A 72,089-nucleotide genomic window follows, 5' to 3' on the forward strand; every position below is an offset into this window, starting at 1 on the left:
CGGGGGGGGGGGGGCAGGGGTGGAGGTGAGGGCAGTGAGGAGCTGTGTGTTCCAAAGCTGCCCGTAGCCTGGGGTTGTGGACAGAGAGCCAATGTTCCCCTTATCATCCAAGGATTTAGTGTGTGTGGAGGGGGGAATGGTGGGGGCGATTAAGGATTTCCCTGAAGTGTTTTGTTTGAAAAGTATAGGATATAGGATGTAGCCTGGGCTCCTGGACCTCGCTTATGGTTCCTAGGCACTCTGAGGCAAAATTAGAACCAAATTACACAGTTCATGGTGGAAGAAGAGAGGTTGTAGGTAACCAAAGGAGCCCTCAGTGAGGATTCAAAGAGCCACAAATCTCTGCTCAAACCATGCTCAGGAGTTCTGTAGTTAAATAAATTGGATAGATTAATTGCTTTCAGAGCCTAAAACATGCTGTTGCAAATTTGGGGTTTTGTTATTAATAAATCCCACGTGATTCAAAAGAAATTAAAGCAAGAAGCTAGAGTCTTTTCAAGGGGAAGAGAATTTTAATCATTGGTTGTTTTTTTTTTTTGTTTTTTTTTTTTTGCCCCTTTCCTCAAAGTTATTGTTCTGTAAGTGCTGAAGACTTCTGACTCAGGTTTTCCTTTGGATCTGATGGCTTGAACTCGCCTTCTCCAAGTGGGTCACAATCCACTTTTGAAATGGAAATGAAGTCTGCATGGCAGGCTCACCCTTGGAGCCCTGGGACCCGGGCCCAGCCAGGGCACAGCAGAGCCTGGTGTTATAAATTTCTCCGTAGATCTGAGAGCAGTTTTAGGCCATTGATCTCATGTCATCCAGAATCGAGATGGAGTGACGGCTGATAAACTGCACGGTGACAGGCTGCGGCCTTGGAAGAAAAAAGTCTAGATGCAGGATAAAAAAAAAAAAAAAAAAAAAAAAGGAGCTGATGGATTAGTTATCAGCCTCCCGATTCTCCTCACCCTGGATTATTTCCGAACACTTTGGAGGCATTTATTTTCAGGTAATTTTACAGTTGTCTTTTTGTCCTTCAGAGGTGCTTTGGTCTATGAAACCACTCAGGGAATTTAGATGAAATCATTTTTATATGGATTGCTCGACAGCCCCCTGGAAGTCCCCGAAGCCCTGCTCTTAGGCCCAAACCCTTTAGGAGGCTTTTACCTGCAGTGCAGGGAACTGTGGATGCAAATAACAATCAGTATTAATGCTAATTCACGATTCTTCAGCAGCACAATCCAGCCTACTGTTCTCAAGGTGCTACTTGCTGTAATAAGAGCCAAATGAGGAAGGAAGCACATGGGTGGGGGTGGGAATAGCAGGGGGAAATGCTCCGTGGTCAATATTTAAATGGATATTTTCCCTCCGAACTTTTCTGATCCTCTCCTGGCTCCAGCGCCTCTGTCCAAAGGGCAGCGTGAATCACATGTTATTCCAGGAAGGCCTGGGCACTTCGGAAAGATTTTGAGTAGGTAAGGTGAGAGGGCCAAGGAGATTAGGGGAGTGTGGTGGATCATTTGTGTTCAGGGATGAATAAAGGTTGAATTCTTGCTGCCCTGGCTCCAAGCTCCCGCTTTGGTGTCCAGTGTGGGAACCCGAGATGGCGAAGAATGGGCTGCTCCATGCATTGAACGGAGAGCCCTCTCGGGCATGGCAGGCCATTTGTAGGGCATCAATCTTGCTTTGCTTTGCCTGGGGAGCCTTGTATAGAGGCCCATGGTCTCAGGGGACTGAGAAGAAGGTTAGATGGAGGGATCAGAGCCCCCACAGGGAAAAATAATGTGACAAGCTGTCAGAACATGGCGACTGGGTGACTCCTGTTCCCTCAGTGGCCAGGGGGCCCTGCCAGCCTTGCATCCTTCAGGGCCAGGAGCTGGGAGGAGGGAACAATACAGGATGTATGGTGGATTACACACCTTTCCATCAAACCTCAGTGGAGGCTTTCACTGGACTTCTGGAAAAGGAGGAGTGGAGTGGCTTTTAGCAGGAGTGGACTGTTGTGAGTAGACTATTTTGGAGGGAGACTCTCCAGATGGCTTCCATATGGGAGCCATGGACTCTCTGGGAATTAGGAAGGCTGCTCTTGGAGGTCATCTGTGGAGGTAGGCCTCCAGGAAGAAATTCAGGGGTGATAGCAAAGTATACCTTATCAAAATCTGGGATAGGAGTTCCTTTACTTAGGATAATTGTGTCAGTCAGGATGGGCCGGGTTATGCCTCAGTAACACACAACCCTCAAATCTTAGTAACTTAAAACAGCAAATGTGTTTCTTGCTTGCTCTGCCTGTGTCCATCATATGTAGGCAGGGGGGATGTGCTGTATGCTGTCCTCACTTGGGGACCTAGATAAAGGAGCCACCATCTAGAACTTTCTCCTTGTCTCCGAAGGAAGAGGGAATGTAGCAAATTACTCATTGGCTCTTAAAAGTTTCCACCCACATAGGACAGACTTCATTTCTGCTTACATTTCTTTGTCCATTTCAAAGTCCTAGTAATGTAGTGCAAAGCTCCTTCTACTTCATCATTAGAAGGCAGGCTTGAGGGAACAAAGCTGGACAAAATCCTTAGGCTGAGTGCCAGGGCATGTGCTCTGGGCTTGCCTCCCCTTCTCAGGTCTCGGATAAATTATTACTTTTTTTTTCTTTGCAGCAGGAAAATAGCAGTTGGGAGAAATGCTGGTCAAAGGCATATGTGCCTCTAAATTCAAGGAAGGTCAGAAATAAATTAGAAGTGTCCTCATGTGACACATTCCTTAAAGTATAGGCTAAATTACAGCTTCAGACTAATTAGTGAGGAAATCCCCCAAGAGTGAAAGATTGAGTATTGGTAATGGGATTACATGTCCTCTCACTTGTGCTTGGGGGAAAACTTGCATAAAGTATCTTCATTAATCACAGTCCTAATGGCTTTTACTTTTACCATCATCAACCAACTACCAGGATCAAAAACATTTTACTAAGCAACTTTCAGAGTGTGGAACTATGCACTGCTTTACAATGGAGTTAAACTCTCTCTCTGTCTTTTAGGAGTTTTTTAAAAAAACTTTTTAAAAAATTTATATTTATTTATTTGAGAGAGAGTGAGAGAGCACAAGTGAGGAGGGGAAGGGGGAAGCAGGCTCTTCAGGAGCAGGGAGCCCCACATGGGGCTCCATCCCAGGACCCCGGGATCATGACTCAAGCCGAAGGCAGATCCAACTGCACCATCCAGGGGCCCTTTAGGACTTTATAATCACGTGGATGGAAGTACTAAGGGCAGCTAAACAAATACTGAGAACAACATGAATATGAATATTGACATCTGGGGAGCCTGGAGAAGAAATTTTTTTTTGCAGGGTAATCAAGGGAGAAGGGATCATGAACAGTATTTAGGAAGAACTGAACCAGGACAATTGAGTTCATCAGTGTGTGTGTTGTCTACAGTGCTAGGCATCGGGGTAAACACTAGGACTCCCTAGGACATTTTGGTCACCGGGGAAGGCACGACACCATCACACAACTTCAGTGTACTGTGGATAATGATAAACAGTGATACACTTAGTGATAAATTCCCGGGAGAGAAGATCAGCTTTGGAGAGCTCACTTAAGAAGGGGGCAGATGGCTCGGCAAACTCCTTGTGAGAAGGAGGGGGGGGCTATTTTAGGCCAAGCCTTGGACTTGGGAGTAAACGTAGGGCAGGGATAATTGCCACTGTGTACTTCCAAGGCTCTATTTATAACCATCAATATCCAAAAGACTTGGAGACTAGAATATCTCCCATTAGAGATGAAATATAATATAATATTTACTTTTTTTTGAAGTTGGCAAGGTATAAATAACACATACAATAATGTAATATTTTAATAAATAATTTAGAAAGCTTGAGGAGACACAAGATACCATGCAGGTATCCTCAACAGCCAAATCTGTTGAATGAAGTGGATGATTCTTAACCTTCACCTGTCTCAGAGTTGAGGGAAGGGTTCCTTGATACAAAGGGTGCAGAGGAGCTCTTTGGGAGCTATAAAGCAGTGAGCACAGTAAGTCTTAGGGCTGATGGGCATGCTTGCACTAAAGGGACACCAAGCCATTTTGTGACAAGCGTAGAGGGCGGGAGATAAGGAAGGAGGGAGAGCAGCTTGCAGCAACTGCTGAAGCGCAAGAACAGGACTAGATCTGAAGTCCATGGAAAGTTTTCAGTACCTGTAATCCCAGAGGTGGGGGCCATGGTAAAGGGAAGAAGGGTATACGTCTGCTCAGCTGGGGTGGGAGAGGTGGCTGGAGGCTGGACATGAGTCAGAGAGGAGGTTGTTTAGTGCTTTATCCTCAGTGCCTGGCGTAAAGCACTCCCCAATAAATATGTGTTGGAATGAATGAATGAATGAAATAGTATCTCTTTCAATTGTATCAGGGACATGATATTGATCTCTATGTCTGCACATATACAGGAGGCTCCTGGTTAATTTTAGTAAGTATGAGTCTGAACAGGTGGTTGGGGCAGACTCAGTGTCCAAGATTTGGCTCAGCACAGACATTCTAAGGCCCATGGAGCCAAGGTAGGAGGGGTCCGCGCCTTGGTCAGCACTACTAGAAAGTCATGATGCCAGAGATGCGATGCCCCCCTTCCAGACCGTCCTGTCTGCTCCTGGTTCCATTCCTGGAAACCTTTGGCCCCTCTTCCCCAAGAGCCCTGAGACTGATCCCAGTTTCCTGAAGCAGGGTTGGCTTTCACCTCTGCTTGACTCTGGGCTTCTCAAGGCAGCATCAGCGCCTGGCCTTCGTGGACTCTTTCTTCTTCATCAGGGTCTTTAAGGCATCACCCTTTCCCTGTCTTCAGCTCTCCTGATGCCAGACCCAGCTCAGAGGTGATTCCAGTTCATTCACAGATAAGCTCATATTACATGTCATTGATCACAATTGCATTCACATGTTAAATTCTGCATCTAGGAGAAAGGGCCATGGTCCTAGGACACCTCTTGGGAAGTTTGTTACTTATCACGCATCCTTTTAATATGTCCCAGATGGCTCTCCTTATGTCCTGTCCTGCCCTTTAGGTATTTCCAAGGCTTGGAAGATAGCCCTTTGCTCAGAATAATAGCAGCAGTATTTCTAGTAATGATTAGCGGTGTTGAACGCTTGATTCTTGCCACACATTGTGTCAGGCAGTTCACTTAATTTAATTTTTTCAACAGCTCTGTAAAGTAGGTGTTATGACCATTTTTAAAGAAACTGAGGCTCAGAGAAATTAAATAGTGTCTGGCAGGGCTCCTGGCTGGTTACTGGCAAGGAAAAATTGACTTCTGACTTTTCAGGCTATGACTCCTACCCTACATCAGGTCTCTTCCACTGGGGCCTGGATGATTAAAATAGCTTCTGAAGTAAGCCTGCTGCTGGAACACATAGCACCTTTGTGTGCATTAGAAAAAGGCTCCCTTTTTCCTGGATGGATGCAGTCCTGTACCAGGGCACGTTGACTTGGCAAGCAGAGCACAGGATGGAATTCAGTTCCATGTGGCTACCTCAATCAGGAGAACTTATGCAGTGAACAGCCTGCACAACTGGGCGTGGTGACCCCAGAGGGGAGCCCTCTCCTTGCTGCTCATGTTCCTCCCCTTTCAAAACATTCTCATCCAGGATGATTAGGCATTGACTCTATTATTGCTGGATTGTAGGAAGTTGGGGAGGTTGCTGGCCAGGGGCTAAGGTGGCACCTGGGAGCTCAGAGCAGTGCATTTTTACCAAGCAGGGTGGCAGTATTTTAGTATTTTTACAAGTGGCACTGCTTTCCTGCTGTGTGTGAGCTGGGTATTAACTCAGTTTGTCCCACCCTCCACAGATCGAGATCCAGTTCCGTTGATCAATGGTGTCTGGATATTTCCCACTTAGCAATCATCAATTTCTATTGACAACAAGGATCTTAACAGAAATGATTGTTTCAGAATAGGCTTAAATTTAGGTGTGGTTACTATCAGAGCCCATTTTAGGCTATTTGCAGACTTGCCTCTGGGGCGCTCAAGATGTCCAGCTCTTTCCCAAATATTTCACTCCCTCATACTCCCCTCCACGGGCCCCCAACAGGAGGAAACCCAGCCTGAGGTTAAGGCCTAAAGGATCCACAGAGACTTGTAAATGGGCTACAGGGTAGAGGAGATGCACGGATGTTAAACCTGGTAATATTAAGACAGATGTTAAACTTGGTCACATTTATCTGTCTATGAAGTATTAAGTGTTAACTCTTTTTTTTCTTTTAGTTTTACTCTTTTTCGTACACTTCCCATTCCAACAGGTAGTCAGATTCTTGCTATTTCCTTGATAATGAGTTTATTTATTTTTATTTTTTATTCTTAACCTGGCAGAAAATAAAAGCTGCTCCATGAGCCAGAGGGGAAGCAGAGAAGGGGCATGCTTCTGGGGGGTGCAAATGAGGGTGTGGTTGGAATCTTCCCTTTGTTAGGAGAGTAGCAGGGGGCTATGCCCTGGGGAGGGGGCCAGGCCTCAGAGGGAGTAGCATGTCTAGGGAGTCTGGCTCTCTGGGTCTCTCAGCTCACCTGAAGGGACCCTGTGGTGTCCCAGTATACTTGCTGTGACTCACTATTGGGAGGTATTGCTGCAGAAGCCCCTGGGACCTTTGCTCAAATCTGGGGAGAGGAGCCCCAGTGCTGACTACAATGAGTTTCTGACCAGTTCAGCAGGATACTGTTTTAGAGTTGAATTTAATGCAGAATTTAAAGAAGTTGAATTTAACAAAAATAGTTTTTTTTCACACCTGCTTTTGTAAGCAAAGTTTTATACCTGCCTTCAAGCTTTTTCTAGGCCTCTCACTTGGATCCCTGACTCTCTCCCACTCTGTCTCTGTCCCTCAACTATCTCTGTTTTTAATCATTCCTCCCATGTGCCTGATGTGGTAGCGTGGGCCTGGGTGGTCAGCCTCACAGGGGAGCCTGTCTGTAAAGTTGAGCAGAAACCAGCAGTGGCTCGAAGCAGAGGAGGCAAGAAGCCCTTGCAGGGGCCAGCTCTGCCCTGGTCAGGAGAGGCCCCCAACCTTCCTAGTAGCTGGATGGAGCTTTAAGACTAAATTCCTCAATAGCTTATAACAGAAATGTCCTATGTGATTTTGGGGAAATGGCTTGGATTGCCATGACTTTATTTGTCCTTCTTTCTTTTTTCGGTCTAGAAGAAGAGTTGGCAAACTGCTTCTATAAAGCCCCAGATAGTATTTTGAGCTCCGTGAGCCATATGATCTCTGTCCAACCACCCAGTCCTGCTGTTGAACTTTGAAAGCAGCAGTAGACTATACATAAACAAATGAGGATGGCTGTATTCCCATAAGGCCTACTTGGCAAAACAGGTGGAGGAGCGGATTTGGCTTATGGGTGGTAGTTTGCCCCTCCTGGGTCTCAGATGTGCATACGGTGGCTCGGGTGAACCGTGAAGTGGGAGTCATGTACTAAGTATATAGCAGGAAGATAAGCTAGGAGGAGCCTGAGTCCCCAGTTTTCACAGAGCCACCCCCTGAGCCCTCTGGATTTCACTTATGGGAGAGAAATAAAGTTCTGTCTTACTTAAGCTACTGTCGGTTGCAAATGAGCCTAATCCTGACTAATACACCGTTCATGTGTGGTTAAGCCCAAGTCACCAGAGTAGGAGACTATGGAAGCATAGCTCTAGCTAGGAATGAGGTATGCATTTTTCTAGGAGTGTGTCCTGTACCCTGTGCACCTCTGGGATTTTTCCACCTATTTTGATTATCCGAGGCCACGAATAAAACTCCATGATGGATCTTTGGTGTGCTCCGCAAGGCGGTGAGGGGCATGGGGAGAGAGCTGATGGAACTGACTTGTGGTCCATAAAACCAGCAGGCCCTGGGGTTGGCGAGATGCACCCTTCCAGGGGGCAGGCCATCTCTGCCAGCGCCACACTGCAACCCAGCTGTGACACATGCTAATGAGATGTACGAGGTGCAAATGCAAGTGCACTGAGTTTTAGCACTGCTTTTTTTTTTTAACACTATTTTTTATTTCTTATTTTGGCTGTCATTTGGCAGCTGCCCTGGATGACTACTCTTGGAAAAGCCTGTGGCGCCCTTTAGTAATCCTTTCTGGTGTCTGAGGGATTGACTTTGCCCAGTCTTTTGGGGATATCCAAAAGGCCCGTTTGTAGGATCTGGGAATCTCATACAAACGGAAAGAACAACAGGGTGCTAGAAACCTAAAGAGCAATGGCAAACCCCTGGGACTTGGCTCTGACTCCAAGAATGTTCCCTTCCCCACAGCTTCTGGAATGTTGAGCCCTTGCTAGGAGCCTGGTCCACTCTTCTCCTGCTCCAAGCAATGCTGCAGTTGCTTCTGGGTGCAGACCACTGCTTTATGGAAAGCATGGGGTTGTTTTTCTAGAGGAGAGAGCAGAGTGGGGATGTGTCTGTGCTTTGTCTTCAAGCACTTAAAGGTTTTGTGTGTGTGTGTGTGTGTGTGGTGTTTAATGAGCCAGTCTTGGGCAAGTCGTTGCCTGTGTTTTACGAAAGAAGGGAGGAATGAGCTACTTTCAAACAAGAGCGGTTTTGAGTAGGCCTAAAGAAGAAAACCTCAGCCTTCAGAGCATCTAGTCACCGCACTGGGAAGCAGACATACCAATCCCTGGTCTGAGACGGTGCGGTGTGCGACGAGGCGTGCAGACTTCAGAATCACACGGAGCCTGGTTCGACCCTGGCACAGCCTGTCACTTTCTGCTTGGCTTTGGGAATGTTGCTCAGCCTCTCTGCACCTCAGTTCTCTAGTTCACAGGGTGACTCTGTGATAAGGGGGACTCAGGCTCCTTCTAGCTTATTCCTCTGCCATCCTCAGTAGATACTTTCACCTCATGGCCCAAGATGGCTGCTCTCACTCCTGCCACCACACACACACATGCATTTGAGGCCAGGGATTTGCCAACTCCCAACCATAACCCAAGCCAATCCTCCACTTAGGTTGGCAACTCCAACTTAGGTTGGCAGATTGTAATACCCCTGACGTGCCAGGGATGCTGTCAGAAATGGATGTGATAACATTCATAAAGAGCTAGCACATATTTTCCTCAGAAAATATGAAATGACAGACGAGACCCGGCTGGCCCTGTGCAGTTCAGACATTCCATCCAAGTGGAACAGCTAAATCAATGCCTAGAGTCTATGTGGTTGGATTGCACTGAGGTCCAGGCCCCTTCCACGTGAAGGCCTTTCTGGTTTCCTTCCTCATGTCTTCATTTCCTAGATCTCAGGCCAAAAATCCCCCTGGAAGCCTTCGCTGGTCGGAGCCCTCCCCACACACTCACAGGCCCCCATGGACCTCGCTTTGTCACGCTGGCCTCAGCAGCTGCTGTTTGTGGTTTGTGGGATCCTTTGGTTGGTGTCCCCAGCAGACTGTGAGTTCCTAGGGGGTAGGGGCTATCTCTGTTTTTCTCACCATCATATCCTCAGCAGCCAGCTGAGTACCTGGCATGTAGCAGGTGCTCAATAAATCTTTGGAGGATGAATAAATGAATGGAGGCCGTGTCCCTCTGGTTCTGTATATGTGGGTGCATTCTGTTTTCTCAATTTACATACCTATTTCCCTAACAGGGTTGGTTCTGCCCTTTGCCTCCCCCATGCCCCCCCTGGTTTCTGACACCCATCAGGAGGGTTTGTACCTTGGGGTGCTCCAAGGCATCTGGCGTGGAGGGAGGAGGCTGACCGGAGGCTGCCAGAGGGTGCAGGAGTCAAAGGGCTGGGGAGCTGTCAGGTAGAAAGAGAATTTTGGCTGTTGCATAACTCTCTGCTTTCAAAGGCTTGGGGCTCATCAGAATTTCAAAGGGTACTTTTACATGTAATAGAGTTCTACCTGCAAGAGCAATGAGTGAGGTGGGAACTGTTCATTCCTCTAGTTGCTATTCGAGGCTTGTATCAGAGATAGCTAGGGCCTTGCGATTTTATTTCCATTCTGGCACAAAATGGGAAAATCTAACGTGAGAGCAGACTGGTGGTGACGGCAAGATCACAAAGAAATACTCCACTGGTTCCTTTCGTCGATTATTCCTTTTTTTTTTTTAAAGATTTTATTTATTTATTCACAAGAGACACAGAGAGAGAGGCAGAGACACAGGCAGAGGGAGAAGCAGGCTCCACGCAGGGAGCCCAACGTGGGTCTCGATCTCGGGACCCCAGGATCATGCCCTGGGCCAAAGGCAGACCCTAAACCGCTGAGCCACCCAGGAATCCCCTCTCATTGATTATTCTGAGAGCAGAGGAGCCCAGAAAGGGAACAGAATGGTGCCGTTTTTTTGGCTGACTCATCCTAAGAGGTAAAAGTCTTTCCCCCTTTCCTCCTCCAGAACAGCCTCGGCGGGGCTCCATGCGTTAGACAGATGCTCAGACCGAATTTTGTTGAAAATCCACTTTAAAGTTAAAATCACTAGTATTGACACCCCTCATTGTTCTTGTAACTGTTGCTTTTGACCACAGCAGGCTTGGGGAAAATTTGTGTAGAAAAAAAAAAAACAACACAAAACCACCCAAACAACCCCTTCTTAAAATTGTGGCAGGGCAGGGCGGTGGGGGGTGGGGGAGGCAGGGAAGCTGGGAGAGCATGTGAGTGTGAGTACATATGGCATTTAAAAAGATCTGCACCTAAAAAAAAAAAAAAAAAAAAAAAGATCTGCACCTGCTTTTGTCAGACCAGCCAGCAGACTATTCAAAGAAAAGTCCTGTTCTTTCTGGAAATGCTCAGGACTGAGAGCCTCTGCAAAAGGGTTGATAGAGGCTCCCTGGGATCGATTGCATGAAGGCTGTGCCAACCATCACTTTGGAAATGCGAGCAGAGTGAGAACAGGTACTGTGCTTTAAAGAGTGGTTTGGAGATTTTGACACCCTGTACGTTTTGTGAGAAATGGCAGAAGTAACTCACATCTGCTTTGCCCGCAAAAATGGTATTTCTATACTAAATTGCTTTATAACCACATTCCAGGTGCTACTTTGAGATGTAGGAGAAGAAGAGTATTCATCAGCCCATCTGAACAGCAGAAACATCAGCTGGGAGGTAACCAGTGAGGGGCCCTAAGTGCCTCCCTACAACCCGATCCCACTCTCCCGGCCTCCCCCAACCCAGGGCTCAGCATTCAGAGAATTAATTCACTGCTTGAGGCTTCCTGGTGACCTGCCTCTCACCCCTTGGCTGCCCTAGAGCCTGCATGCTTGACTCTGGCTCTTGCAGTCTAACTTCTTAGAGACAGTTACTGAAATTTAATGGGAAGCATGTGAAAAGAATGATGTATTTAGTCCAATTCGATAGCTATCCTAAAAAGCTGTGCCTGGCCATGATTCCTGAGGAACGGCATTTAGTTTCTCCCGGAGCACACAAACCTGAAGGGAACAAATAGCCAATTCTGCTATTTAGAACCATCTTGCTGTGCCTTTTGTTGAGTGCAATTGCATTATCTAACGAATAATCAATGTTCAGCTGACACCTGAGAGCCCAAATACTAATCCCAAGCAGAAGTTACCAATTTGCTCTGTTTCTAATCTTTACCATTGAGCCTATTCTCCCCACATTGAACCCCTTTTTTGGCTCCGACCTTTACCCCAGTTTTAGTGGACATCCAGAAGTTCCATGGGCCCTGGGAATGCAGTTTAGGAGGGATGGGCCATAAGCAAATAAGTGGACCCACTTGTGACTTTAATCCCTTATTACCTTTAGCTCTTCTATTTTTCCTTCCTTCATTCACTCACTCACTGACTCACTCACTCACTCATTCAACAAATATTTCTTTGCAGTTCTTCATAGCTTCTGGGCCTGAGTAATGATTTTGGTTATGTCCCTGCCTCCAGAAGTTTGCAGTAGTTGTAGGTCCTAGTTGTAGGTCCTAGTTGTAGATTTGGGCTTTCTCTCTCTGGGTCTCAGATATCAGAATGGATCATGACTCTGATTTCTCAGAGCCTGTAGATTCAGAGTCAAGGCCTGGCTCTCCTGGGCATGGGAAGTCTCTCCATGTGTTTAATGCGCTGTCCAGGGGTGGCAAAATCTAGTGGTTGATTCTGCACTACAGAAGAGAATGCCTTTCATCTTTTCACCTCATAGAAGTCCAGTGTGGTGTGTCAGAGCACCCGGAGGGAAAGGACCATATTTTATTCATCTTTACTTTCTCAGCTTTTGGCAAAAAGCCGAGCATGTAGTAGGAGCTTTCAAAATGAATAGAGTATGAATGGATATATCTGCTCAAAGTGTCTATCTTACTGCAGGATCAATGGGGTTATATTCCCAGGTGAAGGGAAGCTTTATTGCTCTGGTGCATCATTCAGCTTCTGAAATGGAGAGAGGAAAGAGCAACGCATCAACTCCCCATGAATGTAGCCTGACTGAATGTGACTGGACATGCACCTAGCAGAGCTTATGTCCTCTGTTCACAGAAAGTCATGGATGAGGCATGAATACTTGCTGCAGATGGATGTTGGCAGGAAGTGATGACACCTGGAAGCTAATCAAAAGTTTTGGGACCAAAACGGTCGCCAGTGTGGAGTCCTTTCCACATATCTGTTTCTGGAACTGGGATTTCACTTATTCAACAAATAGCATGTGAAATTCTGGTCTGGTTATTGAGGATATCATGAGCAAAACAGACAACAATCCCTGGCTTTGTGGAGCATTTCATGGAGCATTCATGCGAGGGCGTGTGTGTGATCAGTAAACAAAAGAAATACTTAAAGAGTGTATAAGAACGCGACAAGTGGCAAGAAGTTGCATAAAGGAGGGAAGGAGATGAGATTGCAGGGATGGGGATAATATTAGGTAGGGAGGACAGGGATGTCTAATTAAAAAGGTGGCATTTGAGAAAAACATCTAAAGTTGGTGTGGGAGTGAGCCATGTGGGTTTCTGGGGGAAGAGCATTACAGACAGAGGGAGCAGGTGTTGTAGGAACCATTGGTGGGTTGTGCCTGAAGTGCTTAGGGAGCAAAGAGACCAGTGTGGCTGGATCAGGTAAGGTCTGTCAGGGAAGAGGATGAGCAAAGCATTGTGCATGTGTTTCCCCTTTCTCTACATTTGCTAAGTTACTTCAGCTTGTTTGAAGGCTTTTGCAGGGCAGTCACCAGGAAATCGGAACCAAAATATATCAGAAAAGAGGGGTGCCTGGGTGACTCGGTTGAGCATCAGAATCTTGGTTTTGGCTCAGGTCTTGACCTTGTGGTCATGGGATGGAGCCCTATGCTGCTTCTGATTCTCCTTCCCGCTCCCTCTTGCATACACACACACACAAATACACACACACATTCTCTGTCTCTCAAAAAAAATAAATAAAATTATTTTTCATTTTTTAACAAAATAAATTATTTTTAATTAAATAACAATTTAAAAATAATGATGATGATGAGGAGGAGGATGGCACACTTAAATTCAGTGCCTTGGGGAGTTTAATAAAGGTGCTAATTACAAAGATGAGGGTAGAATGTAGGGAGAACAAGAAGGGATGCTGCTATCTATGTCCAAGGGCAACACCAGGAGCCAATGTCACTCTTAGGCTTGAAACAGCAGCAGGGGGAGCAGTCGCTGGCACCAGTGAGGATAGATCCATGGAGAGGTCTACCTAGAAGAGCCATGAACTTTGTTTGAGGTCAGTCCATGGTAACCACACAAGAGACCCTCTTGTCTCTTCTTTAGGTGCTCCCCATGGGCTGACTTCTCCTGGCAACTGCAGAGCAAGGGAGCTCGTTGAAGTAGTTCACATGGGTCAGACTTCTGGGTTGCAGAGCTGTGTGGAGTAGGATGGAGGGTGGATCTGAGGCGGTGAATGGAACACATCTGACACAGATGCTGTGGGCTAGAGAGAAGAGGGGACTTGGAACTGAGTAGGAAAGGAAAACTGACACCGACAAACCACCTGAGCAGGGTGGCCTGTTGCAGGTTGCTAGTCAGAAGCCAAGCAGCCTGAGGTGGTCTCTCTGAAACCCAGAGGGGACCACTCATTGTCAGCTGTCAGCCTGCTGCCCAGGGTGTGTTCCGTTTTGAGCCACGTTCATCTGCATGGCCAGACCGTCCAGCGCTCCATGGGCCCATCTTCAATGGACAACACTAACAGCCTTGAACGCACCTGCAAATGGGAGGGGGAGGACTCAGATCTCTTTTTAAAAATGAAATTAATTTCTAAAAACAAAATTATATATTTTAAGGTGTAGAATATGATGATTTGATATGCATACACCAGAGAAATGATTACTACAGTGAAGCTAATGAACATACCATCTCCTCATAGAGTTAGCATTTATGTGTGTGTGTGTGTGGTGGGAGCATCTGAAACCACCTCCATAAGCAAATTTCCAGTATCAATACTGTATTAACATCATGTTGTACGTTAGATGTCAGGGATTATAGAGAGGCATGCTGGTATGAAGGCAGAGGCTCATCCGTGGCTGAGGTGGGACTGGACTAAACCTGTTTTGCAGGACTGTGGTGGACCATGATGTTTCACTTGATACAATATAACTGGGAACTTTCTGGGTAGGACAGCAGAGCTTCAGAGCTGCAGCTCTGGAGGATTTAGAGTTCCCTACAACCATCAATGGCATTAGGAACTGGACAAATGTCTCCATTTCTGTGGATTTGTTTTCTTCTGTGACAGAGCTGACTTTGAAATTGATGATATGGATGATTGGGAGTGTTTGAAATTTCATGACTCTAGATGAGCCCCAGATCCTTAATATGGCCCTCTAGCCTCATGGAACCCAGCTCCTGCCTGCTTCACTGCATGCATCTTGTGGTCCTCTCTCCTTGTTCCCTACTCCCTAGCCACCTAGAGCCTCATTTCAGGGCCTCAAAGGGCCATGCTCCTTTCCACCTGTTGGCCCTCCTCTCAGATTCCCTGTACCTCCTCCTACAGCCGCCACTTTGCTCCCTAATTTTGACTCAGTTCAAAGTCACTTCTTCACAGAAGCCCTCACTGACATTCTAGAAAAGGGTTGCATCATGGCTTCCATTCTCTTCTAGCATCTTGCCTAACATTTCTCACAGCTCTAAATCATTAACCGAATAATTGGTCATTTAATGTCTGCCCCCATATGACTATAAGCTCTAATTTGCTGCTGCCCAGTGACCATGCATAGAAGGCACTCTGTAAATATTGGAGGGCATTATTGACCAAAAGCTAAAAATGAGTTAGGAGTGGGTGTATACACAACATGCAGAAAAGAAATCAGATTAGAAAGGGTAGTTGCCTGCCCACTCCCCACCCCAGGCTTTCTTGGTGTGGGGAACAAGGAACAGTCAGAGGCAGGGATAGGAGGGGGTGGAAGACAGGGAGCAGACACAGGCAGAGCTGACCAGTCAATTCCCTGGACACCTGAGGAGGGTGAAGAAAAGCTGTTGTTAGATGTCTCAACACTGATCTCATTCTCTCTAGGAAAAAAAAATTAATGATTTTTAAAAAATTTAAAAATATAGCCAGGAAATATTAACAGAAGGAAGCTTTAAAATGTGAGAATAGCAACCCTTTTTTGCTCTACTGACTGGCTGATTTGCCAAGGCCTGAGCTTGAGGCCTGACATGGTAATAGGTTCAGGCCAACAGAAATGATTTTAATTGGAGTCCTGACATCTGGGGGAATTCAAGAGCTAGCAAAGTGGAGTGGGATATTTATAAAATAGTAATAAATAAGTAAATAAGTAAGTAAATAAATAAATTAATTAATTAAAAAAATGTTTGTAGCTTTCTAGTCCACCAGAATAACAAACACAGGGTGTACCATTATTAGAATCCACCAGCCCCAAATTATAAATCAGTCAGGAACAGAGAATAAAATGGCAGGATTAAAATGGGGATCTTTAATTCACGATGGCAGATTTATATGTGTGGGGTGGGATGGTCTCTATAGAGAAGGTCACGTCTTAAACATGAGCCTGATATGCTCTGAGAAATGCCTGGTCCCAAAGGAGGATGGAGTTAAGGTTTATATAGAGCTCAGAGAATAAATTTGGGGACCCAGGAGGATGGTAAGACAGAGAAACTAGTGAAATAGGGAAAGAACCGAGGGAGAAAGGGAATGCGAACAGGTGTGTGAAGTTGATGGGGGGAAGAGGAAGCAGGTGGACAGAGGAGCAAATCTGATGCATTGGCCATGGATGGCTATGGCAATTCCTCCCTCCCTCCCTCCCTCCCTTCCCTCCAATTCTCCTTGCCTTTTGTTCCTACCATTACTTCTTTTTTTTTTTAAATCTCTTTATTGGGGTATGATTGACATGTAAAAAGCTGCATATTTAATGTATACAACTTGATGTATTTATTTGGAGATAAGTTTACACCCATGAAACCATCACTACAGTCTATAATGATAATCATCTGTCACTGGCAAAGATTTCCTGGCACCCCCTTTTGTTTGCTGTTGTTTTGTTGTTTTCCTTTAGCAGTAAGAGCATGGGATATTAAGATTTTTTTCCTTTAGCAAACTTTTCAGTACAATGCAGTTTTGTTGCCCTAGGGCCTCAGTTGTACAGTAAGTCTCCAGCATCTATTCATCTTGGGTGACTGAAACTTTGTGCCCTTTGATCCGCATGTCCTCATAGCCTCCTCCCTCTGGGCCCTGGAAACCACCATTCTTCTCTTTGCTTCTATGTGTTTGATAAGCACATTCTTTTTTTTTTTTTTTTTTGCTTCAAGTTTTGAGTGAATGTTTATTAATCATGATAACGGTCGGTATTCCCTTCAGGCTACACTTCATTTCTGAGAATCAAGATTCTCTGTGTCCCCTATTACTGCTGCCTCTTGGGACTGCTGCATTCACTGCTCATTCTCTGTTACAGGCCTGCTTTCCCAGGCCTGTGGCAGGAAACGCTGTGATTTGCAACAGTCGACACAATAATATAGAATAGATGAAAAGGGAACAGACTGTGTCATATGCATAGTTTTAACACATTAGAATAAAACATAATTCAAGCTTTAAATAATATTTAGTAGGATACATGATGATAGGGGCGCCTGTGTGGCTCATGTCATGTGATGTTTCAGGACTTGGGTTCAGGTCATGATCTCAGGGTACTGGGATCGAGCCCCACATTGGGTTCCCCTCTCAGCAGGTACTCTGCTTATCCCTCTTCCTCTCTGTCTGTCCCCTCCCCGCCACTTATGCTCTCTCTCTTTCAAATAAATAAATAAAATCTTAAAAAAAGGAAAGAACACATGACAATATACAGTAGGATATTTTTTTAAAAACTAGATTCTTACTTATTTCAGATGGTATGATGAAAGGAGTGTCTGGTAAATTGAAGGTTATAGTAAGTTGAAAGTTGGAATTAGGCTTGGACACCAGCCGAGCAAGCTGTCACCTGTAGGTGTGATTGAGGAGGTGGTGGTAGAGATTTCTAGTCCGAAATTCAAATTCCAGAGCCTGTCATTTAATCATGAGATAGTCTTTTGGGTCTCAAGGCTTCTTAGGAATCATTAATAATCCAAACATCCTCAAGAGAGGTCACACCTTCAGTGTTTAGTAGGTGGCTCTGTGGTTACAGATGTTGGAATCAGCATTTTACTGCTTCCCATTTCCCACTCCTACACACTTCCCACTTTTTAGGCCTCATTTCCTGTTTCAAATCTGATGATTCATGCTTTAATAATCTTTATATTTTAATTTAACCATCTTATTAAATTAAATAATCTTATAACAGTGTTATCTCATTTGCCTCTCTCCCAACCTTTGTTCTATTTTGTCACCCCTTTTACTTGTACATAAACTATAAATCCCACCTTACAGCACTGCTATGCTTTCAATAATTTTCTGTTCAGGAAATTATGAGAAGAAAATAAAGGAGTGTTTCATGCTTACCCACGTATTTGCCAATTCTGGTGTTCTTCATCCTTTCTTGTAGACACAAGCTTCTATCTGGTTCATTTCCTAGGCCTAGGGAAGATCGTCTGGCATTTCTGTTAGTGTAAGTCTGCTGTTACACATTTTCTCAGTGTTCTTTTGTCTGAACATGTCTCTCTACACTCTGCTTTTGTTTTGTTTTAAAGATTTATTTATTTATTTTAGAAAGAGAGACAGTGAGAGTGTGAGCAGGGGACATGGAGCAGAGGAAGACAGAATGAGAGACTCTCAAGCAAACTTCCCATTGAGTGAAGAGCCTGATGCAGAGCTTGATCCCACAACCTTGAGATTATGATCTGAACCACCAAGAGTTGGAAGCTTACTGACTGAGTCACCCAGGTGCCCTTGCACTGTTTTTTGAAGGATAGTCTTGCTGGGTACAAAATTTGGAGTTGATAGGTTTTTTTGGTTGCAATATTTTAGAGATGGGATTGCATTGTCTTCTGGCCTCCATTCTACTTTTTCTCCCTCTCCTCTTCCTTATTCTTTTTCTCTAATAATAATGAAGCCATAATTTTGTATTGTTACCCTGTTTGTAAGGTCTTTGATTCTCTGGATGTTTTAAAAATTTTCTCTTCACCATTGGTTTTCAGTAGTTTGATTATGAAGTACTTAGGTGGGGTATTATTTGTATTTATCCTGCTCTCAGATTCTTGGTTCTATAAGCTGAAATTCTCCATCAAATGTAGGAAATTCTTAACTATTCGTCCTGAGGATTCTAGCTTCTGGTTAAAAACCTATGTGGGATTTTTCAGGCCTGGCCATAAGTAATTGCAAAGATTTCCTTGGCAGATATCATGGTGGGAAGCTTCCCTCTTCACACCAAGCTTGGGGCACAGTTAGTGCATTGCAGTGTCTGGAGGGAATTGCAGTCAAGGACTTGGGTGGGTCAGGCTCTTCCCATGTTTGCATTCTGAGCCTCAGTACCTTTATTCCTAGATCTCTTTATCTGAGACCTTGGCAGAGGTCTTTTTTAGGTACCTCTGCTGAGGTCTCCTTATAGTAGGAAAGAGGGAGAAAATCTGAAGACACTCCCCATCACCACCCCCCACCAACTCAGTGCCTACTACTTTTCCACTTATTATCCTCTCTTCCATCTGACCCTATGGTTCATGAAACTGCTGGAGTCTTTTGTTAGGGGCTCTCTCAACAGTGAGACAATCCCCATGCCTGCTCTGATTCATCTGACCCATGACTGGTGAGCCATTTCATGAGGAAATAAAACAAAGGAGAGCCAGTGTTGTCTCTAGGTTTAGCCTTTAGTAATTAAAGGCTTAACTCTTTCATTTTTGCCTTGTTGCTTTAATCTGCTACTTGGATACTTGATAGCTCCCAGCTCCTGATATTTCCTCAAATAATTTTGCTGTCCCATTATCACCTTCTTCTCCTTAAGAAACTCTAGTTACACATGTTAGACTACTTAATAGTGCCCTTACATCTTTGAGGCATGGTTCATTTGTATTCCATCATTTTTTACTCTCTTTTTTCAGATTGTGTGATTTCTATTGATTTATCAAGTCCATCAAGTTTTCTCTTACCACGTTCAATTCCCTCAAAGCCTGTGCAGTGAATTTTTCATTTCAGCTATTGTACTTTTCATTTTTAAATGGTTTTCATTTTTAAATGGTTTTCATTTCCTCTGATGAAATTATGTATCTTTTCATTAATTAAAATCATGTTTTCTTTTCTTTTTTAAATCTAATTTTTTCTTTTGGTTTTAGAAGTAGAATTTAGTGATTTGCTACTTACATACAACACTCAGTGCTTAATACAACAAGTGCCAAAAAAAATACAAGTGCCCTCTTTAATACCCATCACCTATTTGGTTCATCCTCCACCCACCTCCTCTCCATAAACCCTCAGTTTGTTCTCTATAGTTGAGTCTATTATGGTTTGCCTCCCTCTCTTTCTTTTTTTCCCCTTCCTCTATGTTCATCTGTTTTGTTTCTTAAATTCCACATATGAGTAAAATCATGGTATTTTCCTTTTCTTTCTTTTAAAAATATTTTATTTTATTTATTTGACAGAGAGAGAGAGAGAGAGAGAGAGAGAGAGAGAGAAGCAGGGGGAGTGGCAGGCAGAGGGAGTGGGATGTGGGGCTCGATTCCAGAACCCTGGGATCAAGACCTGAACTGAAGGCAGACGTCTAACTGATTGAGCCACCCAGGCATCCCAGTATTTGCCTTTTCTTACTGACCTATTTTGCTTGGCATAATACACTCTAGCTCCATCCACATTGTTGCAAATGGCAAGGTTTCATTCTTTTTGATGGCTGAATAGTATTCCATTGCATATATACCTTGTTTTCTTTTTGTATGTTTTTTTTTTATTGGAGTTCGATTTGCCAACATATAGTATAACACCCAGTGCTCATCCTGTCTAGTGCCCCCTTCAGTGCCAGTCACCCAGTCACCCCATTCCCCCAGCTCACCTCCCCTTTCACTGCTCCTTGTTCATTTCCCAGAGTTAGGAGTCTCTCATGTTCTGTCTCCCTCTCTGATATTTCCCATTCATTTTCTCTCCCTCCCCCTCCAATTCCTTTCACCATCTTTTATATTCCTTGAATGAATGAAACCATATAATGTTTGTCCTTCTCCGATTGACTTACTTCACCGAGCATAATACCCCCCAGTTCTATCCACGTCGAAGCAAATGGTGGGTATTTGTCATTTCTAATGGCTGAGTAATATTCCATTGCATATATATCACCATGTTTTCTTTTAAAAATCTGGCATATCATCCTTTAATTCCTTAACTATGTTTATGATAGCTTTGTTGTCTCATAAAGTGCATATCTGGACCACCCCTGGGTTTGTTTCTACCACCTGCCCCCCCTTTCTTTGGACTATGCATTACATTTTATTTGTGTGTATGTGTGTGAGCATGTCTAGTAATTTTGATTGTATACTGGATGTTGTGGAAGAATCAGTGTGGAGATTGAGTTTTGTGATATTTCTATGTCACTTGTTTTCATTGGTAGTGGGATTAATGGTAGGTCACCTTGTGTAAGCCTTGGTTTTATGTTTTCTTAGGGAGTATCTGTGAAAATTCCATTTTTTTTTCAAAGCATAACTTTAACTTGTGGGACTCAATCTCTATCATTTCCTTCTGGCAATGGTTTGGTTTTAGACTTGGGAAGGGCAGGTCTATTGTAAACTTTACTCTGGGACATGATTCTTACTCCTGAGGAGTAGTATTTCTGGTGTCTCAGCTGGGTGCCTGGGACACAGGTGTTAACAAGTTCTCTCCATTCTTGCTGACAACATCCCCCAACATTGCTTAACCTCAGGTATTTCTGTTCTGCTCTCAACCCCAGAATAGAGACAGATTCTGGTACACTTTGTCTAAACTCTCCCTATACATGTATAGTTCAGTCCTTGGCTAAGCACTTGCAGAGATCCCCACGTCGGATTCTTCCCTCTGCATAGATCTTCAACGTTTGTGTCCCACCTCACAGAATCCACCCTACTTGCCCCACACTCTGAGCTCTGCCTACTGAGCTTCCCAGGACTTCCGTGCTCAGCTTGGTCTCCAACTTACTGTCACCCAGCTGGGAAATGGCTACCTGGGTAAGAGCTGGAGGCTCAATTTGTGAATTTCCCTTCTGTTTGGTGATTTGGTATATGATTTGTGAAAACAGTTCCATCATATGTTGGCTTTTAAGTTGTTTTGGCAGGAGGACTAGTCTAGTATTAGTTATAGGAGACAGCAATACCCACTGTAGGTTCTTGAACAAGGGATAATAAGAAGGTGTTGATGGGCAGTGATAAAGGTGGTTTGTAGAGGGGAGAATTTAAGAGTCAAGGCACTGAATAGGAGGCATCTTTTAAACTGAGAACTAAGGTCAGGATGTGATTTGAGGAAATAAAACAAAGAAAAGGGAAATACCATGCTGGAGAAAGAACTACTCTTGAGTTAGTGATAAGTTGATTGTGAGGAATGGAGACGAGGGTTTAAAATGGTGCCAGAAATGCTTTAAAAAGGAGTTCTTATCTCTGGATGTAAATACTGAAATATTTATGGATGAAATGATATCACGTCTGGGATTGATTCAAAATAATCAAACACAGGGATGAAGATGGGGAAAGGGTGGGGGTAGAGGTGAGATGAGAGTGACCATAGATGACAATTGTTGAAGTTGGGTTATGAGTCCATGGGAGTGTCTTATGTGCATTTATTCTAGTTTTGTATCTATTTGACAACTTCAAATTAAAAATAAACAAAACAAAACAAAACAAAACAGAGTGGGTTATAAAGCTGGGAGGTGGAGTGTCCCAGGGTGAAGATGGGGAGACTGCCCATTTTCGAGGTAGGGGAAATGAGGATGAGGCAGTGGCAGTTTGTTGATGTCTAAAACAGGCTCTTATGCAAAAATGATTTTAAAAATGATTTGTTCCAGCTAACTCATTCTGTTCCTTTGGAAGTACCATCAAGTGCAAGGTATATTTGATTAACTGCTTGAAGATGTGGGTCATACAGCACATGCTGAACAGAGGCTGTGGCATATAGGCCACTCGCTTATCCAACTCTGGATTCAATGCTGGCAGCTCATGTTAGCTCATAAAGCTCTGTGTGGTTCGGGCCTAGACTATAATGGACAGGTATGGCCAGACTCTGGCACACATCTCCCTGAGTGGTTTCTGGAATAATTTCTGGAGGCATTTTGCTGTACTCCCCCTTTCCCTGCACCACCTCCCTGGCCAGCTGTACATGCCTGGAGCCTCCCTGAATCTTGCTTGCTCTCACCTGCTTCCTTCCAACTAACTGTGGCCTCTGTAATTGAGCTCAAGAGAGAGGACTGTTCCCATAGCCTAAGGAGTTTCAGGAGAAGTAGAGAGACTTTTCTATAAGTTAAGGTAAAGGAAAAAAGGAAAAACAAACCCACTCATTTTCTTTTCCTACTTTCCACTTCCTTTTCTCACTCATTCAACAAATCCTTTTAGGTGCTACTGTGTGCCAAGTTTTATGGTAAGGAGTGGTTAGAATTCAAAGGTGATCAAGACCCGGGTCCTTCCTTAAGGATCCGCAGCCTGGCAGTGAATGAAAGACATGCACACAGAGTGATAGAGTCACAAGTGCCATGTGAGATGTCTGTCTGGACACACAAAGGACACAAGGAAACAGGGGACAGACATCACTCTTTTCCTCTCTCCTGGGGTCTGGGTTTTAATACTGTCCTTGTGCCCTATCCATAACCTGGATTTTCTCTGAATCTCCATTTTTTCATTTTAAGACAAGGCTATGTATACCCACTTAGGGATTTTGTTAAGTGCCAAAAAAAAAAAAAGTCTAAAAGGATATTAGCTAACCATACTGGTTGATGATAATGGTCATCTTTCCTTCTTTCTAGGTACACCAGTGAAAACAATGGGCCCAACTTTTTCCAGGTGACAGTCAAGTGATCATTGTCACCAGCACACTCGACCTTATGAACATAAGCTGGGGGCTGCAACCATTTCCAGGGAAGATCTGCAAGTAAGAGGAAACTTCTTTTGCCATGGAGGTAATAAATCTTCTGCTTATTGACTTTTAAAAGTGTGGAGGCAAATGTCCCATTTGTCTGTTTAATACCAACCACCACCTTAACATTTGTTTTGCTGTACAGTTTACAAAGTACTTTAGAAAGTCACAAATCACTGGTGTCTCGAAATAACCCTTTGACTTGAGAGAGGAGATTTCATTTGGACCCTCATTTACAGATGTGGAAAATACAGCCCAGAGATGTTAAATGCGTGGCCCAAGATTCATAGCTAGTGGGGGCAGAGCCCACGACTCAATTCTCATCTTCTCTTTCCGAGTCTTGGAGATCACCCACTCCTCCCTGTTAAGAGTCTAGAGCATCCAGGGCTCCCCTTTGGCGTCTTTAGGAGAAGATTGCAAATTATTTTTTAAAATGTCTAAGAAATTAGTTGTATTTGGACCTGTGGTGGGCGTCTGGAACCCCCCAGGCCCTACTGCAGTCACAATCAATCAAACAAACAAATAAGCATCTCCATTGTTTTGTGGATTATTTCCCCATGAGGCAGATGTTTACTTTTCACAAATGAAAGCTCATTGTTGTCAGGAACATTTAAGAGGCTTAACCTGTCTCCTCTGGCATATGGCACTGGCTTTTCATGATAAAACTGGCTGTGTGCAGCGGCAGACGAAATTGCAAGCCTCCCTCTGAAACTTCATCAGTTGCTGTTGCGGGCGTCACTGCTTTCCTATGCAGGGACTCGTCTGGGCCTCTTCCACTGTGAAAGGGGCTGGGGGGGGGGAGGGTGGGGGAAGAAAGGCTGTTTCCTTTGGTAGAAAATACTCATATTTTAATGGGTATGATGTCATGAATTATTAAACTAGCTTAACTTTAAAGCCGAGCCGAAAGAACACATAGTGAAGAATGACCTTGAGACTCTTGAAAAATGGGAGTGTTGACTGTGCCTGCAGACTTGAAGATGGATTTCTACTTTAGTTGATATTTATGCAACTGTGAAACTTGGTCCCTTGTTCCCAGAGAAATCCTTTGTGCAGCCGTGTGGAGAAAGTTATTACATTTTAGTGCAGAAGAGCTGTAAAGTTTCTTTCCTCATGTCTTATGAAAACAGGAGTGCTAGCGATCTTTGTGCTGAGGGATGGCCCTGAGGAATGAGATGCAGAGACAAAAGGTAGCAGACAGGCATTGTTCTAAAAAAGAAGAAGAAGAAGAAGAAGAAGAAGAAGAAGAAGAAGAAGAAGAAGAAAAGAGCCCAACATTAGGTTCTTCTGAGGGGTCTGTGCGTAACCTGGGTCCTGCTTGCTTGCAGGGCTCTGTTATTTTTCTGATTCAAGGTGAATCAAAGGAAAATAAGGTCCAGAAGGATGAAGAAGATTTGCTGGCCAGGGTAGTCTGACCATGTGACAGACACTGCAGCACCTCCCACTGGAACACGGGTGGAGGCCCCTGGAGAGCTCCGAGAGTGTGTGATGCGGGGGAGGATCTTCCAAAGCTTTGGGTTCAGCTACCTCAGGCTCATTCTCTGGCTGCAGAGACACCGAGAACAGGGCAAATGTCCTCGGTTCCCTTCAGTGGGCACGGGGAACCCTCCTCTTCACCCATAGTGACATGTGACTCAGACTTCTTCTTCGTTTGTTGTGACACAGGTTCAAGGAGCAGTGTCTGGAGACAGGAGATAAGGGTGAGCGGGGAGGGTAGAGGAACCTGTAGTCACTGATATTCTTTAAACACTTGCCTCAGTCTTATTACAATTCGTCATGTAGGGGGACAGCATTATCCCCATTTTACAGGGCAAGAAACTGAGGCTCGGGGTGTAAGATTCTTGATGTCACGTGGCTGCTCACAGTTTTGAATCTAGATCTGCCCGACATCAGAGTTTTACGTGAATTTGTCATTCTTGCTATGACATTCTGATTTGAGCCAGTTTTTACTATCTTCTTGGTTGTTTGTTCAAACTCTTGGCCATTACATGCTGATGTCTTCCAGGAGTTCCTTGAGACCCACTCTTCCTCCTTCTGCATATTCCCTGCAACCTGGCCGATGGACCTATGTTGGCTCCTTCTGCAGTGGCCTTGTTCTTTGGTTCACAGTGGCTTTGGCCAAGCCACCTGTTTGGCTGGACAACAGGTGGATGAACAATGAGATTGAGGCATTGATTTCCCCATTTTTCTCTCTGTCGGGCTCTCTCCTGAAGGCCAATGCTCCTGCCTCAGGGGCCTTCTCCATGGAGCTCCCCTTCATGGGTTTGACTAACTGCCCCCTCCCTTGCCCGTTCAAGCTTAGGGGGGTGGTGACAGCCCCTGCACTATCCCCTGTGCTTTCTTCAACACTGCACACGCTTTTGTCAATTAACCCTAGACCGAGGTTAGGACAGGTGGATTAGTCAACCTGAGTGTGTCATTTGCTACCTTCTGGCACCTTTACTGATATAGTGAAGCATCCCTTCAGTGATGTCAGAGTTAATGTTTGGTTACATCTATTAGTGACTCTTTTCACCAAGAGGGAGATGATTTGGGACTTCTCTTTTTATGCCTAAGGATTTCCTATTTATAACTTCCAAAAAGGCTGTTTTTTCATCCCTTACCTTCCTTTTGCCTTTCTACTTGCCTCTCGAATTTCCTCTTTTCCCCTCAAATTGAGTCTGCATGACCAGGGAAAGCCAGTCTCCATGATTATTTTCCAAGATTGAGTTTCTTGGGTCTCCAAAGTCTCTACTCTATTCTTCTATTAGCATTTCTTTGCAAAACAGGCTGTTGGATTGTCTTGAGAAAACGATGTGCATTTACTTGCCTTCTAGAGAAAATTGTTATTTCTCCAGAAAGGAAGGGCAATAATGGAAGTCTGTTCAGTAAGTAACAGTAAGGAGAATAAAGGGGGGAAAAGGCAGGAGATTCAGAATCAAGGTCAGTTTCCTCTGTTGTTGAATTGCAGCAAGCATTTAGTGGTAATAAAATCTTTTTCCTGTATAATACATTTTATATTAAAACTGCAGCCATTTAAATGAGGGATTTTATGTCTGCACAGTCTTTATTGAGCATGAAGGCTTACAAAAATGCTTTTGGTTTTTTTTTTTTCTCTTAAACCATTTTCGAGATTTGAAAAGCCATTCTCTGCCTCCCGGGCTTATAGGAGTAAAGACGCAGAGGCGGGGAGTGGCCACAGTGGCTCACACAGCTCCTTGCTTGTGCTACTTAACCTTGGACCCCTGTTATTCTGGGCCTCTGTGTCTCCTGAATAAATAGTAAATCTTTCCTGATGGCGTGGCAGCTTTATGATGTGGATTCATGCGTATTTTCAGAGGAGCACGAGAGAGCCTTTAATGCATTTTTCCTCCTTTTACTAGTGATTTAGCCAAAGCCTGTGCCTGGTCATCCCATCTCTGGTAAAGGGCAGGCCCTGGTGCTGCAGTGGTCAGCACTCAGATGATCAGTCTTCTAGCTCCAGGACAGGAAGGATTGACTCTGGTGTTATTTCATAGATTGACTTGAAATGGATTAATGCTTCTCTTGAAGGTTTATTGACTCGTGTTTTTCCAAGGTCTTCGTCCTAATTTAATACTGAAAAATTTGTGATCTACCCCTGATCCTAAGATAGTAAGACAGCGAGACCTCAATAGGTTCTCCTAACACAGGATCATGCAGGGTGCAAGTTTCCTAGCCTGGTTTTATGACTCTTCATTTGGGACAGATTGGAAGTGGTCTCAGAAGGTTCAAGGACATGTTGACCTTAGATATACCACAAAGAAGGAGTCAACTCACAGAGCAATTCCATTGTTTTCATAGTCATTGCTGTTATTCATGGGATGAACTGTTGGACCGGACTCTTCTTGGTCACAAGCAAGGTGTAGAGGAAACAAAAACACTACGCATGTAGCTTCTGAGTACTTGAAATATGCATTTGTGTAGGAAATTATCTGCCAAGGGAAGTAGACTGTTGGTGCGGATCTGACCTATAGCAGGAGATGCCTCATAATCTATAAATATCTGCTCTTTGAGTTAGAATGAATTACCTGAAGACGGCAGGCTCCACTTTTACATCTCAGATTGCCAGAACTGCATTTCCCATTGGACAGTTAACAGCACCTTTTAAAATCTGAATTTCCCTAGTACATTGACCTGACCTGACTTCTTAGCCGCAGCTTTCACTATGCTTTAAAAATAGCCTTGATGCCAGCATAGCGGAGGAGACCATTTACTTAAACAACTATTTTGTGTTGCCTATAATGTCATGTAGATCTAAGTCTTTTCTGTATCTTTCTACCACAATGGCAGCATATGGCCTATTGTTACAATCAGATATTCTTGTGAGAAGTAAGAGGCAACGGGTGAATGGAGAGGATATTATTGTTGAGTCTAAAGCTGTTGTTTTGAGCCTTGAACCAAAGTTTCCTGCAGTTTTATTTTTAGAAAACTCAAACCTTTCAGGAAGGGTCGGCCAATATGCTCTGATTTTTATTTTTGATAGTGTTGACTAATGCTTACTTTGGGCTCCTGCAAATTGGTTAGGAGGGCTTCGCGTAGAGGAGAAAATATGGACAAATACCGTTAGTTTACTTAGCGCTGAAGGCACTGGCTGGTAAAGAAAGAAAATGACACAGTTCTTTAAGTCTAAAAAATCGTAATCTCTTTTTGCTCCTGAAGTATATATTCCTGAAAGAGAGCAAAGGTAATGGGAGCAAGAGGGCTGACACTGGCTCAGAAACCCAAACTGCTAGGTCGAGGAGAGAATTGCCTCATTAGAAGAAGACTTTTTGGGTGCCTGGGTGGCTCAGTGGTTGAGCATCTGCCTTTGGTTCAGGTCATGATCCCGGAGTCCTGGGATCGAGTCCCGCATCGAGCTCCTAGCAGGGAGCCTGCTTCTCCCTCTGCCTATGTCTCTGCCTTTCTCTCTGTGTCTCTCATGAATATATAAATAAAATCTTTAAAAAAAAGAAGACATTTTATTAAAATAATGAATGCGTATTATATGGGACAGAATAAAGAATATGATTCCACTGAGTAGACGTGCGGGCACACGTACCCTCGCTTGCATGAACACACGGACAGAGAGGAAAGAGGGAATGATAAAGCAGAAGCATGTCGGTGTGCTTTATAATTCTGGATTTGTTTTTCAAGTTTGGAATTAATTAGATACCATGTTGAATTCCAAATGCGATAATTAGGCAAATTAATGCTGCAGTGAAGTTATTAATGAGGCAAAATATGCTAATATGCTTTTGATAAAGAGCTCTTCTTCTGCCTACCAAGAAATTGGCAAACATCTTTCATTTGGGGCCAGACAGCTTATCTCAAGTGATTTACTAAAAAGGTTCTCGGCCGTATGCTGTGAACAAATGTTGTAAATAGGGGTTAATGTCTAAATTTTTGATATGTATGCGCCTCTATGTGGCACGGCAAGTCCCGTGACATTCAGCCTGGTGTTTGGGCGTTGGGGTGCCCAGAAAGGCCAAGGGTTCTTCAGTGCCCTTCAAGGCCTCTCTCAACAGCAAACACTACCACTTGCTGGTGTGGCTCCTATTAACACCATCGCTGATGCTCAACTCGCGGTGAGCAGTGGCTGCTAACCTGCCAACCTGCTGGTTTCTTTTCGGCAGACTTGGTGTCTCCTTTGGTTTTTAGATGTTCAAAACTGCTGGCCAAGAATCATTAGGGAACCCATTTAGTGGTTTGAAAGTGACACAGCAGAATTTCTCTTTCCGATCTTAACTCCGCTGTTCAGAACTCATTGTGCATCAGGAGCCCTCCTGGGACCGAGGCGAGACACCATCTACCCAGGGGGAGCTGGCCATTAAAAACAAAATTTATGGAAATGTGAAAAGAACTTTCCCATGAGCGTATCATTATTTTAATCCTTTTAATCATACACTCCACGAGGGCACAGCCTGTCTAATTTTGATTCATTTAGATATAATATTTGCTAAATGAGTTTTACTCTGCACCCCAGGTAGGACCGTTTTGACTGTTGTAAATCTGAGGCCAGAAGATCCTAAGGTGTGTTTGAGTGGGGCAGCCCAGTGGTCAGTCCTTGGCTTAGTGAGGGCTGTTGAGGGGTGTCCTACGGAAGGAAAGAGACCCATTATTAACTATAAAGTGTTCACAGAGTGGTTGGATCAGTTAGGAATGCGTTAGATCACAAGTTCCAGAAAGCCTTACTGGTAGCTTTATTAGCAAATGAGTTTATTTTTCTCCCATGAAAAGCAGACCAGGGTTGGTGGTCCACAGCTGAAATATATCTCAAGCACATCGTCAAAGTTCTTTCCATCTTTCCATCGTATCATTTCTGTGATCACAAGATGGCTGCTGCACCGCTAAGCATGCCATTTGGGTCTCAGGCAGGAAGAAGAGGGAAGAATGAGCCAGTCTGTTCCTTTTGGGAAGGTTTCCCAGAAACCCAAGCCAACAGCCTCCATTTATATCTCATTGGTCAGAGTTGTGTCACATGTTAAACCCTAACTGGAAAGTCAACAGATAAGGTTGGGTCAGCTAGCTCACAGCCTTTGCTACAATTCTTCTCTTGGGTACCATGATCCTGGAAGTGAGGTTGTATCCTCATTTGACTGCAAAATTTGATGGACAAATCGGATATGAAAGGGAAGTTTGGGTAATGAAACCATTTTACTCTTCCCCAGGCTGAAGGCAGTGTACTGTGGGAAGACACCTACAGACTTTAGGTTGAGCTACGGAACCACACAGATGACTTTCACCTCTCTGACCCTTCGTCCCCATGTTTGTGAATTAGAGAATACTCTGGAGTTATCGTTAGGAAGGAATTGGGATAACACGTATAAAGTGTTTAGCATATTCAGCTTGTTAATAAATGGTGGCTGTTCAGATGGCAAATTTATTCCAGGTTGTCTTCATAATAAGCCATCACGTAACAGACATGAACCGGGGAGGATGTTTCTACATAATCCTTTACCTTTTAAGAGAGTGGGTTCTGGTAGGTGGAGGGGCCTTTCGGCTGAATGGATTTATAAATTTGAATCGATAAAGACTGTATATGAAAAAAAAGAGACTGTATATGGAAGGTGGAGAGACAATGCAATGTGGGAAGGGAAAGAGCAGGGATGGGGAGGCAGGTAGGCAGAGAGTCAGAAGGGCTGAATGTGAGAGGGGGTGGTGGTGGTGGTGGGAGAAAGGAGACCCGGCTGCTCTAAGATGGGGAGGAAGGCCTGAGAAGGGATGTCTCGTGGACATTTTTGGCATGAAGCTGTGCACTATGTGATGTAAAGCCTTCTTCTGATTCACCTGCAGAACCATCCGGAAAACATGCCTGACTAGTGCTTTGGAATGAGTCTTTTGGTGAATGTGAAGAAAAACTAAGTCTTGCCTTAAGGTTGGTGTGAAGTTACAGCTGACATAGAGTTTCCAGAAGGTTTGTTTCACGCAGGTTCCACCACTAAGTGTTAGGCTCAAAGGTGATAGACACACAAAACGTATGTGGAGAGGACTCATGTGAATTCAGTGTTAGGTTGTCTGAGAAGCAGAAAATGGCAATTTAAGCTGTGGGTGAAATTTTTTTCCATGCCACTCGTGAGAATATGCCCTGAAGGACAATGGGAAGTCTCAGCTCCGTGCTTTCCTACCTAAGTCTTAGTTCTTTTGTGTGATTGAATTATAATATGCTTGTGCTTTTAGCAGTAGAAAATAAAAAAAACCCTTATTTGTAATTTTTTTTGGCATACCATACTTCTAAACAAAAGCCAGTACTATATTTGGTGCTTGATTGGAAAATACAAACCAGCAATCTGTTTCCAACCTGGAAGAAAAGCTGGCTCCTTTGAATGTATTGAATAGTGGCACAATACTATATTTTCTGGATAAATCAAGACATTTTTCAAGAGTAGTTGTGAATATACTTGGTTTTCACTTCACGGGCCGACTTTCAAACTTAACCCTTGAGTAAAATGTGACTCTACCAATTATTAACAGACAAGCAATATGCATAATAATATCTAGGGGGGTTCATATCATAGGCCACAAACTCACCTCTTTAAGAAATGTGGCTTACTTTGTTTACCCTACAGTAGCAGATTTTCTTTCTTTCTTTCTTTCTTTCTTTCTTTCTTTCTTTCATTTATTTGAGAGAGAGAGAGAGAGAGAGAGCAAGAGCAAGCATGAATGGGGAGAGGGGCAGACCCCCTGCTGAACGGGAGTCTGATTGAGATTATGACCTGAGCGGAAAGTAAGAGTCAGATGCTCAACCAACCGAGCCTCCCAGGTGCCTCTGTAGATTTTCTAATTTGAATCCCTATTGAACCAAGAGATAGAAACTTAATCTAAATTAGTTGAGAGTCTTTTTTCCCTTTATTGGGATTGAGTCTAAATTTGGGCTGGCAGGTAAAGGGGCTTTGTGTCACGTCACAGAAGTAGGAGGGGGCGCTTGGTTCTGGGTTGTCATCTGCCCCACACACTTGATGGGACGTCCTCATGTGAACGTGGTGACCAGTCATTTGTCCAGCTGGATCACTCCTGGGAACTCAGTCCCAGCTATAACCTTTCCCAGTCTGATTCTCTCTGTTTCTCCCCACCCACCCTGATACTCGAGGGTGAATGTTGCTCCCCTGTTTCTTGGGAACGAAAGAAACTCACAAAGCCAACCACCTTCACACCAACATGGCATGTTTCTTCTGTTGCTCCTGTCTTCTACAGGCTGTGGGGACTCAGTGATCTTCCTAGATCTTTGGGTCTCTCCTAGCAGCAGGCAGAGTGCTGGGCTCTCTTGGGATATGTGTTGTTTCGCGCAGGGCCAGGGGACAGAGTCCTCAGGGATGCAGAGGTGCTCAACTTCCAGTCCTTCTTTTCCCTTTCCTCAGCTGGGGTAAACCTTATCTGACTGTCTAGAACAGGAGAAACTGGCTCTGACTGAGCATATTTTATCCCGGATCTTTTGTTTTTGCCTCAAGTCCTAGATTTTTGAAACCTAAAACCTTTTTTTTTTTTCTCAAACTATTGCTCTCATTTTCTTCTGTATCAGGCCTTCCCGAGGAAACAAAAATAGAATTCTCATCTGCCTTGGGTGACAGAAAGTATGGCTATTGGAAATACGGTTTATGTTTCAAATGATTATCTATGACTGACTATATGTCATATAAAGAACCGGAAGCGCTGTGCCAAGGTCCCTGAGGGTATCTCTCTGCCTTCCTGCTTTGCCCCTACCACTATCTTGGCTCTTATTCTTAGAAACCTCTCAGAGGACTGGTCAGACATGACGCTTCTTGAGGGCAAGAGACAGACATTTTCTTCCTCTCACAAATTGGTGGAAGTCTTTGCTCAAAAGATTCACAACAGCCCCCTGCCCATCTATAGGCAGGGAAACCACACCTCTTATGTATGGGCTCCAGACAGTTTTTTGTGTATTCCGAACACCCAGGGTCAAAGACTTAGCAACTTAGGCAGATGCCATAATTTAGTTAGAAACTTTAGTGGGAACCTGGCCCACCTAACTGTGAGAGATGCCATGTTTTCCTCTCAGAGCCTGGTGAGCTATGGGAAAGCCTTTCGAGGCTGAGAGATGATTAGAATGTGTCATGGAAAGATACACATTCATTAAGAGTTTGCAAGGGGTGGAGGGATTTAGTGGATAACAGAGAGAGAATACCCAAAATAGCAGGTACCCGTGTTACAACTGGAGGAGAAATGAGAGGCTTTGGCAAGCCATGGGATGTCCCTAGTCACTTGAATTCACTGTGTCATAGAAAATCAAGTCTTCATGAACTCTGTAATTTTTATTTTTTTATGATGGCAAAATATACATGTCATAGAATTGATCACTTTAACCATTTTAAGTGCATATCTCAGTAGTCTTAAATATATTAACATTGTTGTGCAGCCACACCCACTATCCATCTCCAGAACTTTTTCATTAGCTCATACTGAATCTCTGTACCCATGAAAAATAACTTCTCATTTTGGGTGCCTGGCTGGCTCAGTTGGTAGTGTATGGCTTTCAATCTCAGGGTTGTGAATTTGAGCCCCACATTGTGTGTAGAGATTACCTAAAAAAAAGCCTAACCAACCAACCAAAAAAAAAAAAAAAAAAAGACCAAAAAGCCTTCCCCATTCCTTCTTTCCCCTAGCCCTCATAGCCTCTGTTCTAGATCCTGTCTGTATGAATTTGACCGTTGTAGGTACCTCCTGTAAGTGGAAGCATATAATAGTTTTTCTTTTATGTCTGGCTTATTTCACTTAGCATAATATTTCAAGGTTCATCCATGTTGAAAGCCTGTCTCAGAATTTCCTCCCTCTTTAGGGTACATAATATGCTAGTGTGTGTGTGTGTGTGTGTGTATGTATACATATATATATATATATGGCACGTTTGTTGATGGAAATTTAGGTTGCCAGTTACTGCTATTGCAAAAAGTGCTGCTAAGAGGATGGAGGTTCAAATATCTGCTCATGTCCCTGCTTTCAATTCTTCTGAGTATATAGATGTAGAATTGTTGGTTCATATGTTAATGTTATGTGGAAATATTTAAGGATCCACCATAACGTTTTCCACAATGGCTATAGCATTTTATATTCTCACCAACAATGTGCAAGTGTTCCAATCTCTCACATACTTGCCAACACTTGTTATTATTATTATTATTTTTATAGTGGCCATCTTAATGGGTGTGAAGTATTCCCTAATGATTTGTGATGTTGAGTCATTCCTTGGCTGTTTGTTCGTCTTCTTTGGAAAAATGGCTGTTTGAATCCTTTGCCCACTTTTTAAATTGGGTTGTTTGTTTTTTGTTGTTGTCGAGTGTCGACCTTGGGAACTTTTTTTTTTTTAAAGATTTTATTTATTTATTCATGAGAGACACACAGAGAGAGGCAGAGACACAGGCAGAGGGAGAAGCAGGCTCCATGCAGGGACCCCGATGTGGGACTCGATTCCGGGACTCCAGGACCACACCCTGGGCCGAAGACAGGCACTAAACCGCTGAGCCATCCAGGGATCCCCGACCTTGGGAACTTTTATTTCCATTCCCCTCTCTTCTCCTTAATGAAATGGCGTCACTGTTGATATGTTTGTCAGAGGAGAGTGATCGGTTTAAGGGGGTTGGAGGACTCTAGGAAGAGAGAGCACTAAGGTTCTCTCTCATTGACAGGATTATATCCAGCCTCCTCAGAGGATGAGGCCCTTCACTACCTGGCCCCACCTGCCCGTCCAGTCTGATTCTCTGCCCCTTACCAATCTGGTGCTCCATTGCATTGGTTATGGGCATTTTTCAAATGCCTGGTGAACTTTTACAACCGCAAACCTTTGCAGAGCACAGGCCTTCTCTGCTTTGTGAAGACCCTCCTCACCCACCTCATTTGCTCTATTGGCATGCCACTTGTTTATTCAGCCGCTCAAGAAGTATTTGTTGAGCACATACTTCTTGGCAGGTGACACAGCACTTCGCTGGCTACTGGGGACTCTACAGCGAATTAAACAGTTCCTGCTTTCGAGGAACTCACTGTCCAGTGGGGAACTGCGTAAGTTTTCTGTCAAGTACATTTCATCCTGAGTAAGTGCTAAAATGGAAGTAAAGAGGGTGAGGAGATTATCTTCCTGAGCCAAGAGCTGGGTTAGTATTTACGTGCTGTTGTGAACATTCCCATATTCTAGGCATTAAATGTGAGCTTGCATTTTATTATTTTTATATCCATTAACAGAATCATTTATAAACTGCTATTATCTTCTGTAATGCACATCCTCTCCTCACAAAGACGAGTATTCCAATTAGGAGGTGGTTTTTCTCACACGGGGATACTTGAGGGCCATCTGAGGGTTGCAACTCCGACCACCTGTATTCAGGCAGGCATGTAGGGGGTTCTCTGGAGGCTTGTAGGCCTACCCCCTTCCTGACTGGGCTTACTGGGTGTGTGTTTGTATGCGGATGAACGTGAAGAGTTATAGACAATCCATCATCAATCCTGGCCTCATGCCCAGTGCGGCATAGAATAGGAGCTCAGTAAAAGCTTCTGGTATTATTGGACTCTATGTATCATGGAGGATAATGTATCTTGTTTACCAGCAGGTGCCTCCAAGTCCCAGGCAAGAGAGGGTACAGTAGTTCTAAAGGTGAGTCACCATGGGGAATTCGATTCAGAAGAAGCACATGGCAAACTAGTCTTTTGCTTTTTTGAGAAACAGGTTGCTTATCTTGCCTTTGGCAGTCCTAGAGAAAGAAGGTAAAGCGGGCCCTCCTAGAAAAGCAAAGGCAGAAAAGTAAACCAGGGAGAGACAGGCCAAAGGGGCCAGACTGCTTGTTCTTCCAGGGAGAGATTTGCACTTGAATGCAAGGTTTAACTAGGGAGCAGGGAAGGGACACTTCTGGGGATTACTGAGGAAGAAGAATCAACATAATATGGATTTTGAGGGGTAGCAAATGGAAAAAAAAATGAAAAGGATTTAAGATATTGGTTTTAGGATTTAGAAGGGAGGATTTAATTTGGAAGATAAGGGATTTACTGTTAGATATAGTGACAATTAAGCATTGAATACACGCAGTCTGAATTGCAACCTTCAGATGGCCCTCAAATATCCCGGCCTAAGAACCACCGCCTCCTAATTGGAATACTCCTCATTGTGTGCAGAAGACGTACACTACAGAAGCCCCTGACTGTATATAAATGACTCTGTTTAGGGCAACAATCTCCTTTTAGCTCAAATCTGTTACCTAAAAGATTATTTATTCACAAGTTCGGAATAGCTGCTTCCCTCCCTCCGTCAGGGCGCGGCTGCCTTGCCATCATCAGTTCCACTAGGCAGGATGAGAGGCCTGAAATCAAAGAGCACAGGAAGCCATCAGCCCATTGAGCAAGTGATAAATCATCCCTAAATGCATATTGAGCAGGGATTTGTGAGATCTCTGAAGACACACAGAACTGCTGTTGGGTCTGTCCTGGCTGGTGCCCGAGCCAGGGGCACTTGTGGGAAGTCATCAGGAGGCTGGCGGGACCCACCTCTCCCAGAATGGGCTTAGCACATATGAATGTTTATGGGCAGGTGGTCCCTAGAAATTATGGAAAACTAGCTGCTGGTGTGGGAAGACCCTATGTTTCACTGATGCTGTCCCCCCCTGGGTGCTGGCCACTCGGGGAAGTGAGCCCATTTATGTGAGTGAAGGGAGGATGCACAGCCTTGCCAGGAATGCCTCCCCGTGTGATAGTACATTTCTGCCCCTCCTTCTCCTACCCCTGCAGCACCTGGTTGTTCCGGGTCCCTTTATCCTGCAAAAGCCACTTGATTGTGCCCCAGTGGCCAGAGAGAACCGGATAAAATCCTGGATCTGACTCTAAATAGTTGTGACATTCTGGATAAATACTCAAATCTCTGCTTTGGTTATCTTATTTGTAGAAGTAAGAGAATAATAAGGCCCCTCAGAGCTTTATTTGGAGGAATAAGTAGGGAAATTTCTAGAAAATGCCTGGTACAATGTGCTGCCCTCAGTGACTGGCACATAGTAGGTGATTTACAAAGAAAAGGGTAGTATTAACTCACTAATAATGACAGTGATGCCACACAATCAGGTGTGCAAAAATTTAAATTAAATTTTGGGGATTTTTTTATACCTAAGCTTAATATCTCCCTTCTCATCTCTTCCCCTTTCCTCCCCTTCCCTCTCCTTCCTTTCCCTCCTCTTTCCCTCCCACCTTTTTTTCTTTCCTTCATTCAAATTGCCAGATAGTGGAAGTTTTATGTTGTTTTGTTTTAAGATTTTTATGTTTTTATTCATGAGAGGCACAGAGAGAGAGGCAGAGACATGGGCAGAGGGAGAAGCAGGCTCCCTGCAGCGACCCCAATGCAGGACTCCATCCAAGGACCCCGGGACCATGACCTGAATCAAAGGCAGATGCTCAACCACTGAACCACCCAGGTGCCCCAATAATGGAAGTTTTAACCTCTACCATTTCAGGGTCTCAGCCCACCCAAATCCTTGGGGAGGAGATCTGGTCTCTGGTCATGGTCATCTCTTGCCTACTTCCCATTCTATATTCCCATCAGCCTTCTGGGCTTCTATCAGCTAAGATGGAGACCATATTTTCTCCTCCGACCTGCAAGGCCTTTCCAGATCTGTCTTTTACTTGGTTATTTTTGCTCTTTTCTTGCACAGATGGAAGATCTGGCTCTCCCCCCACATCATGCTGGGAGCTTTGAATGTCTCTTTCAGGCACGGCTGCCTGTAAGTCCCACCCCACCATCCCAGGCCACTGCCTTACCAGTGGGTTGGCTTCTCCTGGAAAGCTCTTAAATCTGTAGAATCACCGTGGGATCTTTTTTGTTCCCTCCCACCAGTGCTTGCTGGGGGTGTGGTCAGGTACCTTCAGTTCCCCTCTGTCTGCCCACATTTTCTGTATGAGCCCCTTAGGACAATAGCTTTCTCCTAAGATTTTGGAATGCAAAAGTCTTTGTCTTAATCTCAGCTATGAATTTCAAATTTGAAACTCCCAAATCAAGAATAGACTTTTTCTTTCTCTCAGCATTTCTGCTGCACCATCCCTTTCCTCAGGCACTAAGATCTGGATTCAGAAGTGTTTGCTTGGGGGGAGAAGGGTGGGTAGAGGGAACTAGGGTGTTGCGAGCATGAGAACCTTGGTTAAAACCTCAAACTATTTTTCTACTACATTGCTATTATTATATACTTCTTCCATACATTTTCAGCCCCACAGGGCTGAGCTGCAGATTGATTTGCTTCAATGTTGGAGCATTTGAGGATGATCTGTTTTGACCTGTTGTTGGCAAAGTCAAAAAAAAAAATTAAAGCAGCAGACAGTGAAGCCAAGAAGAAAGTCGGACCCAACTACTGGTCTATAAAGTGTTGGTTTAGTGTGGAGCTAAATGCAGCTCTGGCCTCGTTCTGCTTTTCAGTCTCCCAAAGGTCATGCCACTTATCTTGATCTGTTTTCCTATTTCCTTGTTCCACAGTCCATCACTGGATGCTCTGCTGCCTAGGCAACAGCGTTTGGGGCAGCTCTCAGTCCTCAGTGTTACTATAGAGTGTTGCAAGCGCCATGCATGGAACATTCTGTGCAATCTAGGCTGTGTTCTCAGTCTTCTTACTGTTGGTGTACAGCCTCATGCTGACTCAGTGAAGCTGTTCAGACCCATTTGTGTATCTTCTTGGGTATGGGAACTGAGAGGAAAAAGTTATCTATATTTCAGAGATGTCATTGTCACCATCATGTTCAGGTGGCCGTACTGATGCTGGTGGCATTTCACCGTATCTTCTTGCCTGTAAGGGTCTGATCAATCAATGTCTCTTTGAAATGTGTTACATTGTCAGCTGGGCACTTGGGATGGCAGTGTTGACTTTCACCTGCCTAGCAACCGCAGGGAGCAACCTTCTTACGTCTGCATGGGATTTATCCGTGCTATGCTAAAACAGGATTCATTGACTTTAGAACTATGGAAGCAACACCAAAAAGTTCACCACCATCACCATCACCACCAGTGATAACAGTAGCTGGCATTCACGGACAAACCTTCTGTGCCTGGTACTGTGCTAGACTCTACAGGTGTTACCCACTTTAATTTTCCCAACAAACCAACAAGGCAGGCACTGTTCTCCCACTTTACAGATAAGAGGATGAGTGTAGAGATACTAAATGACTCATCTCTGGTCCCAGGGAGAGCAAGTGGCGTCAGAATTTGAACCCGGATCAGTCTGATCTCAGAGCCCCTGTCTTTTAGCCTAGGATGGTACCATATTGGCATGCTGGCTGAGCATCTTATTGGCATCACTGAGTTCACTAACATTGGTCCAGGCCTAACCTAGTAGGTGCACAATCACATTTAAAAGGAAATGATTGATTACTTGTATTAGATATGGATGCTTTGTATTCTAAAGCATTTCCTTTCACCGAAGTAGTGAAGTCAAGCAGCCTTAAGTTCTTCCCCTTCTGTATACCAAGAACCGTCGTTCTTCCCCGAGCCCACTCACATATCTCCATGCCACCTTCACTTCCTGCTTGAGCTTACCAGCCTCGCACATCTGGAAACAGAAGCATCTTCACAACTTGTCTCCATGACGCTTGTCTTGTTTTCCTCGAATCCACACTCTATACAGCCGCCAAAGTAATCTTTCTAATCTAGCAATCTGCTCACACCCCTGCAGAGATTTCCCCATGCACTTAGAACAAAGTCTGACTATTTCAGATGGCCTATGAGGCCTCTGATGACCTGGTGCCTCCTGCTTCTAGGGCCTCATTTCTCTATACTCCTCAGTTCCTGGCTTTGTACCTTGAGCATACCATCTGTTCCCTACCTTCTGGCCTTTGCATATGCTGTTCCCTCTACCCCAAACACTGCTCTCCCATGCCATTTCCCTGGCCGGCTTCTGTTTACCCTCCACTGCTCAGTTTGTATGGCATTTCTCTAAGCAGCCTTCCCAGACCCCAAAGCCTGGTAGGAGACCCTTTCATGTGGTCCCATAGTGCCCCGTGCTTCCTGAATCAAAGCGCTCAGCATCCCATCATGTGACCCTTGTGTCATCCTCCTTCCCCACAAGACAGCAGCTCCATCCAACATTAGCCACAGTGGCCAGCCCCAGGCCTGGCATCTAGACAGCACTTAATAAATATCTGGTGAATAAATGGAGAGTTATATTTAATCTATTTCTTATAGCCATTCTTGGATCAGAACAGCTTCCTGAAACCTTGGGCTTGGGAACGTTATTATACTAAGGGGCAACCGTTTCAAGGCAACAAATTAGAAACAGCTTCAAAAGTCCTTGATGTAGTCTTTCAGGAAATGGGAGAGGCCTTTGTTAGATTATCTGGAAATCCAAACATCTTCAGATTTCAAAAGGCACAAGCTGCAAAATGTCATTTTAGAGCTCAGACCCAAGGACTTGTGTAAGTCTCCTTTTTTATTAAATTGGGTTGTCACTAACATTAGACACAGAGGGAAGACCACATTTTAACCTGATTAATGAATAGGCCCATTATGCCACTTCCCCAGTGTTAAAGAATAGAACTACATCTCATTGTCACTGTCTCATCCCGCCCGTCCCACTCTGGACTTAAGCCCCTGAAAACGTCTGCCCTGGCTTTTCCTTTTCAGAGGAACTGTCAGGGCCTAGAAGAGGCCTTGCTTTGCAAACTCTCTTCTGCAATGGAGGGACCAGATGGGGCTATTGACAACAACAGGGAGCAGAGAGTTCTAGCCTCTTGGCTCTTATACGTACTGTCATCTAGTTCTTCATTGGATTTTCATACAAACTCATGCTCTCCATGCTTCCCCGCCCGGAACACCTCTGGCTCTTGCCCCACTGATTCTATTTAGCGGCTGGGGTTGGGTTCCCCAGGCTTTGATATTAGCATGCGTCTGTAAGGCTCTCACAGCAAAGGACGAGGCTCAGTTCTGGGGCTGCAGTTTGTTGTAAAGGCCACTGTTCGATCCATCCCCACAGACCCCGCCGCCTGCTGCCCACACAGTCTGCCCCTCGCTCCCTCCCCTCCCTTTCCCACTCTTTGACTCTTTGAGCCCTGGGAACTGAGGCCCATGCCAGAGCAGAGGGTGAGCAAACAGGCCCTGGCTGCATTTGGAGGGTGGGGGTTCCTTTATCACCATCTGCCACCTCCACAGACGTCATCGGGATAAACCGATTTGCTAAACAAAATGGTTAACAACTCATGAATAGAACTCTAAAAAATTCCAAAAGGGGTACGGGAGGACTTTCCTGAGGCTGCGCCCCTCCTGTGCCTTTCATCCCTTCTCCCCTCCTTGGGCCTCCAGATACACACCATCCCAACCTGCACTTTCCTTGGGTGCCAGTAGGGGGCAGCTGCCATCAGGCCTGGGGAGATTTCTTTCTTTTCTCTTTTTGAATCTTTTCTTTTGTGTGTGGGTATGAAGTATCACATATCAACAGAAAAATGCACAAGGCATACATCTACAGAAGCAAACACCCGGTACCACCTTCCTCGGGTCAAGAAATAGGACGCTGCCAGTACCTAACATACAATCCCCCCAACCCTTCGCACCCTGTCATAATTCCCTCCTTCCCCCAGAATTATACACACTATACTCACGTGGGGTAATACTTTTCCTTGCTTTATGTTAATGTTTACTACACACAAATGCATCCCAAAGCAATAGGGGGTAGTGTTGGATGTTTCTGGTATTTTGATGATTTGGAACATTATATAAATGCAATCGTACTGTGTGCATTCTTCTGTCTTTTGCTTTTTTTTTCTTTTTTCTTTTTGCTCAAGATTATGCTTACTCATTTTCATTGCTGTATAATAACAATAGCGATGGCACTGATTTGTGACTTATTCATCTAGTCTACTGCTGATGGACATTTGGGTCGTTTCAAGTTTGTGATAACCATGCACGACACTACCATGAACATTCTAGTCTGTGTATCCCGGCATGCCTAGGCGTGCATTTCCACAGGGTCCATACCTCAGAGTGTAATTGCAAAAGTCACAGGAAGTGGATATCTTCACCTTTACTAGACGGTGTACAGATTCTCCAAAGGGGGTGTTCCGATTTGCAGGCTCCTCAGCGACGTATGAGAGATACTGATGCACCACATATTCGCCAATACTTGGTCTTGTCAGACTTTTTAGTTTTGGGGGACTAATGTCTTTTCATCAGCACTGGGCTGATGAGTGGCAAGGACATCCTTCTTAATGGCTTCCATATGGTTCCCGAAGCAAGAAGGGGCTTCTAGTCCTTTCCCTCAGACACAGATGGCAGAGTGGCATAGCGGGATGCTCATCTGTATTAAACGAAGGCAGTAGGTGGCTCCTCAGAGAGAAGAGATATTTTCTCTCCTGGCTGATTTTCTCTCCTCTTTTGGAATGCACCATCCGTGCTAACAATGGCAATTAGACTCTCGTGCCATCTGGATGGCTGGGGCTGCTGTGGGAAGGACATCTGCTGGCAGCTGCATAAAGAAGAAAGATGAACCAGGGCTAGGCACGACCCAGGCATTGCTCCCTTGTGTGGACCTGCTGCCTCAGGCCAGTTCCATACAAAACAAAAATCCTTCCTCACTCATTTTATTTACTCAAGAGGAACCACCCAGCGGTCACTGTGGGAGTTCCTTAAAAAAAAAAAAAAAAAAAAAAAAAGGAGCCGGTAATTATTCTCAGTTAACGGACCCAGCCCAATCAGTCCTGCTTTTCATCAGGTCTGATTGCTTCCATTTCAGAATTGGTCGCTTTCACTGCTCTTGTCTGAGCCTCTGATATGAAATGGGGGTAGTACAACCTCTCTCCCTGTTGTGGTGAGGGCACAATGACACAGGTTGCTCTTTGAAAATGATCAAGGTATTTATTTGCTTGAGTCTAGAGGCAGATTCCGGGATGAGGGCCTTGCTATAGAGATTTTAGGGGGGGGGGCGGATTGTAATGTTAGGTAGTTTCCCCTGTAAGACCAGACCCTCCAAGGCTGACAACAGTGGGAGGAGTCGCCATGTGGGGACTCCCCCCCCCTTGCTTAGTTTATCTAACTGGGGGGGGGAGGGGGCTCAGGAGGAGGGATGCATTTCACAAGCCCTTACTGGATTTTGTGGGTAATAAAAGAAAAACAGGCAGGGGTGCCTGGGTAGTTCAGTTGATTAAGCGCCCGACTCTTGGTTTTGTGGCTCAGGTCATGATCTCAGGGTCGTGAAACTGAGCCCCACGTCGGGCTCCACACCCAGCGTGGAGTCTACTTAAAATTCTCTCTCTCCCTCTATCCCTCCCCTGGCTTGTGCTCTCTCTCTCTCTCTCAAATAAATAAATAAATAGATAGATAAACAAAATCTTAAAACAAACAGGCAGAAATGGAGAAAAATCCCAGCACCACCAACTGGATGGTCTGGTTCCAAGGCATGGCTTACCCATCCTCACTTTCGGCTCCTATTGTCTCCCTGGTTAGAGTGGCAGAGACTTTGTTTAAGCCTCAGTCCAATCAGAGGGGGACTGAGTCCCTCAGTCCCTCAGCCCTCCATTGGACTCTCTGCCTTTACATCTATTGCGCAGCATAGTTAATAAGAATTAGCATTTTTTTTATTCTCCCAAACATCCCATTTTGGATAATAAATGATAGGTTTGTCCTAAGACCACCTGACAGGTGCTGGTTTCTTCTAAAAGAATCTGCTTCTGCCTACCTTCAGGATAGATGCCACTCTACCCACAGGTGTGGCCTTCTCTACAGGAGGCCTTCTTGTCCAGCCCTCTGACCACACTGCCTCATGCAAATCCCAGCTCCGCTCATTAGCTGCATAATTGGAGGAGGGCAAATTACTTCCTTTGCCTTTGCCTGAGTTTTCTCAAGTGTAGAATGGAAATAATGATAACATGCCTGGTGTATAGTAGGTTGCCAGTGTATTTTAGCCAAAACTGTGGGGCAGGGATCAGAAACTGGTAGCCTGCAGATGGAGCCCAGCCGGCTAACACTTCTGTTTGGCTAGCATAGTGTTTTCCAAGTTCCAAAGCTGCAAGCCTCTAGCTGGTAAGTCAAAGGCATCATCACCTGATTCATGCATTGATCACATGTTACGCTCCTGGCATTTGAGTGTGCAACTCCTTGTCAGGCCTGGGCATGTCACACATCACAGGTCTCCCTAGGTCTGGACCAGGAGATAGAGACAGGTGCTACTCTGTGTGCATGTCCTCTCCCTTCTACCTCCTTCTCTCCAAGCTAGACTCTGGCCAGGCTCAAGTTCACATGGAAGGAACTGCACTCTTGGAAAACCTGGCCCCTTTTGTCAGAGGCATTTCTCCCCACTGCCATGTTCTCTAGGGAAGTGGTTCTCAAACTGTAATGTGCAGACACATTGCTGGGAATCCCGTTGAACATACAGATCCGGCTCAGGAGATCTGGGTTGGGGCCTGAGATTGTGCATTTCTAACTAGTCATCAGGTGATCCCAATGCTGCTTGCTCAGGATTTAGGGCAGGGTAGAACCTTGGGAAAGTGTCTCTACTTGAGGCTGAGAGTGGGGCCTCTTCCCAGCGCAGACTGAACACCTTCTGTGAACACTTTCTCCCCCGTGGGACCCCCACCCACCAGCCCAATACCCGGAAATGAATGGCCCCCAGGAGAATACCTATCTGTCTCTTTGGAGGTTGAAACCTAGTTGGGAGACACTGATGCCCCCTTGAGGGTAAGCCCAGCCTCAGAGAATTTCTGACTGCCTTGCCCTTCATTCATTACACAGAGGGGAGCTTTCATCTGATCATATCTTAGAAATTGTCCATCTTACGAGTGGACTAGGAACTTGCTACTGTTTCCTCTCAAATAGAGTGGTTCTCCAAGTGTGGTTCTGGGACCAGCAGCATTAGCATCACTGAGAATTTGTTAGCTCTACTGAATCAGAAGCTCTGGAAGCTGTGTCCAGCAATCACGTTTAACAGGCTATCCAGGAAATTGCCACGTACGTTCCAGTTTGAGAACCAATGTTAAGATGTCCGATTGCTTAGAAGAGTTTCCAGAGGAGAAGACTCTGGTCCTGGCTGCATTTTGGGGTCTGCCTAAGTTCCTGGGGCATGTGGCTCCATGGATGGTTTCAGCTGTGAGTCAGGGAGATGATCCCAAGAAGGGAGTTTAAAAGATGGCAACTTCAGGTGAGGAAAAGCAGGAGCAAATGATCCATCTCTCGGGGGTAATTGTTTGACTTTGTGCAAATGTTCTAAGCAATAAAACCAGTCAGTGTTGTACAGGAAACATGTGCCCCCCACTCCGAGCGGTCCAAATGGATTGTTACCGGGGATTGGGCTCTAGAACCCCTATTACACAGAGGCTTAATGGCATGATATACACCACACCGGCTAAATGAAATGCATATGGGGACATTATGGGAATTTTCAACAGCATTTTATTTTGCATAATACAGTTTTTTTCCAGACCAGAAATGGTATATTACAAAGTCAGCAGGTATATAGCTTGTTTTAAAATTATTATTACTTTACTCTGGCTTTGCAGACTTTTATTTTCTTCCTCCTGCTGCTATTGCACAGAAAGGTCCAATATTCTATCCAAAGGAATCCTAGAGATTAATGAGTCTACTTGCTGAACTACACAGATGAGGAGCTGGTGACCAGCGATGTGAGGTGACTTGCCCTGAGCGAGGCCTGGGGCTGGCACCCAGGATGCCTGGATCTCAAACCCCAGGATTCCCAGTGATTTCTTTCAGGAATCCCAGGCCTGTGAGGGACCTGGAAAAGTGGCCCTGTGCCTTCTCTCACTTGTAGGCAGCATCAGAGGAGTGAGGGGTGCAGTGATGTCATTCACACACATGCACAAACCTCGATGCAATAGCCAGAGCGGATGTAGTTCAGTCAGAAGCATCTTGCACTCATACTGGGGCTTAAAACTCAGGCTGTAGTGAGCCAGAGCCGCCACCCCTGTAGTCCTAGTACGTGACACGTGCTTGATTGTGGGGAGCATACCTTCTCCTCGGGCTGGCTTCACTGGCTGTGTAGTGGCACGACAATCTCTGCTTATAGCGACCCTATGCTTGCTTTAACGCTCTGTTGTCACTGTCTTGAAAGTCTCAATACTTCTTGAAGAAGGGGACCTGCCTCTCTTTTGCCCTGGGCTCTGGAAAATTGTGTAGCTCGTCTTTCTCCAAATCTCCCGTACCCTCTCCCATGCATCCTTTGGGACTCAGCTTCTCCAAAAAGCCTTCTCTGATTCCCCTTGTCCCCCAGAGTGTGTTTTATATCATAATATTAATCATTTTAATGCTTCACATTGCTTTCTTTCTGTAGGCCAACCCTGTGAGGTGGAGACTATCGTTGCCATCATACCCACCCAACAGATGAGGAGACTGAGGCTTAGGGAGAGATGAACTGGCTCCAGGTCACATGGCCAGGAATTGGGGTTAGAAGCCAGGTCTGCCGGACTCCAGAGGACAGAGACTCAACCTCTATGCTCTTCGGCCTCCCTGTGTTGTCTGTTCAGCGCTAACACTCTGTGATGTTTCTGAGTTTCTCCTGGTCAACCATAAGGGAGAGACTCTGTCCTTTACTGGAGAGACCGTGTGCCCTTTATCCAGCCTCAGCCCACACCACGCCTGGCACAGACAGGGTGCTCAATGAATATTTATGGAATAAAGGGCATTTGGCTAAATTTAATGTGCATTTAGCCTTATCAGAACTTCCTGCAAACCAAAGAAGCTTCCAGGTTTGTGTTTAAATGTCTCCTGTGAGTGAGGCCACACAGTATGGCTGGTGGGGGCTTAGAGATACCTTATATTTGACTTCATGAATTATTTATGGAATTAACACCGGGAATGATCATTAATTTGTGGATGGAGAGAAGCGGCTCTGTGGCTTGCTGCCCGTGCTTTCCTGGCAGGGATAAATTGCCTTTGCATCGGCTGCTGGGTGAAGACTCGGATGCTGGTTTCCAGGGGAGACAAAGCACTTCAGTCCCCTCTTCCCTCCTCTTTCCCCCAGCGGAAAAATCTGGAAAGTGCAAGTTACACAGACTGGCAAGGACTCCTGGCCGAGAGCCAGCTCAGCTTTCCTCAACACGTAGGGAGCGCAGGTTGCCTCAGCACCACCCGTGTGTGCTCGCATATGCTCAGAATGGGGATACAGCCCCGACGGAATGTAAATAATTACGTTATCAGATGATCAGTGGCAAGACATGCATGTTCTCAGTGCTGTGGGGCAGTGGCCTGGGAAGTTCTGGGTCCTGGTGCTTCCTGCCTAACTAAGCCAAGTCTTCCAGGGCAAAAATGAGTGAGTCTAGCTGGAGACAGGGAGGAGGGTAGAGGGGCAGGCTTTCCAATCGGGAGTACGCCTGCAAAGGGTTGGAGAGAGACCTGTAAACGGTAGAAGTGGCTGGCCTAGGAAGAGGGGCGCTCGGCAGACGCTGGGAAGTGGATGCTGGCTGTGCCAATGGCTTGGGTTTTGGCCTGGAGACTAGCCATGTTGGTCGTAGATGGAGCCAGCCATGCCAGCGGCCAGCTGTCGCTCCTGAGTCACCATTCTGGTGGCCCTGCAGGTATCGGGGTCTTCGCCATCCGAGGGCCCACTGGCTCCCGCGCCTCTCCGAGGACCCATTGGTTCCCTGCGCCCCTCCCAGGACCCCCTGGTTCCCGCACCTCTCCCAAGACCCACTGGTTCCCCGCGACCCTCCGAGGACCCACTGGTTCCCCGCGCCCCTCCGAGGATCCACTGGTTCCCTGCACCCCTCCCAGGACCCACTGGCTCCTGCGCCCCTCCCAGGGCCCACTGGTTCCCCGCGCCCCTCCCAGGACCCCCTGGTTCCCTGCGCCCCTCCGAGGACCTCCTGGTTCCCTGCGCCCCTCCGAGGACCTCCTGGTTCCCCGCGCCCCTCTGAGGACCTCCTGGTTCCCCGCGCCCCTCCCAGGACCCCCTGGTTCCCGCACCTCTCCCAAGACCCACTGGCTCCTGCGCCCCTCCCAGGGCCCCTGGTTCCCCGCACCCCTCCGAGGATCCACTGGTTCCCTGCACCCCTCCCAGGACCCACTGGCTCCTGCGCCCCTCCCAGGGCCCACTGGTTCCCCGCGCCCCTCCCAGGACCCCCTGGTTCCCTGCGCCCCTCCGAGGACCTCCTGGCTCCCTGCGCCCCTCCGAGGACCTCCTGGTTCCCCGCGCCCCTCCGAGGACCTCCTGGTTCCCCGCGCCCCTCCCAGGACCCCCTGGTTCCCCGCGCCCCTCCCAGGACCCCCTGGTTCCCCGCGCCCCTCCGAGGACCTCCTGGTTCCCCGCGCCCCTCCGAGGACCCCCTGGTTCCCCGCGCCCCTCCGAGGACCTCCTGGTTCTCCGCGCCCCTCCGAGGACCCCCTGGTTCCCCGCGCCCCTCCCAGGACCCCCTGGTTCCCGCGCCCCTCCCAGGACCCACTGGTTCCCCGCGCCCCTCCGAGGACCCCCTGGTTCTCCACGCTCCTCCCAGGACCCCCTGGTTCCTGCGCCCCTCCCAGGACCCCCTGGTTCTCCACGCTCCTCCCAGGACCCCCTGGTTCCCGCGCCCTTCCCAGGACCCACTGGCTCCTGCACCCCTCCCAGGGCCCACTGGTTCCCCACGCCCCTCCGAGGACCCCCTGGTTCCCCGCGCCCCTCCCAGGACCCCCTGGTTCCCCGTGCCCCTGCAGGACCCACTGGCTCCGCGCCCTCCAGGGCCCACTGGTTCCCCGCGCCCCTCCCAGGACCCACTGGCTCCTGCGCCCCTCCCAGGACCCCCTGGTTCCCTGCGCCCCTCTCCCCAGGGCGCACTGGTTCCGCACGGACCCCCTCCCAGGACCCCCTGGTTCCGCGCGTCCCGGGGCGCCCCTGGGTCACTGAAGCCCGGGGCCAGGGGCCCGGGGCCTGGAGCCTGGGGCTGGAGGGCTAGGGGTGGAGGATGGGGGACCCATGCTTGCCCGGCGGGGAGCGTAAGAGGGATGGTTGCTGCGCTCAGGCCAGTTGCTTTGTGCGCCCTGCTATAGGGGAACAATCTCTTCCTTGTTGTCTTCAAAGCATCACGAGGAAACTAACCGAGGCTGGGTTCAGCAGCTCTCGCTTTTGAGCAATAAACTACAAATGATCACAGTTTACTTTGATGCTCTTGGAATTCCCCTACTCGCCGCTGTGGTTTCTTGCCATTTACTAGCTGGAGAGTCGCCTGCGCGCACACGCTGTGCCTCGGAGTGAGCCCGGCCCTCGGCCTCGGAGCTTGTCTTAACGTGTTATTTATTCTGCACGTTTTTGGGCTCCAGCAGCGCCCTGGGCTCCCGGGCTGCCGCGGCCACCCCGAGAGGTCCAACCCTGCTGGCCCAGCCTTGACGGGAGAGATTGTTCTCGACTCCATTTATACCCAGAATCAGAGAGCCCTGCAGGGTGAAGGCCAAGGCGAGGCACTCCAGATAAGTGTTCCCCCCCCCCCAGCCCCCTGTATTACTTATTTATTAAAGCCAGTGAGGCATAGCTAAGGGAAGGGCAAGGAACCGAGGAAACAGAGAATACAATGGCCCCTCAGATTTTAATGGGAGAGATGGCTGGAAGTGATTCCTAAATTATTAAATAAATCGATCGGATTCTTGAAGCCGGCCTCCAAGGTATATTTGTCGGTTTCATTATCACTGTCTTCCAGGGGAGGAGGAGTCGCTCATGGAGAAAGTTTTATTGTTTTTGCCCCTGTGTTTTATTCTGAAGGCTGAGATTCATGGCCCCTGTCTAATTAAACACCAGCTTCTTTATGTGGTGGGAGAAGCATACTTTCCATTTTGATTTTGGCTTCCGTTCTTGATTCTTTTGGTCTCACAGGCCCACAGACGTGTAACGGGATCAGGTCAGCTGTAGGGCACATGCACTTTGGAGAATCTCGCTCCCATTTCAATTACAGGACCGTTTGGTCACAGATGAGCTCCATGGTAATTTGCACACACACACACACACACACACACACACACGAGTCCTGTCATTTAGCCATTTGCCTGACAGAATCTGCTGAGGGTTAGAATGATAGGTTGTGCCATCCCAAATGCCAAGAATAACACCTTACTACCCTATAGGGAAGTCATCGGTTTTATTTTGGGGTTTTGGTGGTGACTGCAGCAGTGCTGTTTGCCCCTTTCTCTCACATTTCCCTTTTTTTCCTGCTAAACTCTTTTATTGCCTCCAGACCAATGGTTAAAAAAAAGAAAAATGCCTGAACATCTAAATTCTTTTTCTTAATTATCCTCCCGAGGAAAGCAGGCCAAGCACCAGGGTGCAAAAAATTTAAACCATAAATAACAAGCTGAAAGGAAATAAAAGAAATGACACCAGAATAAACTAAGCTATTAACCGAAGCTTTACATCTCCGTCCTTCTCGGGCCTGAAAAATCTAAGGGAAGGTGGTTAAGTATTTATTTTGTAAAGAATGTCATTATAATCTGCAGCAATTAAAAATGGATGAAGGAAACATTTCCCCGTGATTTCTGGTGGTACTATAGGCACTGACACATGACACATTTTGGGGAACATAGTTCTCACTCCACCCCATGGGACAAGTAGTGCAAAAGGACAGATCTGGGTCCTTTTGGGAGCATCGCTGCTGTCTGCTGTCTGGGGCAGGGGCCAGGGATGGGAGAGGGGAAGTGAGCAGAGTAAGGGCAGCTATTGAATGCTTCCCAAGACAGATGAGTGCTCCTCCCTGCATCCACTGCAAAATTGTGTCTTTCACCTGGTGTAAAGAAGTCCATTCACACCTGCAGACCTGTCAGGTTTCTGGTTATTGGTGTGCATTTCAATTTCCTAAGTGCTCCCCAAACTTGAGAGTGGAAAGAAGATGTGTGCATGTTGGCAACACAGAAGACTGAAGGCAAGGGCACTGAAGGTGGTGGTATGGGCTGCCAGAGATGCCGGAGGGAGAACTTTCTTCTTCTTCTCTCCAGTTTGCCCAGGCAGCCAGGCTGACACCTGCAGAATCACCTCCAGCTATCTTGAGGTCTGGGGCATCCTTGTGGTCTCAACTGGCCAGGTGAGCCAGTCCTACTTTGGCTCAGCCCCAGAGCCCCAGAGCATGTATGTGTGTGAGTGTGCATGTATGTGTGTGTGTCTGGGAGGTGCACACCAGCCAGTCCACCAAGCAGGGGGAAGATCTGGGCTCAGTGTGAGACACAGGGAGGGCTCTTTTTTTCCCATATAACTGAAAGGTAGCTCGGTGAGAAAAGCAAGGTACAGGAAAGCATGTATTAAAAGATCTTACTTTTGTAAAACACACCATGACAAGCCAACTCAAAAGTATATGAAGGGCTGTGCTGGATTCTCTAAGTAGGGAGAAAAATCTAGGACACATGCTGGATTCTTAATATGTGTTGTGGGGTGGGGGTGTGGGAATGGGGAGCTGCTGATACTGATACGGGGTGGGGTACAGGGTTCATGATAATGGCATCGATGGTATGACCCCATTTATGCAAAACTAATATTTATATATGTACTAAAGTTTAACTGCTTTTCTCTACTCTGCTCATTTTTCCTCCAAAAGTGCTTTCTCTGAAAAATCTCCCGGTGCCAGGTACCAAGTGCTCAGTTTTATGTGGACTCTTTTCCTGCAGCATTTAGGGTCACTCTTCTGCTGCTGAGTTTTATGGCATGAGCCGGGAAAGAGCAGAGCCGCTTTGCCTCGGGGAATAGCCGTTATTAACTGCTCTTCTTGTCCACCCTCCCCTTTATCCTGATCAAGGGGCCAGGGGTGGGAAAGAAGGCTTTCTCAAAAAGCCTGACTCCTCTTGAATAGACGTGGCGCCCTATGGCAGACAGATTGGGGTCTATAGCAAGGAGACCTCAGGAGATCCCAGCTGGACCTGTCTGGCTTTTGCTGTGTGGGCTGCTCCCATTACCCCCCAGGGAGGGGACAGACTTTCTGGAAAATAGAGGTAGGATCTGGAGATAGAAATGACAGGCAGCAGTTTTCAGCTCCACACTTTTTAAGGAGGGGCTTTCCAACTACCTGAGCCCACAGTCGCCTAGAGCACTTGGTGGGAGGAGGAGGGGGGTCTCATTGTTGGTGGGGTTCAGGATCTGGTGGCAGCTGGGTCAAGATTCCTACACCTCATGGCCCTGGATTAAAAGATCTCTAGGGTTGCACTGTCCAGTATAGTAGCCTAGCTAGTGACCTGGGGTCACTGAGGACTAGAAGTGTGGTTAGTGCAACTGAGGAACAGAATTTTTAATTTTAGCTGAGGGTATATATCTGAAGGAAACAAAATCAGTATCTCGAAGAGGTACCTGCACTATTGTGTTCATTACAGTATTATTCACAGTAGCTACAATGTGGAAACAACCTAAGTGTGCGTGGACAGGCGAGTGGACAAAGAAGATGTGGTACGTACATAAAAGCGAATATTATTCAGTCACAAAAAAGAAAGAAATGGTGCCGTTTGTGACAACATGAATGGACCCGGAGGGCATTGTGCTAAGTGAAATAATCAAGACAGAGGCAGGTGCTGTATGGTATCGCTTATGTGTGGACTCTTAAAAAAGAAGTTGAACTTACAGATACAGTTCAATGGTGTTTTCCGGGGGCTGGGGGAAACGGGGAGATATTGGCCAAAAAGTACAAACGTCCAAGTTAAGATGATGTAGTTTAAACATACTATATGGCATATTTTAATAAAGTGTGGCTACTAGAGAATATAGAATTACATTATATGGGGGCCGACACTGTATTTCTGTTGGAGAGTACCGCTCCAGCAGAGGGGAGTTTTGATGCTGTGCAATTGTTCTTGTTTTTGATGTGGCTTCTTACCTCTCTTTAGGTAGAAAAATACTCCATAGACACCTGTGGCTTCCACGGTGGCCACCCAATATAATTTTTTCCTGGTGACACTGGCGGGAATCTTGTGGTAAGTGTCTGGACTTCAGAGAAATGCCTGGAGCAGTGATGTCAGGAGCCCTGAGAGCTTCTGGTGGAATTTATTACCCAAGAACTTCGATTGCATGTGCAAAAGCTGGGGTTTAAAATAAGAGGACGAGGTTTCTTTTAAAAATCAGAATCTATAACCTGACTTTTATTCACTGCTTTTCTCAGGCAGTTAAAGTTGAATAAAAATCTTTCATCGTTCTGAATCATTAAAACACATCCCAAGAAAGGCCTAGAAACACAGTGGTAGACTCTAAATTAAGCAATAAGATATGCACTTTTAGTTTCCCTAATTACCTACCATTGAAAGTAGGTTGGAACTAAAATAAACATGCTGCCTTGAAATGAGAATTAATATGTGCCAGTGCTGCCGGGGAAAGCCCTATTAAACAATTGAATTTTGGAATATTTTGCTTTGTCAAAAAACCCAAAGGCATTCTTCCCTTTGGAATTGAATCTTCATTTAGAGTTTTTTTTTTTTAATTACTTGTTCCATGTGTTTTACAAAGTGCCTTTATCAAGCTATTATGACATTTTGTTCATTATGTATTGAACCCTGTCACATGCTATGAAGGAAATAAGTGCCTTCTCTGTCGCTCCTTGAGAAGCCATGTGTAAAGAGTGCCATGATTCCGTGGGGGAAGGGTTGCATTATTATGGAACACGTTGTCGGGCATTCTGGAAAAGATACCTCTTTGTCTTACCCTAGGGACAGGTGAGGGGAGATGGGAGGAAGGAAGGGAAGAGTAGGGGAGGGCAGGGGGAGATGGAATGGGATGGGGTGGCACTGTGGGATTTAAATCCAGTCTTTCTGTCTAGCTCTGCTGGACCTATTGATCCTGGATCATGTGCTTTTCAAGTTAGGGGCGAATTTTAATCTTGTTTTCCAAGAAACACATTTTCCACTTAGAGTAGGCTACAGTAAAAACTGATCTCATTATAAACGAAGACTGTTAGAATCAGGTCAGCATCTCTTCTAGGGGCTGAGCTTGACTGAATTGGAACGGAAGAGAATCTCAGAGTCTTGAGCAAGTCTTCATTTCTGTTCCCAACTGGGAGAAGAAGAGAGGAGAAATGCAATTCTCGCACAATCCCAGAGCCTATTATCAGGACGGGAGCAGGGGAGGTGTTGATGTTAGGGCTGAAAGAAGACAGTTTAACTATCACCTTTTACAATGAAAGTTTAAAAAGACAATTTAAGTATCACCTTTTAAAATGAAAATGCTAAACAGTTTAGCCTAGGCTGTTATCAGGACCATAAGTGACATGTCTTTTTAAAGAGATAAAAGAAAAACACCATCGCTGAAAACCTGGCCCTCAAAAATCAGCTGGCTGCAGTCGTGACCTCATTGTTGTGGATAGTCTAACTCCCAAAAAGGGAATTTAAGATGCTTTTCCCTGGGTAGTCCTGGGGCTCTATAGCACAATCGACAGGGCAGATTAAAGGGTCCTGTGGTGCTCCTGGAATCCATCCTCTGCTCCAAGCTAGGATTTCTACTCAACGACTGTTGCATGATTGAGCCTCAAAAATTGCAAGAGAGAGGGATTTCCTATTTTAGTTCTATGATGATTCAGGGGGAGTAACTCCTATGTGCCAGGGGCTTTACATGTTATGCCTTTGAACGTTCACTACTAGGAGGTAGTATTAAGGTAAGGTGGGTATTATTACGTCCATCCTGGAATTGAAGACACTGAGGCTCTGAGAGAAGACATAATGTGCCCAAAGTTCAATGGCCATCGAGTGGAAGAGTTGGGAGTTGTGCCACGATGGGCTACCTCCAAAACCATAGAGACATGGTTCTCTCCCGCCATAGAATGCCATTCTTGTTAAGTCCTTTTCAATATCTAATCCGCATCTTTCCAGTTGTAATTTAAGTTCATTATCTCAGGGCTTGACGGAAATGGAGCAGTTATTCTCAATTTTCCATTCAAAGCCTTTCATATGTTTGAAGATGGCTACCTCAGCTACCTATTACTTTTTGCTTATCTGTTGCACAAAGAACTAAGGAAGAGTGGAGTTCATTTCCCCGAAATAGCTTTGTTTCTTTTAATTGGCATTTAGTGTGTATCCACATGGATGAATCTTGCTGATGGGAAACTGGTTGAATGTTCCATTTCATTCCTTCATTTGTCCAAAGGATTTAATGTGGTGCAGATCGAATGCTGTGCACTGGGCCGGATGCTGGACCTTCAAGTAAGATCTGTGCCAGAGTATAAAAGGGAGGGCCTGCCTCTGTCAGAGCAGGATGGAGAGCATGTCTTCTGGGTGGTGGCAGTAGAAATGGGCATTGAAGCATGAAGAAGAATCTTGCTAGCCACTGGGGCTCCCCGGGAGGGGGGGGACAGGACAGTCAAAGGTAACCTTGTATGCAGACACCTGGGAGCTGGCCATACCACTGCGTTGGGTCAGAGGAAGTATTTTGGTATGATTGATAGTGCACAGTCAGAGGGCATGGCGTGTTTCAGGGCAAGTGTCAGACCACAGTCAGTTTTTATTTTGTGTTAAAGAGTTCACACTCTATTTTGAATTTTTAGAAAAAAAATATATAAAGAATATGTTCGTGGGACACCTGGGTGGCTCAGTGGTTGAACGCCTGCCCTTGGCCCAGGGTGTGATCCTGGAGTCCCTGGACTGAGTCCCACATCAGGCTCCCTGCATGGAGCCTGTTTCTTCCTCTGCCTGTGTCTCTGCCTCTCTCTCTCTCTCTCTCTCTCTCTCTCTCTCTCTCTGTGTGTGTGTCTCTCATTAATAAATAAATAAAACCTTAAAAAAAGAATATGCTTATTAGACACCTATATCCATATTCCTACCACCCAGGATTAAAACTGTTAGAGTTTAGGTGCACTTGAGTGGTTAGTTGGTTAAATGTCCGACTCTTGATTTCTTTGGCTTAGGGCATGCTCTCGGGGTTGTGAGATGGAGCCCTACACTGGGCTTTGTGCTGGGCATGCTTAAGATTCTCTCTCTTCCTCTCTCTCTGCCTCTCCCACCTCCCCCCCGTACCTCACAGAGGTCATACACCCATTACCATTCTCTCAAATAAATAAAATCTTTAAAAAAAAAACTGTTAGCATTTAACTATGTTCTTTTCCAGCCTTTCAAAAGAGAAATAAAATACTACAGATACATTTAAAGCCTCTTGAACCAACACCTTTTGCCTAATTACTTTCTCTCCATCTCTTCCCAAGGCAACAGTCATTCACCTGGTATTTATCCTTTCACATCATTTAAAGCATATTTTATACACAGAAGTATTATATTCTAAGACATTATTCTGTGTCTTACTTTTTTTTTCTCCCCTTGACTTTTTCAACTCTATCCATGTTGATAGATCAAGTTCATTCATTTTAACTGTTGCTTGGAATTCCACTTTATGAATAGTACATTTTATTTATCTCTTTCCCTATTGATGGGGATACTGGTTGTTTCCAGGTTTAAGCCATCAAAAATGTATTACAATTGGTATCCTTACTCTTATTTCTCTGGGGAAGCAGTATCCAGTTTTTCCTGATGATTAATGAGCCATGAAGAGTGGAGGCTTTATTAAGAAAACAAATAAGGAAACAATAAGCAAAAGCAGATCTCCAGGCCTTTTCTCTGGAGATTCTCACTCAGGGGTCTGGTAATTTTGGGGGGAATAACAAGTTCCTCAAGCGAGTCTCTTCATTAGGGAAATTGTAAAATGGGTACTGGGGTGCTTGGCTGTCTCAGTTGGAAGAATGTGTGAATCTTGATGCCAAGAAGTGCCATGTTGAGGTTTGTGTTAAAAAATATTACTTTGGTGACAGTCTAAGAAATATTTTGAGCCCCAACTTATCTCAGCCCCAACTTCATTTGTAAGGCAGCCCACTATCAGCCCCTATCTCAGCCCCAACTTCATTTGTAAGGCAGTCCACTTTCAGGGATAAGACATAGTCTTAAAGTCAAGGAGCTTTAAATCTAGCAGAGTATCTTACAGAAAAGTGAGCAAATGGGATGCAAAGCTCAGAGGCTTATTATTCACAGGAAAGTTGTTTCCTAGTCCAAGACTGGCCTGTCAGTATCAGTGTCCATGTTCTTCATGTTGTCTACCCACCTGGAAGGTGATTCTTTGTGTTTTCCATATCTTTATTCTTCTAAATTCTTTTTCTGGGAAGAAAATTGGAAGAGACATCTAAATGGGGTTTGACGTATATATTTCATATTTTCTCATTTTCCACGAATGTGAAAAATCAAGATCTGTAGTTATTTTAGAAATTTTCCAACTCATCCATCAGCAATAGCAATAATTCAATTCTTAATAATTTGGCAATTCATTTTGATGCCAACACCCTCTCTGAAGCCTAAGGAAATGATATTTCTAACTTACTACGTGAAAGCAGACATGGATCTCATAATAGTGGGAGTCTTAGAGCCCATTCATCCCAACTCCTTTACCAAAGAGAACACTAACATACTAAGTGCATGACAGGATTGTCTAAAGCCACTTGGAGGGTTGGGGTAGAACCACGACTGAAACAATCATCTCCTGACTTCTTGCCCTTTTTCTCTCTACACGTTTATAACTGTTTATACCACCAGATGATTTCCTGTTTCTATAAATAAGTCCCACCCATACCCATTTTCAGGAGATGATAGCTGGGAAATCACCCCAAGGCCTTCTAGATGGGACATGTAATAACTTTGATGTCATTCTCTACTCTGAAAAGGCCCAGGCAGTGTTGACTAAGCCACCCAAGGCAGCACCCAAGGCAGCTTAACATCTATTCGACCCACACAGCTCTTCGGTAGTCTATGCTCCTTCCAGGACCCAGCACCCATTTCTCATTGTGTTCCTGCTTCTTGTGGCTAATGGAAGCTCAAAGTTCCTTTTGAAGTCAATGGAGGAGCTCTGCTCTCAGGTAGGCTTTGAGGGACTACAGAGAAACAGACCCCGACCTGCCAAGGAGAGGGGCTATTTTTAAGTTAGGAAAGGAGACATTACTGTTGAGTGAAAGAATCCTTTTGAGCCTTTATTATAGCCTCTTAGAAGGAAATACTTTTATGTTGAGTGTATTGATACAAATTCAATGCCCAAGTCTAGAAATTTTATTCTCAGAGAGAAAAACCTTTTTCAGAATTTCTTTCTCTCCATTATTAGTCATATACCTCCAATCTCTCAGAAAAGGTAATATTCTGTGTGGTGGCAAAGGTTTTATATGATTTAAAAAAAACAGGGTTCCAATCTTGGCTTTGCTACTTACTAGTGTGTGATCCTTGGTAAGTCACTTCGGCCCCACATCTAGCTCAGGCTCCTGAGTCTAAAATGGTAGTGGTTGGGACCTGCTTCTCAGGGCTGTTCCTTCATCCATTCGTGTTTTTCCTCATCCATTCATTTTTATTCATCTATTTATTTACCTGCTAATGGCATGCACTGTGCTAGGTGCTAGGAATGCAAAATGAGGCGTGGTCCCTGCTCTCATGGAGATTAGAGTCCAGGGAGGTAGACAAGTCATCACATTTTAAAAGTTTTTATTTAAATTCCAGTTAGTTAACATACAGTATAATATTAATTGCAGGTTACAATATAGTGACTCAACACTTCCATACATCACCTAGTGCTCATCACAACAAGCACAGTCCTTAATCCCCATGACCTATTTCACCCATCCCCCCCAGTAACCATCAGCTTGTTCTCTATAGTTAAAAGAGTTTGATTCTTGCTTTGTCTCTCTCTTTATCTCTCTCCTTCCCCCCCTTTGATCATTTGTTTTGTTTCTTAAATTCTACACATGAGTAAAATCATATGGTATTTGTCTTCTTCTGACTTATTTTACTTAGCATAATACTCTATCTCCAACCATATCATTGCAAATGGCAAGATTTCATTCTTTTTGATGGCTGATTAATATTCCATTGTGATATATATATATATATGTTTATATATATATAGTGTATATATATATATCACATCTTTATCAGTCCATGGATACTTGTGCTGTTTCCATAAATTGGCTATTATAGGTAATGCTGCTATAAATATTGGCGTGCATGTATCCCTTTGATTAGTGTTCTGTGTTCTTTTAAAAATTTTTATTTAAATTCCATTCGTTAACATATAATTATTATTAGTCTCAGAATTAGAGTTTAGTGAACCATCAGTTGCATATAACACCCAATGCTTGTTATATCATGTGCCCTCTTTCATTCTCAACACCCAATTACCCACCTGCCCAACACATACACCTTCCCTCAGTCTGTTTCCTATAGTTAAGAGTCTTATGGTTTGTCTTCCTCTCTGATTTCATCTTATTTTGTTTTTTCCTCCTTTCTTCTATAATCCTGTTATGTTTCCTAAATTCCACAAATGAGTGAAATCATATGATTATTGTCCTTCTCTGATTGACTTATTTTGCTTAGCATAATACCCTGCAGTTCCATCCATGTTGTTGTGAATGGTAATATTTCATTTGTTTGATGGCTGACTAATATTTCATTGTGCATATACCACATCTTCTTTATCTATTCATCTATCAGTGGATATCTGATACCCAAAGGAAAGGGCTCTTTCCATAGTTTGGCTATTGTAGACATTGCTGTTATAAACATTGGGGTGCAAGTGCCTCCTTTGGATCACTATATTTGTATCCTTTGGATAAATATCTAGCAATGCAATTGCTGATTCAGAGGGTAGCTCTATTTATAACTTTTTAAAAATTATTTTACTTATTTATTTAATAGAGAGAGAGGGAGAGAACACAAGCAGGGGGAGTGGCAGAGGGAGAGGGAGAAGTAGGCTCTTCGCTGAGCAGGGAGCCTGATAAGGGGCTTTATCCTAGGATATCCTAGGATCATGACTTGAGCTGAAGGCAGATGCTTAACTGACTGAGCCATCCAGGTGCCTCTATTTTTAACTTTTTGAGGAACTTCTGTACTGTTTTCCAGAGTGGGTATACCAGCTTACATTCCCACCAGCAGTGTAAGAGGGTTCCCCTTTCTCTGCATCCTTGCCAACATTTGTTGTTTCCTGACTTGTTAATTTTAACCACTCTCACTGGTGTGAGGTGGTATCCTGTTGTGGTTTTGATTTGTATTTCCCTGATGCTGAGTGATGTTGAGCATTTTTTTCACTTGTCTGTTGGCCATTTTTTTGTCTTCATTGGAGAAATATCTGTTCGTGTCTTCTGTCCATTTCTTGACTGAATTATTTGTTTTTTAGGTGTTGAGTTTGATAAGTCCTTTATAGATCTTGGATACTAACACTTTATCTGATAAGACATTTGCTAATATCTTCTATTCTGTAGGTTGTCTTTTGGTTTTGTCTACTGTCTTCTTTGCTGTGTAAAAGCTTTTTATCTTGATGAAATACCAATAGTTCATTTTGCTTTTGTTTTCCTTGACTTTGGAGATATGTCTAGCAAGAAGTTGCTGCAGTCAAGGTCAAAGAAGCTCCTGGCTCCTGCCTGTGTTGTTCTCTAGGATTTTGATGGATTCTTGTCTCACATTTAGGTCTTTTATTCATTTTGAGTTTATTTTTGTGTATGGTGTAAGAAAATGGCCCAGTTTCATTCTCCTACATGTGGGTGTCCAATTTTCCCAACACCATTTGTTGAAGAGACTGTCTTTTTTCCATTGTATGTTCTTTTCTGCTTTGTTGAAGATTAGTTGACCACAGAGTTGAGGGGCCATCTCTGAGTTCTCTATTCTTTTTCATTGATATACGTGCCTGTTTTCATGCCAGCACCATACTGTCTTGATGATTACAGCTTTGTAAGAAGTCTGAAGTCCGGAATTGTGATTCCACTACTTTGGCTTCTTTTTCAGCTTTCCTCTGGCTATTTGTGGTCTTTTCTGATTCCATACAAGTTTTAGGATTATTTGTTCCAGCGCTGTGAAAAATGTTGATGGTATTTTGATAGGGATTGCACTGAATGTGTAGATTGTTCTGGGTAGCATAGACATTTTAAGAATATTTTTTCTTCCAAACCATGTGCATGGAATGTTTTTCCATTTCTTTGTGTCTTCTTCAATTTAAGAGTGTTCTATAGTTTTCAGAGTAAAGATACTTTCCCTCTTTGGTTAGGTTTATTCCTAGGTATCTTATGATTTCTGGTGCAAATGTAAGTGGGTTTGATTCCTTAATTTCTCTTTCTTTTGTTTCATTGTTAGTGTATGGGAATGCAACCGATTTCTGTATATTGATTTTATATCCTGACACTTTGCTGAATGAGATCTAGCAATTTTGGGATGGAGTATTTGGTTTTTCCACATAAAGTATCATGTCATCTGCGAGGAGTGAGAGCTTGACTTCTTCTTTGCCAATTTGGATGCCTTGTATTTCTTTTTGTTGTCTGATTGCTGAGGCTAGGACTTCTAGTACTATGTTGAACAACAGTGGTGGTTGTGGACATCCCCATTGTGTTCCTAACCTTACGGGAAAAGCTCAGTTTCTCCTCATTGAGAATGATACTTGCTGTGGGCTTTTCATATATGGTTTTTATGACATAGAGGTATGTTCCTTCTATATCTACACTGCAGAGAGTTTTAATCAAGAAAGGGCGCTGTATTTTGTCAAATGCTTTTTCTGCATCAGTTGAGAGGATCTTATGGTTCCTGTCCTTTCTTTTATTAATTAATGGTGGATGTTGAACCACTCTTGAGGCCAGGAATAAATCCCACTTGGTTGTGGTGAATAATACTTTTATTTATTTATTTTTAAGAGTTTATTTATTCATGAGAGACACACACACAGAGAATGAGAGAGAGAGAGAGAGAGAGAGAGAGAGAGAGAGAGACAGAGAGGCAGGCAGAGGGAGAAGCAGGGTCCATGCAGGGAGTCTGACGTGGGACTCGATCCTGGGTCTCCAGGATCATGCCCTGGGTTGAAGGCAGACAGTCAACCACTGAGCCACCCAGGCGTCCCTAATCCTTTTAATATACTGTTGGATCCTATTGGCTAATATCTTGGTGAGAATTTTGGCATCTGTGTTCATCAGAGATATTGGTCTGTAGTTCTTTTTGGTGGTGTCTTTGTTCGGTTTTGGGATCAAGGTAATGCTCACAGAATGAGTTTGGAAGTTTTCTTTCTATTTCTATTTTTTGAAACAGCTTCAGAAGAATAGGTATTAATCCTTCTTTAAATGTTGGTAGAATTACCCTGATAAACCATCTAGTCCTGGACTCTTGTTTGTTGGGAAATTCTTGAGTTGACTTCTTTGCTAGTTATGAGTCTGTTCAGATTTTATATTTCTTCCTGTTTCAGTTTTGGTAGCTTATATGTCTCTAGGAATGCATCCATTTCTTCCAGATTGCATAATTTGTTGGCATATAGTTACTCATAATATATTCTTATAATTATTTGTATTTCTTCAGTGTTGGTTGTGATCTCTTTCAATTATGATTTTATTTATTTATTTATTTATTTTTAATTATAAATTAATTTTTATTGGTGTTCAATTTACCAACATACAGAATAACACCCAGTGCTCATCCCGTCAAGTGTCCCCCTTATTTATTTTTATTTATTTATTTATTTGGGTCCTTTCTTTTCTTTTTGACAAGTCTGGCTAGGGCTTTATCAATCTTATTAATTCTTTCAAGGAATCAACTCTCTGTTTGGTTGATTTGTTCTACTGTTCTTTTGGTTTCTATTTCATTGATTTTGGCTCTAATCTTTATTATTTCTCTTCTCCTGCTGGACTTAGGCTTTATTTTCTGTTCTTTCTTCAGCTCCTTTAGGTGTAAGATTAGGTGGTGTATCTGAGACATTTCTCCAGCTCCTTTCAGTGTAAGGTTAGGTTGTGTATTTGAGACACTACACAAATGAGACATTTTTGGGTGGCTCAGTGGTTGAATGTTTGCCTTCAGCTCAGGTTGTGGTCCCAGGGTCCTGGGATTAAGTCCTGTATTAGGGGAAAAGGAAGTCTGCTTCTCCCTCTGCCTATGTCTATGCCTCTCTCATGAATAAATAAATAAAGCCTTAAAAAAAGAGAGACATTTCTTGTTTCTTGAGAAAGGCTTGTGTGTGTGTGTGTGTGTATATATATATATATATATATATATATATATATATATATATACACTTCCCTCTTAGGACTGTCTTTGCTGCATTTCAAAGGTTCTGAATTGCGGTGTTTTCATTTCATTTGCTTCTATGAATTTTTAAGATTCTTTTTTAATTTCCTCATTGACATATTTATTCATTAGTAAGATGCTCTTTAACCTCTATGTATTTGTGTTCCTTCCAATTTTTTTCTTGCGATTGAGTTCACAAACCAGTTAAGACCTGATTTGTGACCCAATATGTGATCTGTTGTGGAGAATGTTCCATCTACACTTAAGAAGAATGTGTATTCTGTTGCTTTGGGATGAAATGCTCTGAATATATCTGTGAAGTCCATCTGGTTCAGTGTGTCATTCAATGCCTTTGTTTCCTTATTGATCTTCTGCTTAGATGATGTATCCATTGCTGTGAGTGGGGTGTTAAGATCTTCTACTATTATTATTTTATTATAAAATGTTTCTTTAATTCTTATTAATTGGCTTATATAATTGGCTGCTCCCAAGTTAGGGGCATACATTTTTATAATGGTTAGATCTTCTTGTTGGATAGACCCTTTTAGTATGATATAGCATCCCTCTTCATCTCTTTTTACAGTCTTTGGTTTAAAATCTAATTTGTTTGATATAAGTATTACTACCAGTTTTCTTTTGAGGTCCATTAGCATGATAAATGGTTCTCCACTCCCTCACTTTCAATATGGAGGTGTCTTTGGGTGTAAAACGAGTCTCTTGTAGACAGCATGTTGATGGGTCTTGTTTATTTTTTGTTTTTGTTTTTGTTTGTTTTTTTTTTTAAACCAGTCTGATACCTTATGTCTTTTGATTGGAGCATTTAGTCTATTTACATTCAGAGTAATTATTGAAAGGTATGAGTTTAGTGCTATTGTATTACCTGTAAAGGCACTGTTTCTGTATATTGTCTCTGTTCCTTCCTGGTCTTTGCTACTTTAGGGCCCTCTCTTTGCTTAAAGGATATTCTTTAAAATTTCTTGCAAGGATGGTTTAGTGATCAGAAATTCTTTTCATTTCTGTTTGTCCTGGAAGCTTTTTATCTCTCCTTCAATTCTGAATGACAGCCTTGCTGGATAAAGTATTCTTGGCTAAATATTTTTCTTGTTTAGCACCTTGAATATATTATGTCAGTTCTGTCTGGCTTGCCAGATGTCTGTGGACAGGTCTGCTGCCAGCCTATGTTTCTACCCTTATAGGTTGAGGACTTCTTGTCCTGACCTGCTTTCAGGATTTTCTCCTTATGTCTGAAATTTGCAAGCTTCATTATTATATGTCTGGGTGTTGACCTATTGTATTGATTTTGAAGGGTGTTCTCTGTGCCTCCTGGACTTGAATGCCTGTTTCCTTCTCCCAGTTAGGGAAGTTCTCAGCTGTAATTTATACAAACAATCTTTCTGCTCTGCTGCCCACCCTCTTTCCTCTTCATTTGGGATCTCAATTATTCTAAAATTGTTTTGCTTTATAGTATTGCTGATCTTTTGAATCCTCCCCTCATGATCCAGTAGTTGTTTATCTCTCTTTTTCTCAGCTTCCTTATTTACTGACATTTTGTCTTCTATATCACTGACTCTTCTGCCTCATTTATCCTAGAGTTAAAGACTCCATTTTTGATTGCATCTCAGAAATAGTTTTTTTTTAATTTTGACCTGATTAGATTTTAGTTCTTTTATTTTCCAGTAAGGGATTCTCTAGTGTCTTCTATGCAGTCGTTTTCCAAACCCAGCTAGTATCTTTATAGTCATTGTTTTGAATTGTAGTTCCAACATTTTACTTAATATCCATATCTAGTAGATCCCTTGCTGTGAGTTCTGCCTTTTGTTCTTTTTTGGGATTAGTTCTCCCATCTTGTCATTATGTCCAGAAAAGAATAGATGAAAAGGAAGGAAAATACAAATATAGCAACAGCAACACCAGAAAAATATACAGTACACAAATGAGAAGAGTAACAGAAACCAAAGTAAAAGAAAAGGAAAAAAAATGAGAGTAAAATCAAACAAGAAGTAGAAATATATATGTGTATATATATTTACATATATATACACACACAGAAAAAATGTAGTTGAATACAATGAGAGGAATCTAAACATGAAATATGTATATAAATTACTTAAAGAAAATAAAAAACCCTTAAAAATAATTGATAAGAAAATAGCTGAAAAGGATAATAAAATATAAAACTGAAGGACTAAAGAATAACAAGAAAAACCCCACGAATACTATATACTTCTTCCCCCAAGAGCTGGAGTTTTACAGTTCCGTATGATCAGTAAACTTGGTATTAGTGGGAAGTTCCTACTGGTATTCTCCAGGAGGGACCTGTTGCACTGATTCTCAGGTGTCTTTCCTGGCCGAAAGTTCATCCCCTTTGCTGGGGTGGGGCTCAGTGTAAGTGGCTTCATCCAGTGGGAGGATGAAGATGGTGGCGTCCTGCTCTCCAGCCAGGGAGCTGAAAGTTCGTGCCCCCTACTCTTCAGCATGCCCACACAGAAAAGCAGCCAATCACTCCTGTCTCCCTGGTCTCCATTTGCACTCTGTGCTCCCCCAGCCTGTGACTGAGCATTTTTATCTCAGCATGTGACCCCTTTGGAGTCTCCAAACTTTGCAGACTCCTGAGGTTTGCACCTGTTCCTCGAGGGGGAGGATGGGGCGGGGCGGGGCGGGGTTCTTGCTGGTTCTGTCACCTGCTGGGCCCCTGCTGGGATAGTGGTCACCTGACCATGCCTCAGTTCATGGTTTGTAGCAGCACCTAGCAGACAGCTGGCACCTGGGCTCGCTGATTGCAACCAGCTTTCTGGCACCCATGCCTGGGAACTCTGTGTTGCTCAGGCATCCCTGGCCTTTCTGTGACCCTGGGGATCCTGAGACTGGGATTCCACCCTGCTTCACCTTCTGAGAGCCTTTCAGGTAAACTCTAAAGGTTTTTATTTTGTGCTCCGTTGCTCTATCACATTCCGGTGCTGGCAGATGGAGGCTCCCTCCCCTCAGGGTTAATCTTCCCACATATTTCCTCGGATTCACTTCTCCACACCTCCTACCTTGCAAAAAGTGGTCACTTTTCTATTTGTAGAATTGTAGCAATTCTTTTCTTAGATCTCCGGTTGATTTTGCAGGTTTTCAGAATGGTTTGATAACTATCTAGCTGATTTCCAGGGACCAGATGAAGCTAGGATCCCTTACTCCTCTGCCGAATTGGAGCTACTCCTAGTGTTCATATGTTCTTTGGATAAATACCTAGTAGTGTGATTGCTCGATTGTAGGGTAATTCTATTTTTAATTTTTTTGAGGAACTGCCATGTTGTTTTCCAAAGTGGCTGCACCAGTTTTCATTCCTACCAATGGTACAGGAGGGTTCCTCTTTTTCCACATCCTCACCAACACCTGTTGTTTCTTGTGTTGTTGATTTTAGCCATTCTGACAGGTGTCAGGTGATATCTTATTGTAGTTTCGACTTGCATTTCCCTGATAATTAGTGATATTGAACATCTTTTATGTGTCTGTTGGCCATTTGTATGTCTTCTCTACTCATGACAAGTTATCACATTAATAAATATGTAATTCCAAACTGAATGCATGCCCTGAGAGCTGAGAGCATGGCTCTATGAGAGAGAAATGACCTAGATGAAAGGTTAGAGTTGGGAAATGGTTTAGGGAAGGAGTCCCTGAGGAAAAGAAATTTAAGCTTGGATTAGAAATGTACCACAGTTTAGAGTGGGATTAGTGTGTTTCTGACAGAAGACATAGCATGTGCAAAGCCCCTGGGGTGGGAGGTGCATAGTACACTCAGTCACAGGACTGAACAAGTGCCAAGGTGACCACAATTAAGAGTGAGGGGAGAGTGGTGTGAAGGGAGGCTTGGAAAAGCAAGTGGGAGCCAGACTAGGCAGGGATTTTGGGGGCTACTGCAAGGATTTGGGGGCCTATCCCAACAGCAATGGGAAGTGATAAAAGATTTTAAAACCCTGTGAGCATGAGTGTGTGTGTATATATTGTATGTGTACGTGTGTGTGTGTGTGTGTGTGTGTGTGTATAGGTCAGGCCTACCCATGAGACTGAACTGGAGGGGAGTCAGAGTGGATGTGTAGAGAACAGTCAGGACACAACAATAGTAAAGGTAGGATATGGAACAATATTCAGTTAGGTAGTGGTAGTGGAGAGCTGAGGACTGAGTGCACTTTTGATCCCTCATGTATCGTTTAGGAGGTGAAACTGATTTAACTGGGAGGTTAATTGGATGGAGTGGGTGATGGAGAGGATCACTTCCATGGTTTCTGATTAGTGGGATGGGATGGGTGATGGGGGCATGGAAGAACCAAGGAGGAGAGACAGTATTTTTTAGGGGAGATCATACATTCGATTTTAGACATGTTGAATTTAAGAACTTTGGAGGCATCCAGGAAGCAGTGTTGAGTAGATGGGTGAGAGTGTGAGTATGAAGCTTGGAAGTGAGGTCTTATGTGGGGATATGGGTTTGAGAGTCAAGAGATGGTTATTGAATTCACAGGTGCAGGTGGGATGGCTTGGGAAGAAAGTGTGGCTAGAGGAATGATCAGAGAGTTAGGAAGAAAGTCAGGATAGCATTGTTTCTTGGAAGCCAGGAAATGACAGTGTTTCAAAAAGGAGGGTATGGTTAACAGGGTCAAATGCTGCTAATAGGTGAGATAGGATGAGAATGAAATGTGTCTTTTAGATGTAACGGTGGTGATAGTTAACATTCCTGGGTAACTCATCATCTCCATTTTCTGGGAAAGGAAACCAAGCACAGAGAGCTTATATAACTTACCCAAAGTCACAGAGTAAGTAATTTGAATGAGGGACTATGACTCCAGAGTTCCATATCCTTGACCACTGCCATATGCTGCTCCCTGCTAGTTATGTAGAGGCCATTGCTAATTTTGTTGAAAGCCATTTAGGTACATGAACCGGGGAGAGGCTACATAGGTGCTGGTACTGTCTGAATTATCTGTAATCTCCCTGGGTCTTTGTTCTTTTGCTTTCTTCTGCAGCTTCCCTTGTCATGCTTGAGACCCTTCCAGGCCTGCTCATATATAATGGCTTCAACATTTCCTGCCACGTGGGAAAATCTTTGGTTGTTTCCTGAGCCTTGTTTAGACACAAGAGGACTTTGTAAGGCAGATTTAGGCATCCCATAAATATGTGACCATATGTTCCAATTTGCTTGTGACTGTCTCAGTTTATGCTTGTCCTGACATAATCATGAATAGCTCTGTTTCATTTTCAGGAGTAGCTCAGTTTAGATGGTAAAGTACATGGTCTCCTGTGATGATCAGCTTTGTGTGTCGACTTGGCTAGGCTAAAGTCCCCAGTTATTTAATTAAACACTAATCTAGGTGTTGTTGTGAAGGTATTTTGTAGATGTAAATAAAGTCTATAATCAATTTACCTTAAGTAAAGAAGATTATCTCAGATAATCTGGGTGGGCCTGATTCAGTCAGTTGAAAGACCTTAAGGTGCAGAATTCAGGTTTCTCTGAAGAAGAAATTCTGCCTGTGGACAGCAGCATCAGCTCCTGTCTGAGAGTTCCTGCCTATCCTTTCTTGATGGCTTACGTTGTGGATTTCAGACTTGCCGAACCAGTCCCTACAATCATGGAAGCCAATTTCTCACAATAAGTCTCTTAGTATATATCTCCTACTGTTTCTGTTTCTCTGGTGGAATCCTGTCTGGTGTATCCCTCTACCCATAGAACCATCTCTGTCTGTGCCACAGTGTCCCAGGAAATTGGGGTGAAGGGAAGTTGTCATTTCCCAGGGCCCTAGACTAGAGGCAGGGGGCCTTTGGGTTGTGGGGGAATTTTGGTTGTTGTGATGAGTAGGGATACTATTAAGACTTAGTACTCAGGTGCTAGGATGCTAACCACCTTGTTATGCATAGCTGCCTTGCATGACAGAGAGCTGTCTTACCTAAACTGTGACTCATAATGCTTCATTTAGAGACACTGGGGCTTTTGCAAGCTGGGAATGATGAGAAGAGCGTGTCAAAGGAGTTAAGGAGTCTTGTAGTCTTGCTGACATGATGGGCCATATTCCTGGGTGGATTAGGAAGGAAGTGAAGAAAGGAAGGCCCTCATAGGGCTCAATGAACTGGAGGTCACAATGAAGTTGAAAACGACCCTGGAGGCATCGATGAACAGTGGGTTGGATGGAGAGGAAATTGTCATCTTGGATGATAATTGTAGGACGCTGGAATCAGTGGTTTTGAAGGTGAAGCAGTTTCCATTGGTATCAAAGTGCCATGTGACCATGGAGATGAATGGTAGAGCAGAGCAAAAGGTCAAGGGTGACAGGTATGTGATCCATACAGATATTTTGATGGAGAAGAAGGCAGGTCCAAAGTTGTGAGGAGCAGATGAAATGATGGACTGGGAAATTCTCTGTTAACTCTCAATGGAATTATTGTGATTATAGAACCTTTAACATAAGAGATCTTGTCTCTTGGCCCTACATGTTATCCAGGGCTATCATTTGCCTGGGAAAAGCCAGAGCCAATTCTTCTGTCTGTCATTCACAGTAGAGGAGAAGTATGTTTCTGAAGTGTGGCCTTCACCTTCTCTATGGCCTCTCTTTCCACATCCTAAAGCTCGACAGGTGTCGCATGACCTGACTTCACTCATAAGGTCATGTGACACGATACAGAGGGGATTTAGTACATCCAAAGCCATAAAGGGAATCGAGGATCAGGGAACAGAAGTGGCACACCTTAGATTTTGTGTGCATCAAGGGGTAAGCTTAGATTAAAACCACTTAGGATTTGTTTATAAGACCAAAGCCATGGAGGGATCTGAGGCAGAAATGCTGGATGCTCACCCACAACTATTGTAACCCTACTGTGATTCCTATTTTTGTAATGATATGGATTTTCTGCCTGACACAGAACTTGTCCCTCTCTGAAAGAAAGAAAGTACAGAAGCCCTTTGGTCACAAGGGTGATACATGCTGTGTGAAGTTATGGTGACACCATGGGTGGGCATGGCCATGGTCAACCATGGCAAGAAAACATACTGACCCTCTATTGAGTAAAGAGGTTGTTCAGACTCTGTTGTTTCAGAAGGATCCTTTCACTTAGAAGACAAAGCAACATAATGTTTATATTCTTTTCTGCATTTATTTTTCCTGCTAGGGTGAGCTTTGTGTGTCTAACTAGAGCACTGTTGCTGATCCAGACTGCTGGCTTTCTTTTTTAGAAAAATTATTATTATTTATTGCTTTCAAACTGCTGGCTTTCTAACAGGGGTCCTTGTAGTGACAGTTAGGTTGGTATAATTTATGAACTCACTGTAGAGTCTAAACCGTGCTAAACAATATTATTTTATAATAAAGTTTTATTTATTTCATGACAACTCAAAGCAGTAAGGATAATAACTTCATTTTCCAGCCAGGAAGCTAGGGGCAGAGAAGGCAGGTGAGTATGATGAGATCACATAGTAAGTCAGGGGCAGGAACTGGCTTTGAAGTTGCAGTTGTCCAATGATGATGGAATTTGGGTGCATACTATAAGCTTGGGCTTTGTATGGCTTATTTGAATTACTCCCTATAACCATATTATCATCACCATCACCATCACCACCATTGCCATCATTATCATCATTATTACCATCTCCACCATCACTAGCATCACCATCATCAACATCATCATTACCATTCCAATCCACAAATTATAAATCAGGGAACCGATGTATATAAAAGTGAAACAGTTTTTTTTTTTCCAAGTTAGATAACTGACAGATGGACAAATGGTGGGATTTGAACCCGGGTCATCTCTATCTGTCTCCATAACAGGCACACTGAACTCTTGTCTTGCACTACCCTGCTTTGTTCAGCCTCCTTGCACTAATTCAGTGTCAATCCATAGGAAATTACCTCTGCCAGGTACTATCTTGGATGACTGTTACGAGCATCTGTAAGGTACCAGAGAAAGTGATAGAAATTGATGGACCATGAATATAGAAATAATGCAAAGTTGCTTTCCAGGTACTATAGAGCAGCAACACTCTGTTATTACATGTGAGCTGCTCTTAAGTGATGCTGGGGTTGTATGAAGTGGTTTTCTGACATGGCTACTCTGCTGGGGCTCACAAAATTAAGGTGGCCGTCTTCTGGGTAGGCATGGTCTTGTGAAATCATTCCCAACGTCTCTCAATTTGGAAAGAGATTCTTGAAGTCAGGAACCAAACTGTGACAATGGAGGGAGAGAACTCAGCCCTCTATTTTGTCCAGACTCAAGAACGACCATGTCTAGGACTGAGCCCTGCACGCTGGATATTGAGGATGGAGGCTGTCATGCTAAGGTGAGGGAAGGACAGGAAGGAGGTAAGGGTTTTGGTGCTCTGCTAACTGAAGAGGAGTAAGTACTTTTTTTTTGTGAGAGAAATGACCTAGATTTTTGGTATTTTCCCCCCATTTTTTTTTACCCCTTGTCATTGGTAAAGACTTTTGATTGTTCTAACCCAGAGCTGACTGGGCTGCCATCTGTAAAGAAAAGAGGTGTCAGTTATAAAGTGGGAGCTGCAGTGCACCCTTGGAACAAGCATGAAATATGCCCAGAAAGTACAGAGAGAGGTATAATTTTCTAAATAGGGTTCCAATGTCCCCATAAGCTCTACCTTTAGAAGAGTCACCTTTAGTTTCACACCTGGAGGTTTGGAGTTTTGTCTATTATGTGTCAATGATAGTGGTATCATTTCCTTCATTCTCTAGGCGAAATTCTGCATCTCCTACTGCCTGGCAAATTGTTCTTTTGAAGGAATGAGCTACCCTGCAGCTGCAAGGGCAGACTTTTCTGCTCTGAATTCCACCATCATTAACAAAATCCCATAGATGCCCACCAAATTCATGGCTCTCCATCACTGTTGCCATCAGAGAGAGCCTTATTGCAGAGAGAGATTTAAAAAATGTAATTACTTTCCGATATAATTTCATAACCACACTGAAACATTGAAGCAGAAAAAAATTTTTACCCACAATCCTGCTACCCCAGAAAATCAAACTATTTTCATGTTTTTATGTCATAATAATCATAGGGAAGGTACAATTTAGAGGTCTTTTTTAGGTGGTGTGCGCGTGTGTGTGTGTGTGTGTTTCTCTACTATAGGGACAGCCTGCTCCAGATTTTCTGCAACACTCTTATTTATTTCTGATTATTTTAAAGCAAATCATTAATTGTATAACAAAATGTGACTAGTTGTATACCTTTGTAAGATGGTAGGAATGCATTTGTGCACGAAGAAGAAATTATCACCCTGTTCCGTTTTTTTTTTATTCGTTTCCCCCATATTTTGACATAGCTTTCATATTTACGATGCAATGTTTCTGAACTGGGAGGTGATTTTTGCTCCACAGGGGATATTTGGCCATATCTGAAGACATTTTTGGTTGTCACACCTAGGGGGTAGTGCTGCCAGCGTCTAGTGGGTAGAGGTCAGGGATGTTGCCAAGCATCCTATAGTGCACAGGACAACCGCTACCACAAAGAA

At 44.3% G+C, this 72,089-nt stretch overlaps 1 long non-coding RNA gene across 1 annotated transcript; it reads left to right on the forward strand.

Annotated features, from left to right (window-relative positions):
• The first annotated feature begins 913 nt into the window (after positions 1-913).
• LOC129516596 (uncharacterized) lies at positions 914-46,328 on the forward strand. Its single transcript, XR_008665799.1, has 3 exons — positions 914-991; positions 23,165-23,317; positions 45,978-46,328. It is a non-coding gene; the product is annotated as an uncharacterized LOC129516596 (long non-coding RNA).
• The last annotated feature ends 25,761 nt before the right edge of the window (positions 46,329-72,089 follow it).

The sequence above is a fragment of the Nyctereutes procyonoides genome, unplaced genomic scaffold, assembly GCF_905146905.1.
Source record: "Nyctereutes procyonoides isolate TBG_1078 unplaced genomic scaffold, NYPRO_anot_genome, whole genome shotgun sequence".
NCBI lineage: Eukaryota > Metazoa > Chordata > Mammalia > Carnivora > Canidae > Nyctereutes > Nyctereutes procyonoides.